At 34.2% G+C, this 72,089-nt stretch overlaps 1 protein-coding gene across 1 annotated transcript; it reads right to left on the bottom strand.

Annotated features, from left to right (window-relative positions):
* Positions 1 to 37,997: 37,997 nt before the first annotated feature.
* Positions 37,998 to 65,207, bottom strand: LOC140444344 (juvenile hormone epoxide hydrolase 1-like). The gene is made up of 5 exons (XM_072536095.1): positions 64,951 to 65,207; positions 46,821 to 47,196; positions 44,225 to 44,599; positions 42,505 to 42,739; positions 37,998 to 38,267 (listed from the first exon to the last, which is right to left on the bottom strand). The coding sequence occupies exons 1-5, from the start codon at positions 65,125 to 65,127 to the stop codon at positions 38,066 to 38,068; spliced, it is 1,365 nt and encodes a 454-aa protein (XP_072392196.1). The 5' UTR covers positions 65,128 to 65,207; the 3' UTR covers positions 37,998 to 38,065.
* Positions 65,208 to 72,089: the final 6,882 nt, after the last annotated feature.

The following is a 72,089-nucleotide window of genomic DNA, read 5'->3' as shown; positions in this document are numbered from 1 at the left end:
TTATCTTCGAAATTTTTACCTTCGTTTTTTATCTATGTGGTGAGAAGAGTCTTATTACCTTATTTCAACTTTCTGCTTTATGTCTCAATATTCGAGAGTTATCGACCGTGAACGTAGCAGGGGAGGTTAGAAAGGGATATTTTTTTTCCAATTTTGTTATACTGTGTTATTTTGGACTTTTTTATTTTGTATGCTTAAATAGTAAGTATGCTCATAATTGTCTTCGACACAGATTATCTACAAATCGAACATTATTCTCGTCAGCCGAATCTTCATCAGTCAAAACATTTGGATCAGGTGATCATAATTAATTGGATCTCTTTGGTTGCCTGTAATATTTTTTATGTTATAACCTACTTCCTTAACTATATCAATAATTATTTAAATTGCCGGAAAGTCTTAATAGTAAACTAATAAAACTGCTTACCCAAATCTCGGTTCCATAATTTGCACATTCGTTAATACACATAAATTCACAAGCTAGACTATTCTTTCCTTCCAAACTGTTGAATGTAATACAGTATGAAATTAAATACACTGACATCTAGTGGTAAGATTTCTAGCGGTAAGTTGAGCTACAATCAACATTAATTGATGGCGTTTTTGCGTAACCAAGTGGTCACATAAGGCGTTGATGGATTAATATCCCTGTAGACTTTTAAAACGTGATGATGATGATGATGATAGTGTGTTTGGCATGGATACTAGTCCTTTTGCCACAGATTTTTAAATGATTTATGTTATGTTTACCAATTAAAAACTTGATTGTACTAAATTTATATTATATATCCGGATGCATATAAGTGATTACATATGAGTTCGTATATGGATTTCTGATTCAATGACAGTAGGTGGGTTATGTTTACTGGAAGTTGCACATTACTTTTAACTAGGTTTTCACAAAACGTAGATGAGAGTGTTTTATTTTTAATACATCCAAACAGGATGTGATTAACATCACACTGGGAAATATTATCGCATAAACACTTTCCTGATTCTATAATGTTTAATCTAGCCAGGTGAACAGGAACAGCACCGTGACTAGTTATTAATCTTGTAATAGTTGCTGCTGATCGTTTAGATATATTATAATGGAATATGTGTGGTAATTCTGTTAGGGATGGTAACGTAGGATGGATCTTGTAATAATGATTATTTGAAGTATTCGCCAATATTTTCCATCTGTCTTGCCAGTTAAAATTTATTTTTTTATTATAAAAATTGATTAGGTCTGATACTGTGTAAATATGTTCTTGTATACCTGAATGAGTAGAATCCTTAGCGAGCTCGTCTACTATTTCATTACCTTTTATCCCGGAGTGACTTTTTGCCCAAATAAATGTTATATCTTTGTTTCTCATATTTTGTTTAATGTCACATATCAGCTCACATGTTTTATGGTTTAACTCAGTATTATTAAGTCCACTAAGAATTGACTTAGAGTCTGAGATGATCACAGCATCTTGCAAATTTGCGTGCTCTAGCCAATCCAGAGCTTTCCTAATAGCTACCGCTTCTGCAGTGTAAATAGAGCAATGTGGAGGAAGCTTTATTTTAAGTGATTTGTTTTTGGAAGGAATGTACACTGCAGACCCTACTTTCCCATCGTTCAGTTTAGAGCCATCTGTGTAAATTATAGTTTTATTAGTATATTCACTCAATATGGAGTTCAACAGCTTGTTATTTATTTGATGTGAATCTGAATATTTCAGAAATATAATATTTAATTTTTTGAAGATTGTATTAAATTCTAATTTATAAGATGGTTTAATATAATTTGTTGAAAGTGTAACCGGTAAATCATTAGTTTCCAGAAAGGCATCTGCTAATGGTGGTGAATTTCTTATTCTCCAATAATTGTTTACTAGATTTTGTATGGATAATTCATACAGCATACTTAGTAGGCCACTTGTTCTAGCCCTTAATTTTAATACATATTTTGTTGCTAATAAATTTCTACGATTTTCTAATGGCATTTCATTACTTTCAGCAAGTAACAGGGGGCATGGTGTTGATTTCATAGCACCCAAAGTTAATCTCAAACTTTTAAACTGAATACGATCTATTTTTAGTAAATGTGTTTTGCTTGCTGATCCGTATAACACACATCCGTAATCCAAAATTGATCGCACGTAGGTCCTGTAAAACATCAATGCAACTTTGGGATCAGCACCCCATTTCCTGCAAGTGACACATTTAAGGAGATTAATGCCTTTCTCACATCTTTTTTTTACATATTGGACATGTTTAGACCATAGTAATTTGGGGTCTAGGATTATACCAAGATATTTATACTCAGTGACAACGGGTATATCATATCCTGACAGGTGTAGACTATCAGGCGTACGTAACCTATGTCTTGTAAATATCATAATGGCAGATTTTTCTGGGGATATAGTAAGTTCGTGGTCTTTAGTCCAATTGTCTACTAGTTTCATGATGTGTTCCAGGACCTCCACACAATCGTCATATGAATCACGGACGGAGTAAATACATATATCATCGGCGTACTGTATACATTTTATGGAATCAACAAAAATGTCATGTATACTTGCCGAAAATATGTTAAAGAGAATTGGGCTTAATACAGACCCCTGTGGTAATCCTGTATGAGTTATTCGTGGACCATATAACTGATTACTATGGTCTCTGATATATAAAGTTCGGTTGCTAAAAAGATTAACTATATTAGCGGATAAATTTGTGGACAACCCCAGTTTGCATAACTTTGAATGCATTACTGTTAAATTAACACAGCCGTAAGCGCCTTTAAGGTCTAGAAAGAAACATGCTAAATATTTATTTTTTGAAAAATTTAGTTGGATATCTGTTGTTAAGTGACTTATTGCATCTAGTGTTCCCAGACCAGATCGAAATCCATATTGAGTGCTTGGCAAAAGATTATAGTGTTCGATTGTCCAGTTAAGACGATTTTTGATAATTCTTTCGAAAGTTTTTGTTATACAAGACAATAGAGAAATGGGTCGATAAGACGATGAGAGAGTTTTGTCTTTGTTTGGTTTGATAAAAAGACATATAATTGTTTCTTTCATTTTGTCAATGTAATTTCCTTTCAAAAGCCAATCATTAAATATTTTTAATAAATGATTTTTTGCCTTATCGGGAAGGTGGTTAATTATGGAATAAGTGATATAATCTTTCCCGGGCGCAGTAGATTTTGATATTTTAATAGCTGCATCCAGTTCTTGGATGTTTATTGGATTTTCTAGTAATTTGAATTTACTGGAATTGCATATTGATACGTGTTTTAATTGGTCTTGAACGTATGGTGGAGCGAACTTGTCAAGTAACTCTTCTATTAGCTCTGTTGAAATTGGTTGTGTCTTTGAATGATAATTTTTGTTAGCCATTTTATTAACAAATTTCCATATTTTGTTGAGCGGTGTATTTTTATTGATAGTATTTACAAAGTTGATCCAAGATGTTTTTTGTTTTTTCATAAAAGCAACTTTGCATCTGGCTTGGACTTTTAAAACGTGGCTGTCACAAACAAATAAGGTTTAGAACAAAAGTGGGACATATACACATGCACCACTTGTACAGAAAACTATTACCAGAAATTGGTGAGAGCTTTTATTTCTCACAGACAGATATCCATACCGGATTGTGTTTTGTTGTTTTGTACTTGCACCATTTTTATATTAATAAATCCATCCACCAATAAATCATCTTGTAGCCACCTCTCGCACATATCTGACTTTTCTACAAAATGCCACTTGTATCACTTTTTCTCTTAACACCTGTATTTTATGTGTCAGAAGATCAAAAAGCCTTCGCAATGAAATGAAGGACGCCAAATTAAATTTTACTTACTTACTTACTTTATTTTTAGTCATAAAAATTAATTTTCCTTCATAAGGTAAAACTTACAAAACATTTCTTAATTTTACTGACTTTCTGTATGCCAACAGATAGCTCATTCTGAGCTTTACTTTTGTCTGTTTAATATTGCCGTGAAGTAGTAAGTCTTGTTAAATATCCAACGTTTTATAATAATAACTTTTTATACAGTTTCCATTCCATAATAGTCGTTTAGTGTTCAGTCTTAAAACAGCCGGAAAGTTCCAATGCAAACAACGACTTCAAGTTTCTACTTCGCGTTACGTTCTCCAGGAAAAATGCGATAATTTCTTTCGTGGACTACTTCTAAATTACTACAATAACTATAAAGGATAAAATCAGGAATGCCACCGTACGGGTAGGTCGGTAGTGGAGCTTTAGCTTTCCAGGCATTTCAACAATTTTATCTCATTGTTTTAAACGGGCCGGACTTAACGAATCATTTTCATTGTCTGCGTTGCTATGTTGCAATTATGACATTTTCAGTTCGTATGGATTTTAGTTAAAACAAGATTATTATATATCCGCATATGCATTATACAACATACTTTTTTGTAAATAAAGATGTTTCTCGATATTAGACTAAGGATAAATTCATGGAAATTCATGGGAAATTCATGGGAATTCCAAAATTCACAAACTCGATATTCCTCTATGTCCCATTGTCAGTGCATACAACTGCCCTACACAACCATTGGCCAAGAACTTGGCCAAAACTCTACAACCTTTCGCCAAAAATGCTTCATCCTTCGTCAACAATCTTACCGTCAGCCATTCTAGTACGTTTCGAGATCGTTTCACCCTTTACAAACATTTCTATAGACGAAACTATAAACATTTTAAAAACTAAATACAGTATCCAGCAAGACCAGTTATCTCTTAATAAACATTGTATGTCAAACACTTATTTCCTTTTTTCAAAATCAATTTTACAGACAAATAAATGGTGCACCAACGGGCTCCCCACTATCTCTAGTAATTAGTAATTGCCAATAACTTTATGGAACACTTCGAGATCCGAGTACTTTCCACATCAATGCTCAAACCTACATGTTGGCTACAATATGTTCACGATACATTCGTCATTTGGCCCCATGACAGGGATGCTTTGGTGTCTTTTCAAACCCGTGTGAAAGGTATACCTCCTAGTTTCCAGTTCACGATGGAGGTAGAAACTGATTTATTTCTACCGTTTCTTGATGTTATCATAAAGAAAAACTAATCCTAAGACTTTTATCACTCTATGTATCGAAAACTCACCCATACCAATTGCAACTTGCATATTAACTCTCATTATCTCCCTTTACAAATTAATTCAGCCATTAATACGCTTGTCTCCAGATCAATACGCATTTGCGACATTACAAGCAGACCCTCTGAGCTCTCTTATTTAAAACAAGCCTTCATTTAAAATGTTAACCGCGAAAATAACATCAATAGGAGCACCCATAGACATCAATCTCCCAGTCAATCTCAACCAAGAGACACAGACCCTCATCATACGAAAGATTTTCTTGCTTATATCAAAGGTGTCACTGACAAAATTGACAAAATTCGAAAATCAAAAGAAATAAAGACAATATTTACCCTTTATAAAATTCCTTGTTCAGACTGCCCCCGATCCTATATAGGCCAAACAAATCGTAGAATCCAAAATAGGATTTATTAAAATTCCATTTTTGTTTACATTAACGACTTAATTTCAGCTCTAGGTCTACACCATCTTCATTCAAGTCACAAAATTGATTTTAAAAACTCCAGAAGCAAACCTCTTATTCGCTTGTATAAAGCAAGAATTATCTGAGAAGCCATAGAAATTGAAAAAGGGCCAAATTGTCTCAATAAAAGAGATGACGCCATACGATTGCATTTGACTTGGAGACCTCTCATAAAGAAAATACCGTCCACTCCACACGTCAATCAAAATCCTACTGTCAGAAATGTTCGCGCTAACCCCCGCGCCAATCTCCGTGCCAATCCTCCGCTGGCCACCATGCCAACCTCCAACCAAGCCACTTCATCATCGACGGTATAAATGACTTATCCTCTATTCCCAGCACTAATGCATTGATTAGTGTTCAGTATGGTAGTGCCTGGGACTATGAAGACTGAGACCTCGGAAGCCCTGAAGAACGAAGAAGAACTATAATCTATAGCTAACACCAATACCATTACATAAATTAATATCAAACTCAACAGTTTTCCGGGTTAAACCGCGTTGGTTTTCATTGCGCCGAGCTTTCCACATACTTTTCGATGTTTTCTTGAGGACTTCCCGAACCCCCTGACACTGTTATAAAGATCACGAATCAATGCGTTACTCAGTAACGCATTGAATCATCTGAAAAGATGCCTAAGCCAGTTTCCCTCTTTTGTGGATTTCTGGGAGTACTGAGCCAGCTTTATGTATTAATTGTCCCAGGCTTATATACTTGTCTACGGCTTCAGGTGCAGTTTTGTTTATTATTAGATCTTGGACATCCACTAGCTCGATGGTTTTTGTTTTTGTTCATTTTGTGTCAAGTTCATTTTTAGGACAACTTTCTTGCTAGCTTCATTTAAGTCGCTTATAAGTTCTTGTAGTGCGGCAGGATTATTAGCAATTAGAACAATGTCGTCTGAAAATCTTAGATGGCTGAGGTTTATCCATCAATGGATAGGACTGTGTTTTTCATGAGGTATTCATTTTGTTGAATATATTTTCTGGAGTTGAAGTAAAGAGCTTTGGTGATATTGCGTCTTCTTGTCGAACGCCTCTGGTTGCGGGAAATGCTGGAGTGTTTTCATAAATTTTTGCCTTAGCTTTTGCTTGACTGTATAAATTTGCTAAAGTTCTCTATGTACGGTTTGTCAATGCCTTAGTTGGTCCAAGCTTCTATTACTGCCTTGGGATAGATAGATAGATAGATAGATAGAACGTTTATTGACCACTTTACATAAAGTTTGAAGTCCGTATAAAAAATACAATAAAAGATATAATAATGTAAACTTAAAATTAACTTAACCATATTGGCTAAAGTAATATACATATGTAAGTATTACCAGAAGAATTAAAATTAAAAATTTAAGATAAAAAAAAATCTCTAACCAAAAAAAAAACAAACCTAAACTGTCACATAAAAAATCTTTGAAATATGGAAGTAACAAAAATGTGCAAATAATTAAGAATATTCCCGAATCGATGACTAAATAAACTAATACATAAAAGTTAGTACATTTTAATAGCAATAATACAATGTGATATGTAGATAGTAAATCGACAGTATTCTGACCAAACTGGGTACACGTTATAAAGGTGTATTGAGGTATTCTGTCTTTGAGTAAAAACAATATGTTAAAAAATGCTTTCTGATCCTATTTTTAAACAGTGGTGGAGACAGAATTTTTATTTCGTTAGGCAGATAGTTATACAAGTGAATATCAATTGAATTCTTTGTGCTCTTTGATAGTCTGAATCGTTGTGACCTAATTAAATCCCTCGATCTTGTTAGATGATCATGTAATTGGGAGTTTATAGTAAACTTATTTTTATTATCGTGAATTTCCAACAGTGTTGCATACATATAAAGCGAAGGTAGAGGCATAATACCCATGTTCAAAAATAATGGTTTACAATGATCCCTTAAATCCGCTCCAGCAAGTATCCTCACCACCTTCTTTTGTAATTTAAATATTCTGTCGGCATGACCAGAGTTGCCCCAAACAGCTATTCCATATTGTATATGACTATGAAACAATGAAAAGTAACACATTTTAAGGGTACTTTTAGGTACCAAATAAACCAGGTTACGCATTACAAATATTGTACTGGCGAGTTTAGAACTTAAGTTGTCTATATGGATGCCCCAATCTAAGTTGTCATCCATAAAAATCCCTAACAATTTTATGCTATATCCAAAAATGTGTCTTCGATCTGAACTAAAAACTATATTTTGATTTTTATCCTCGTTTAGTTTTAGTTTATTATGTGTAAACCAGTTTTTAATTTTAAGCACATCGTTTCCTATTTTGTTATTTAAATTATATTGATTCTGGTCGGTACTAATAACGGTTGTATCATCTGCAAAACATATACACCTTAAGGGGTGGGTATAATGAAATATATCGTTGAGATATAGAAGAAAAAATGTAGGTCCTAATATAGACCCTTGGGGAACTCCATGTTCAACATTGTGAAAATTGGAGTAGTTATTATTTAAAAAAACGGCCTGTTTTCTGTTTATTAAATACGATCGAAATAAATTAAGAGCATTTCCCCTTATGCCATATTTGTGCATTTTGTCTAAAAGTAAAGTGTGTGAGACACAATCAAAAGCCTTAGATAAGTCACACAATGTTAAAGACACGAAGTGACCTCTCTCTAGGCCATCAACTACTTCCCTTACAATTTCCTGAATTGCTTGAGTAGTGCTGCATTTTTTTCTGAAACCATATTGATTACAATGAAGTATTTTGTACTTTTCTATGTACTCTATTAAGCGGTTATTTAAAATACTTTCAAAAATTTTACCAAGAATGGGAATAATAGAAATAGGGCGATAATTTTCAATTTCTTCTGGAGATCCTTTTTTGAGTAGCGGTAACACTTTTGTTACTTTTAATACATCGGGAAAGATTCCTTCGATAAGGCAAAGATTATAAAGTATGACCAGTTTATCAATAATAATATCCAGAGTTTCTATCACTAATTGTTTGTTTAAGAAGTAAAAATCAGTGCATTTTGAGTTTTTCAAGCTGTATAATGTATTCCTAACTTCAGTATCACTAACAGGTGTTAAAAACAACGAGTGGCAAGGGGAGTATATTCCCTCCAAAAAATTCATGGCATCATTTTCATCTGTCTCATCTAACGAGTTCAATATATTTCCCGCTACCGAAGTAAAGTAATTATTAAACTCGTTTGATGAAATATTACATGAAGTTACTTTTTTATTTTGAGTTTTATTCCTATGATAATTGATGACTTTCCAAGAATCTCGAGATATATTATCAGATTTTAAGAAAAACTGCTCATATGCCAGTTTTTTCTTTATTGATATTGTTAATTGATAGTGTTTTTTGAATTGATTATACAGAGTGTAATCACTAGTAAGGTTAGCAGTAATTTTTATCTTCGAAAGGTTTACTCGCATTTTCCTTAGTTCATCGTCAAACCAAGAAACAGGTGCCTCAAAATGAATTCTTGACTTTTTTACTGGAAAGCAAACTTCAGTTAATTTTACATATGTGTCAATTATGAACTCAGCTAATTCCGTTGCTGTTATTGAATTGTTTATTAACGACCAATCCACAGATTTTAGTGATTGTTTTAACATTTGGGTGCCTTTACATGTTATGTGTCTTCTGAATATCCTATCATTGTCAATTTGATCAGATTTTATTTTTAAATTCAGGAATTGAGCCCAATGATCAGCAAGGCATGGGTCTACAACACCACACCCAACTATTTCATTATCTATATTTGTTAAAATATTATCTAAACAACTTGCTGATGTAGCAGTGATTCTTGTAAATTCATCAATCCTCATAGTTAAACCAAAAGAAGAAATTAGATCGGAAAAATATTTTAATTCATTTGAAGTGCCTTTGAAATCAATATTGAAATCCCCAATTATAATTGTTTGAACATAATTATTAGAACAGAATATTAATAATTTTTCAAATAGGCCTAAGAAAATTTGGAAATCTGCGTTACCTGTTCTATACACTGATACTAGAATAGTTTTTATATCTATAATTTCCAAAGCACAAAATTCACCTTCATATTCACAAGATATATCATTTAAAGAAACTGGACGTGTAGATATTGTGCCATCGCAGAAAATAGCAACACCCCCATGTTCTCTACTTTTTCTACAGTAACAAGTTGATAAAAAGTATCTGTCAATTATCACTGTTGTTAATTCAGATTCTCTAAGCCAATGTTCAGAAAAGCACAAAATATTGTAAGTTTTATCTTTTAAAAAAATGTTAAGTTGATCAATTTTATTTAATAAACTTTGTGTATTTATATGAAAAATGCTTACCAAACTGGTTTGGTCAGGATTTACTACCAACTTTTGTTTATCAGAACTTATCATATCACTTTCACAAAAACAGGTGTTTCCTATATTCTTTTGCACTACCGCTGATTCTATTCGTGCACTTTTATCTACATCTCTTGCGGCTTTCTGGGTGTTACGTGAAAAAAACGTTGTACGTGAGCTCCACATGGCCATATTTTGGGAGACATAGCTTCTTTAAAATTGTTATTAAAAATTGTAACTTTAAATGAACTGTAAATATCAGGATGCTTTGATTTTAGGGATTCTACCTCTACTTCGGGAAATCTAGTCTTCATAAGTTCCCTCATATTTTCCGCAGTCATATCAGGATCGACCCTGTATACATGTAGGTCTATCAACTTATGTACTCCCTTGATTTCTTTTCCATTTAATATCATTTCAGTGTTTTTTCCCACAACTAAATGCTTTCTTTTTTTCCTTCTATCTACTTCTGTCCATTCAGATTTTTCCTGGTTACTTTCACCTACGTATATGTACTCATTTAACTTTTGTTCTGTAGTTACTTGTAATATCGCTTCTGAAACATCTTTCTTTGTAACTTCACATTTCTGGGAAGAACTGGCAACAGTGCGATCTTTGTTCGCGTTGATGGGTTGACGAACTGATTTTGTTTCGACTGAATCCATAAGTGTGTCTTTGTTTATTACCTTATTTTGATGTATAAGTTGTTCTTGATTTTCGACAACATTTTTTTGCGAATTTAATTGTTTTAGTAAATCAATATGTTGATTCATAAGGTCAATTTTTCCGTATAGCTCTTTAATTAGGGTATCTTTTTGTCTAATTATATATTTGAATATGTTAATATCAATTACCTTATCATCTGTTATTAAGTTATCCATTGCTTCCAAAAATATTTGATCTTCAGGTTTCACTGGTAAACAACATTCAATCAACTCGTCATTTATAAACTTAACATTGTTACTCTTTCGAGCACAACTCACATGGATGCTAGCGTCACAATTTATGCACTTTACTCCATTTACTACAGTTTTTTTGCACTTTTTACAATATTTATTTTGGAGAGACATTTCACACGTCTTTACACCTGCTTGCCGTGTTGCCGATTTTGATATATAGAATCGGAAGCCTTAGCTCGACTTATTAGTTCTCCAAGCGTATGGATATGATCGAGGGTACTGAATCCACTTTTGAAGTCAGGTTGCTCTTTTCGCTTTGCAGCATCTAATGCATTTGTTAATCTTTTGTTGATGATCTTTGTGAATATCTTGTATATGATTGGTAGTCGACTTAGAGGACTGTAGTTTTTTATATCCTCTTTGCTACCTTTCCTATAAATGAGAATTATGTTTGCCGTATTCCAGTGGTCTGGTATGCATCTTGATCTTAGGCAGTTCGTAAATATTCCTTTTAAGATTTTTTAGGTTTTTTCGCCAGCATATTTAAGCAGACCACTGTTATGCTGTCTATTTTAGCTGCTTTACATCTTTTCGTTTTTGTACTACTACTCTACGTCTTTCAGAAGGACTTCTGGTGCATTTCCTTGTATAGTGATTACTTCTTTTAGTGTTTCAGGGGTTTTGTATAGTTCGCTGTATACACGAGTGAAAGTGCTGAATTTAGTCACGAGTTGCAGTATTTCATTTCTCTTTGTAATTCTGGTGTTTTCGTTTGTTAGAAGAACGATTTGCTTCTTCCGAATGATTAATGTTTTTCTTGTTTTCTTATAGTTTTCCATTGAATTTTCTACCCGTCTTTAATTGTATTTCCTTAGATCTTCCTTAATATTGTTCCTTAGTGTCTTATACAGTTCTATGATTTCGGTTTTATCAGACAGTTTACTATGTTTATTTTGTTGTTGAGGTCCTCCGATTTCTTTGGAACTATCAAGGATGATTTCCATTAATTGAAAGCTGTAGATTTCGTCACGTAATCTTTCATCATTTGTCCTTTGGTAGTGATATGAGTTTTCTTTTATATCGTTAATATTTTTTCTGGTTACTGTTGTTTTTGTGATTAATTTTAACGTCCATTTGTACAGAAATTACTTCACAATGAAGTAGTTAGTAAAACCTAAGGGCATTGTGAGTATAAAACTGGAAAATTAACGCAAATTTTAAGAAAACAGAAGCTGATTATGAAATAGATCAAGAGCCACAAGGGTCATCAAACTATAGATAATGATAATATATTTGGGTTTCTTTAACTATTTGTTAAAGTAAATTATATTTTTGATACAATAATTATTTTATTTTTGTTACAGGTACGTAGTAATAACAATACGTGTTACAATGGGAAAACTACTCTTCATATTGGTAAGTGTTTTATTGCTTTTTTGTAACGTTTAAAAATGACTTTTAATTCCACAATAACTAATTGTATAAAGTAATGGGAACGAATAGATTACTAAAAGGATTTTTTTTCTTTATTAATTACTTTTACACTATTGAAAGAAAAGTTAGACAAATATACCGAAATACAACTCGGGATAATAATATTTTCTACAACAGATTTACTGAATACAGTAGGGGAGAGTGTTGTACCTCGGACCGCGTTGTACCTCGGGTCAGTTGACTTTCTTTCTTACCCACTGCAGATTTCTCTTCGATTTGGTTGAATTAGTGGTTTAATAATATCAGCGGTAGATGTCATCTTAATACACTTATCAAAAAATTGCAGCGTGGTGACTTGCAGAGCGTTTTGTGTTTTGTTTGATCGTAAGTAAGTTATTTACCTATTTGTTATCTGTTAAAATTTGCTTCAAATGTAAATATATATATTTTATTATTATCTGTAATGGACAATATATATTTACGCTTGATAATCATGAATGTATTTTTTGTCTAAACGCATAACCTAATATTAGAAAACAAAAAACAGCTGAAATTGTTACGTTGTGTACCTTGGGTCACCGGTAGGTCGTGTACCTTGGACCGGACCAAGGTACAATCTTATTGCGAATTAACATTATTTTGACTTTTATTTAAATTAATTGGTGTGTCTGTTACCAAAAAAACCTTTTATTATTGTTTCAGATAGTCATTTTAAAATGCCGAGAAGTAAAGTGGGTATCAAAAGACCACATTTAAATGAACAGGATTTAACTGCAGCCGCAAATAAATGCATAAGTGGTGAATTATCAATTAGGGAAGCAGCAAAGTGCTATAACATATCAAAAACCACGCTGATCAGGCACGTAAAATCCTTCAGGCAGTCGGGGGCTTCAGAATTTTCTTATGTTGCTGCCAATAATGTAAAACAAGTTTTTAATAAAGAAGAGGAAGCTGAGTTAAAAATATATCTTCTCACTGCTGCACGCCTCCACTATGGTTTGACGAAAATGGAAGTTCGTACTTTAGCATACCAGTATGCAACTGCAAATAACAAGTCTTATCCGCCTTCTTGGGACCAAAAAAAGATAGCTGGCAAGGAATGGCTGAGGCAGTTTCTTAGAAGAACCTACAAGTTTGGCCAGATCAACATCCTTCAATAAAACAAATATATCTTCCTTTTTTAAGAACTACAAAGAAGCTTTGTCTCGTGGAGATTTTTCCCCAGAAAAAATTTGGAATTGTGACGAGACAGGGTTAACGACTGTCCATGTACCACCAAAAATTGTAGGACCTAAGGGAATAAAACAATTAGGTCAAATGACAAGTGGAGAGCGAGGTCAAAATGTATCCTTGATAGCCTCAATAAATGCAATCGGAAATCATATTCCGCCAATGATGATATTTCCGAGGGTTAATTTTAAGCCTCACATGCTAAAAGGTTGTCCAGTTGGAACTATAGGAGGTGCAAATTCGTCCGGCTGGTCAAACGAAATATTGTTTTTGGAATACCTACAACACTTTAAAAATCATGTGAAACCAACAGTTGAAAATCCAGTTATATTACTTTTGGATAATCACGATAGCCACGTGAATGTAAGTGTCATTAATTTCTGTAAGAAGAATGGAATTCTACCGATAACGTTTCATACGTTAACAGCAGTAAGATAGTAGCAACAGAGATGGAATGCCTGCGAAGATGCTGCAGAGTAACAAGAATGGATAGGAGAAGTAATGACGAAATAAAGCAAAGAACATCAATAGAAACAGACATACTAACATATATAGAACAAAAAAGACTAAAGTGGTATGGACATGTAAGAAGAACTAGCGACAGCAGATGGATAAAGAGAATAACCGAATGGAGCCCCATAGGAAGAAGGAAAAGAGGACGACCCCGAAAATCCTGGAGGAACGAAGTAGACGACGCCATGAATAAGAGAGGACTAAACGATGGAGAATGGAACAACAGAGAGAGATGGAAACGGTTGAGCGAGGGAAGGCAGTGAATACTGTAGAATCCCTAAATATATATATATACGTTTCATCCCCACACCAGCTACAAAATGCAACCGCTCGATCGAACAGTTTTTGGACCGATGAAAACTTACTATAATACCGCCTGTAGTGAGTGAATGATTATGCACCCTGGACAACCTATTACGATTTACGATATAGCCGAACTTGCAGGTAAGGCATTTCCAAAAGCATTTACTACATCTAATATCCAGAAGGGATTTGAGGTGAGCGGTCTCTATCCCGTCAATGAAAACATTTTTGAAGATAATGAGTTTCTGTCTTCGTATGTAACTGATCGTCCTTTAAACCAGCTTACTGACAGTCGCGAGCAAGTCAATGTTGAACAGGACGGGGAAAAAACTAAAACTACAGTTAATGAAATGGAAGTCTCTACTCCTTCTACCTCAAATATTCGTCAAGCAGGAACTTCAGGAAGTTCTATTACACCTGAAATGTTGCGACCCTATCCAAAGGCACCTGTTCGCAAAAAGAAGTTAGGAAGAGCAAGAGGAAAGTCACGAATACTTACCGATACTCCAGAGAAAGATGAAATAGCTACGCTTAAAAAGGGAAAGACGGTATCATTTGAGAAAGTACAGGCAGTTACAAAGCAAATAGCGACAGAAGATATACAAAATGTGCCAAAGAGAGCTGCTAAGTATGATAGTGAATCAGGTTCAAGTGATGGAGGTACATTTGAGGACTTGGTAACTAGAGAAGAAAAATTATTAAATGACCAAAAAATATATGACTTATCTGAAAATAACGAGATTAAAAAAGGAGACTTTGTTTTAGTGAAAGTGGCAGGGAAGAAATCTTTTGTTTATTATGTTGCCGAGATACTGAACAGTGGAATTAATAATGAACTTAGATATTTACGTAGAATTCTAGATTCCAATAAGTTTATAAACGACTCAACCGAGACTTATGATTTTTTACGCAATGATATTGTACGTAAACTTCCACAACCGCACAAAATAAGCGGAACTGCACGTCACGATGCGCACCTGAAATTTAATGTTAAATTTAGCGGATATAATGTCAAATAAGTTTTTATTTACTAAATTAATCATTAGTTAATCATAATGTTCTGATTATTTTGAGATATTCAATAAAACATTTCAAGATTTGTTCTATTTTTTTTTTATAACTGACCCAAGGTACAATATAATGCTGGTCCAAGGTACAATATATGCTGGTCCAAGGTACATTACCAGTTTGTACCTTGGGTCAACATGCAAGGGCCTGCTAAAATATATTTTTTAACTAACTACTAAGCTGTGTCAATGTGTCAATAAAAAGAAAGCATGTAGCCAAATAGACAAAGTAACTAATACATTGGATAAACTTTGCAAATATATAATTTTAGGATTTAAAAAAAAATAAAAACTAAAAATTGACCCAAGGTACAACACTCTCCCCTAAACATTGAGATGAATAATATTTTTTTCTGGCCAACATAATATTATTTATCTACTTATTTTACGTTCTTGGTGAACGGGAACATCGTGCAATGCGCGTGTCTAGTTCGTTTCTTCGTGGACAGAATCACCAAAAAAATAACATACGCAGTTACATCTATCCAGTGGATTAAAAGAAAATCTGAGGAAGAGGAATTTAAAAAAGAGTGCTACAAAAAAGGAGGACAGAAAAAGATAACGTTTGGATTTTAAATTTTCAAAAAGTTTAAAAATATAAAAACTATCAAGAAAAAAAAACAAAAGTAAAAAAACAAAGAAAAATATGAACCGAGAAATAAAAGATGATAATAAGGCTCAAAGAAACATTTTGAACAAACTTACTGAGGAACCTATCTTACAAGAGCAAGATTATTTTAATACATGTGAAGACAATTCTTGATAAATTTTTTTCAGAGATATCATCTTCCTCGTCTTTTCAAGATAACGAAAAATGTGCTTTGAAAAATATTGCAATAGAGAAGGCAAAAAAGAGTTTATTTACCCATAAACTCATGGAAACCTGCAACAATAATTCGTAATTTAAAAATTCTAAGCTGACTGAGGAACTTTGCTTCTCGTGTATTTATCATTTTAAAGAGCAAAATCTTGGAATTAACTGTAACTTTTACCGAAGGGCATACCACCTTTCTTGCATAAATAGACTTAATATGCATAAATTAAATTCACAAATATTTAGCTGCAATCCATGTCTAAAAAACAAACATAAAATTGATACGTATGTATCATTTTTTAGTTTTATAACAAAATTTGCTTGAATTGGGAATTATTTTGATTTTGTGTACCATTTTTTACTGAGAATAAATACTACATATTTTAATTAGTACCTAAGTCTGTTGAATTTTTGATTATCTTTTTCGGCCAATAACTGATTGATTGGTGGCTGGCTAATCATTAAAAGTTTCATAATCCGTCCTGGCCAATAACTGACAAATTAGTGGTTAATCACTGGAAGAGACATGCCAATAACTAATTCTTGACAGACAGGTAATATAAAAGATTTTTTCTTTAAACGTCAAATAATGATGACATTACTTATCTAACTTGATCCTGTCAAAGTTTGATGTCTCCGCCGGCAGCAGTTTTTTTCCCATTTCTTTACGGCGGAGGGAAAAATGTTGTCATGACAACAATATGAAACATGTCACAAAGCAATAATACAAATGTCATTAACAACAATTAAACATCATTTTTATTTATAGTAATATTAGTCACATTAAGTTATATTAAGTACAATTAGTTAATGAGGCATTTTCAAAATTGAAACCGTGCAAAAATGTTCCCGACTCTTGATACGCATTGGTAATTGTTGATGATACTGATGGTCGAGAACAACTTTCAGCAATCATTCCCGATGTTGGCGAATCATGAGGGTTTAAAATTTTTTAAGCATTATCGTTCTTATCGGACTTGGAGGGCCCCAAACGTGCTACTGCATCATTAGCTGCGAACTCAATTTCGTTTAGGTTTTCTATTTTCGCACTAAATTTGCGCTTGCGGTTGCAACAACAATAAGCTGTCTTTAACCTTTGTGTCTATACCCAGGTACCTGGGTATCCTTGGTAATTGTTTTATCTGAATCATTGACGATAGTATAAATATTTTTATTGAGCTTCTAGTTATTCCTAAAATTATTTAGAACGAAGAGATTTATAATAAAATCCAAAGAAAAAAATGCATATAATATATTAAAATTACCTGTTAAAGTTTTTACACCATTACGTCCACACCCGTGGCACCCGGGTAACACTAATGTTTAGTAAATTATGAAGCTCTGTCTAGTTTTTTTTTTATAATAAAAGTGATATGGAAACTTAAATAAAAGTTACATTTTAAACACATTGTCCACACTTACTTATATTTACTGAGTGTTCGTTACATACTGTAGTGGACGATTACAAACATTACATGATTTTCGTGTCTTTCTTAGCCGCTTTTTCGCTAAAGACATACAAATGTAGCAGTTTCCAACAACTTTGAGGCGTCCAGTGGAATCTCGAAGTGGTAATGACTTTGCAGTATTACTTGAATCTGTAGGTAGAGGTTTTCCTAACATACACTCAATTCCTGACCTTGATGAAAAATTTCGGTATACATTTGGTACTTTAGATCTAGCAGAAATTGCAGGCATCACTAGTTGTTTCCCTAAGTCTTGTAGAAAAATTCTACGCTTACTGGTTTCAGTAGAACTCTGTGGATTAATCTCTGTATAAATTATATAGGTTGCTAGGCAAGCTACGTCTAGGATATATATCTGGCCAACGCAAAGTTCTGCGTTTAGTGGAATAATGAGAAACCATTTTGTCCATGTTGTCTACGCCTCCTTTAGTTGTATTATAGAACTGAATTATTTCAGGTTTATTTTTTGGGCCACTTACATTATCGTTGTCATGCATTGTTGACAGCAAGATAACGCTTTTTTCTTTTTTGGTACATATGAACAAATAGTAACACGATCTGCACTGAATTTGTGTAATGACGATTCAGGCTCACGCTCTGGCGAAGGCAGCATTTCTTGTGGAATATATGGTTTGTTTCTTTTTAAAGTACCAACTAAAGATAAATTCCAAGACAACAGGAGACGGGCTAGTGGAAGAGTTGTGAAAAAATTATTATCATTTTATCATTGAGAAGATGGAATATCTCTGTAATAGCTGCAGCTTTATCATTTTGCAAACGTTCTGCACGTGTTTTGTCATTGTCAAACCGTAAGAATCTGCTGATGCTCCAAAAGCGATTTATGCCCATACTTGCTCGGTACAAAGGATGAGAGTCTGTTTTCCATAAATCTTTCGAGTGCTCTGAATTTGAATGCCGTACTCCTGCTGTAATAAGAATACCTAAGTATGCATCAAATTCTTTTGTTGTGAGTGACTTCCAAACATTTCGAGGTTTGTCGGGGTTTTCAACATTATACTTTTCACAAACGCTATTAGCTTTTCGATTGGTTTCGCGTATAATTATGTCACACATTACGTCACTGAAAACACATTTGAATGTATCTCTAATCGAAAGAGTTTAAGTAGAACGTACTGGGCCCGTTTTTTCACGCAAATGTTACGTTTCAGTGTTCGACTTGCAGTAAACGGTTTTCGTTGCCAAATCGTTTTATCTTTTGCAACCAGAACATCACTTTGGGAAGAACTTTCTTGAAAATCGTCAAAATCTTCATCACTACTATCGTCGTCGTCGGTATCGATTTCAATCTTATTATTGATATCAGTAAAAACGTCCTCTACGTCAGAAGCTTCATCTCCATCCGGTTTGCTTTGCGAAACATCGTCCTCATCTGATTCCTGGTTTTCGATATTTTTGTCTACTTCCTCATCTATATCGTCTATAAATTGTTGCAAGTACTTCTGTTGCTTTTCATACGTCATTCTAAAATTGAATGGTTATGTATAAAACATTGTAAAAATAAACAGTAATAACTTACCTTCTAAATTCGCTAGCACTCACTTTTCTTCTTGCCATTATTACAAGTAATTACAACATAAAACACGCATATTGTTACAAAAATATTAACAACTTGTAAGCACAGTTAAATAAACACTGATAGCAAACAAAGAAAAATCCCAATTGTCTGTTATTTTCGGAATGTACAAGCGAAGTTTACCGAAACAATGCCGGGTACCTGGGTAGCACGGGTATAGACTCCCGTATCATGTACTTGGGTATTGACATAACGGTTAATAATTGCAAACAACTGTCAAACAACTGTAACCAGGGAGACGCAAATCCCACCGACGACTTAATTATTTTAATTTCTAACATCTAGACGACTTTGATAGTTTTCACAGTTTTTTTCGAGTAAAAATAGCGTATGAATTGTACTATTTATGGTTGAAAATTGCTACGTTTGAAGAAAAAATAGTATACTTTATTCGGCAAAGAAGCGACTTTTCTTGACTTGCCCTCTATTACGCGGCTCACTTCGTTCGGCGCGTAATATCGGACGCGTCAAGAAAAGTCATGCTTCTCCGCCTCATAAAGTAATATACTATTTTAGAACTTAAATTTGATTCTAGACTAGAAATGTTTAGTTTTGTATAAACTACAACTGCTTTTTTTATAGAAAGGAACTTGATATTCCTACATATTTCTATGATTAAATACCTTAATAGAAATGTAACCGGCATATCACTGGGTAGTCTAACCTGAGTTTCAATGAACAGATGAATAAATATTTATACCGATTTCAAATATATGTTTTTTGTGTTTGATTGCTATAATTTTGACAATATTTTCAAATAAAATTAGTATTTTTCAGGAATTTTATAATTTGTTCTAAACCGAAACTTTTGGTTTCTGGTTTTGATAATTTTTTGTTAATTCCAAAACAATATAAAAAAATAACTTTAATTTTCAATATCCCGAAAAAATTCTGATTTATGCGTCACAGACACTAAATCTTTGAACAAATAAGTGAATATCATTCATCGTCTCTAGTCCCATCCTGGGCATTGTCTGTTATAAATTGGCTCCGTCTGCACCGCTGAGCTGACCACGTCCATAAACTAGCAACCACCGGCCACACAGCCACATAGCCACACGGACATTGTTGCTCCATTTTAACTATTGTTTGAACTTGAACATATTAAACACTTACTCATTTAAGCTTACCTAAAACGGTTATAGTGCCCTCGAGGAAGCTGATATTAATAGTATATTGCTAACGGGGGCCAGAATTCGAGAGAGACGCTCCATCGTAGCCATACTGTGTTTAAAGAGAAATATTAAAATGGGTTTAATGGAAATTATCAAGTAAAAGTTTTACATTACTGTGTATATTAACTACGACAAATCTTACTGTTTTTAATACAATCGTACAATCGGTTCATAGTTTATCAGTAAAACCAAGTTACACTGGTTAAATAGAGTTAATATGAGTTTTAGATAATATCTTGTAGATAGGATAATTTTTTTGGCTTCACAGAACTTTTCATATTACGATCTAATGATAATTTTTTTGTGTATAATATAAAGGAAGTTTGTGGCTTCAAATTAAGTTTTAGAGCTTATTGTCGAGTCTCTGTTGCATCCAGAGCTTGTTTTATTTTCTTAAACCGACAACTGAAAACATTTTGGTACTTGCCCAAGTTTTGCTAAGCAAAACCGTGAACAAGTTGAGCGGAAATTTTTAATAATTTCTTTTCGTCTTTGGAAGTATAAACTATAACAGGATTTAGTTACATATCTTCCAGATGACCAAGACTGCTCTGTTAATTAATTTGCATGTCCTGTATTCCGTGAATTTGACAATGTATGAATGAAACCTTTCATAGATTTTAAGAAGGCCTTCGATAAAGTCAGACACCAAAAGCTGTATGAAATCCTAAGAAGCAAAAACATTGACAGTCGCGACATTAACATCATATCCAGGTTATACTGGGGACAAACACCAAAAATCAAAGTTGATAATGAGTTAACCGAAGAAATTGAGATTCGTTGAGGTCTGCGTCAGGGTTGTGTGCTTTCTCCACTATTATTCAATATATATAGCGAAACAATATGCCAGGAAGCGCTCCTAGAGCAAAACATCGGTATGAACATTAACGGAGAGTTATTATTAAATTTACAGTTTTGTGATGGAAAACATAAACACCCACACCAATAAGTATGGTCTAAAACTGAACATCAAAAAGACTAAATTCATGATTGTTACAAAGAAGCTATACACCAATGTGAATTTAACCATAAATAATCAGCCAGTTGAAAGAGTTACGTTCTACAAATACTTAGGGGTTTGCTTCACTGATACTAATAACCAAACAAAAGAAATCAAAAAGCAAATAAAAATAACGAAAGAATCGTTTGTCAAAATAAAAAAGTTCCTATGCAGCCGGGACATAAATATAAACTTAAGAACGAGAATGTTAAGGTGCTATGTTTTCTCCGTTCTGTTGTACAGCATGGAAGCCTGGGCACTGAAAAAGATAAACATCAAAAACATTGAGGCATTCGAGATGTGGTGTTACAGGAGAATGTGGAAAATACCATGGACAGAAAGAGTAACAAATCAAGATGTTCTGCTGAAGATGGGGAAGAAATGCAAAGTCATAAAAACCATACAAACAAAAAAACTGGAATATCTGGGCCACATAATGAGAGGAGAAATGTACTCTCTGCTTAGACTCATAATCCAAGGAAAAATCTCGGGAAAGAGAAATGTGGGACGTAGGAGGATTTCCTGGTTGCGAAATTTAAGGGAGTGGTATGCAGTGGTGCAGTGCAATACAGTTGTTCAGAGCTGCAGCCAACAAAGTAAAGCTTGCTGTGATGGTAGCCGACCTCCGATAGGAGACGGTATTGCAAGAAGAAGAATGAAACCTAAAAGTTGTCTTATACTCGGAGTATAGCCATCCCTTTATCTTCTACTCGTTCATGCACATCACGAAACTACAACGGAACATAGACCACTACAACAAAGCCTTGGAGGTTGCGTAGATATTAGACCATGGCACATTCTATCGACTTCCCATAATGACTAAGGTTAGATAGCGCGTGATATTTCCATTACTAGATATTGTCTTTACAACTGGTAGTCCGAATCCATAAATTGTTAAAGAATTTTCAGATTTTTTATAACCCATTATGAATCTAGTGATAACATTCATTCATCCATTATGACACAACCTCTCAGCTACCCATTCAATTCGACATAAGCGAAATCTTTGGCGAAGATATAAACTTACTGGTGTCCTTGATGATTTTCTCGCACACCGTAATTTTTCGAACCGAGTCAAACAATCTTAGCTAAAGTTAAGAACAGAATTTGAAGAATCTATCATTGCAAGTGGTAATAGTAAAAACATTATCGGTACATTCGCACATCTTTATCTTCTAAAGTCCCCATATCATTACTTCAATAAGCTGATGGGTATTTATGTTCTTCGAATAACGAATCTTCGGAACGTTCATCGTTATTCTTTTCTCAGGTTTTGTCTATTTGTATTGTTCTTTGTGAGGGAAAATGTATTATTAAAACGTATCTCGTTCATGCTGCTGAGGTCCGTTAGAAGAAAAGTAAAATATATTCTGACTTAAAATAACCATATTTTTTACTCCTAACAAAATTAATGACATCCATACATCCATTTGCCCAACCTATTTACCCCAGAATTTAACTTCCTTGGCCGATCATTAATTACATTAATAACCCCATTAACATTTTTCTCTTTAACAACCACCGTAACACATTATGTCATTCAGAAATCACAATTTTAATATTTTCCCGAGATTAATCTTCAAAAGGCTTAAAAATTACTTGTCCATATGTTAGCCGTGTCGGTAGTTTATTATAGGCCACACGCAAGGTTCACATTTCAGCTCTCGTCATCATTGGAATATTACATTCGCGGGAGCTGTTTATTGTTTTAGAGCACGGTAAAAACTGGTGGACGCTAATAAAACCTGTCGCTTAATTAGTTCATGTTTTGAATTGTCATTTTTTGTCGGCAAGAATTCTTTGAGGTTATCTTAAAAGATCAGTATAAACTTGACAGGTAAGCATAAAAAACGGGTTAGTAGGATGATAAAAACGATAAATAGTTCATATCTTGCCAGTGCGATAAGTAAAAGTATTTTTTTATTACCATTGTATATTATAATATACTTTTTTATATCCTGTAATATATAAAATCTTACCATATCGATAAAAAGAATCGATAAATATTTTCACAAAACATTTTACCTATGTCAAAAATCATAGATAGATCTTTCTTTCTTGATATTTTTATCCAGCCATATTCTTTTCATTTTTGTACACATACCTTTCTTTTATTATCTATAGTTTATCCATTGTGTTGTCAAGATCTATCTTATCCATCTTCTTGACTGGCATTACAACTTGGGGTGAGTCTTCGCCGTATCTACTATAGCCCTCCATCTTCTACGATCTTGCGTTTCCATTTCCCATTATTGTACATCAATCCTTGATTCTCTTCTTAGGGTGCCTGTCTGTCCCAAACGTCGGCGATCATCTTGGCTATGATGGCTATACGGATTAGCTGTGTTGAGGTCTTTCTATACCATGCTCTCAGGTTCTTTTTCGTCCTGGGGCCCTTTTTCCTTTAATTTTACCATAATACCTGCATTGGAGTAGCTCATATTTGCCTTGATTTCTCATTTAATGTCCCAAGTACTGCAGCTTACAGCCCTTTGCGGATTTAATCGGCTGTGATACTGCGAACGCTCACCAACCCGTCTGGCAGAAGTGGTGTTTCAATGTCAATATAGCCCTTAAAACCGCGATGTCAGATTTTTAAAACAAATACTATGACTCCAAAACAATATCTGCACGCTAAATAAAGCTTCCCTTGTACCAATGGCATTCACAAATCCAAACTGATTGGGCGCAATTTGTTCCTCGCATTTCCTATAAATTCTTTTGTGGATGACTTTTAAAAACAGTTTCAGCAGATGGTTCATTAGGCTTATGGTCTATAGTCTTCACTTGGTTTTTTATGCAATGGTAAGAACTCCGATTTGAGTCACTCTGCTGGTATTTTTACTGCCTTGTATATTTCAGTTATTATTTTTATTTGTTCTTCATCTAATAGCTTCAGCAGTTCTGCAGGAATCGCATCAAGTCCCGGTCCCTTTCCATCCTTCATTTATCTGACGGCTGCCGTTATTTCTTCTGGTAGGATTTCGGGATCTAAATTTTTTTCAATAGTGGATTCTTGTGTTATTCTAAGGTCGTCGAGAAGTTTCTCTTCATCCCTCATCATCTGTTATTTTTGCACTGTTGCGTTTTTGGAACTTTCAAGCTATTTCCTTCACCTTTCGATGGACATTGTTATCATATCGATTCTGATGCTCCTCTATTTCTTGACATTGTTTTGTTTTTTGTTTCTCTTTGGCTTCTCTTATCTTTATTCTGACGATGTTATGTATTCTCTTATATTCTTGGAGATTTTCTTTGTTTTTTTTTCTTTGTGTTCATCGGTCATCCAAGATTTTCGTTTCCCTATATCTTCCTTCAGATTGTGTTTTTTTAAATCTCTGACTGTTTCTTGTATGATGGTTAGACTTTTATCTATATTTTCTGCATTTCTGCATTTTAGCATCTTTGTATTGAAGTTTTCACTCACCTTCAGTCAAAAATTGGGATCTTTCAGTTTTCTAACATCATACTTTTCCATCGACTTGCTTCTAATTTTCTTCATTCTGACTAAAAAATTACCTACAACTGGTACATGATCAGAATGTATGTCTACCCCCGAGTATGTTTGGAGATATGTACAGCTCTTCCTATACTTCTTATTTACTAGCATGTAATCAATCTGATTTCTTACAATCCTTCCCACAGTCCAGAGTATTTGACTTTTTGGGTACATGCGATGTCACCATCATATGTGCTCCAGAACCAAAAACAAGGAAACCTACAGAGCGGTCTTTCACATTGGGCATAATTGGGGCAATCACTTTCTTTGGGACTAAATCGTACCCACAACGCTTAGGCTGTGTTCTCTTTTTAGTTGGATAACTTAAAGGTTGCAAGTAACAAACCAGCGATCCATCGTAATATTTCTTTCTGTTCCATAAAGAGGTTCACACATCCTTGTAGTAACTGCTGCACATAAATTATCTACTTAATATAGTCCAGCATGTTGTTGAACAGCATATATTTCCATATTATTAGTGTAAAATGTTTTTGCGTCGAAAGTGGTAAATACTTTGATACCATATTTTTGAGGTTTGCTTGGAATGTAATCCTTCCTACGAAAAGCAAAAAACATCTCATCGAGAGATACATACTCAGCAACGGCATAACAACATTGACTCTTTTTTACAAATGTGTAACAAATCTCTCTTATCGGAGCTAGTTTATCGTTTTTAAGTCTTTAGTCTCTGGTTTGTTTATTATCAAAACGTAATACTTTTAACAAAAATTTAAATCTTCTTTGTGCCATGGCCGCTACAAATATTTCTGCTCTCATGCCATCGTTTGCCCAAAATTATTTTACATACATTTTTTCAAGAGCCGTGAACCAAACCTGCTTAGTATGACAAACAAATAAAAGCTCTCATTTCCGGAACAGATGTAAGTTTGACGTCGTTTTGATTTTTGTATCTTCCAGATCTCTCTCTATTATAAATATTAATGTATTCCACTACAAGTTCAATAATATTTTGCATTAGAGATGTTACGATTCAATGGGACTCAATTCGTTTTTTGCTTCTCGGAATGTTCCTGGTAAGTGAGAAACTATATTCTCCTGCCGTTTGCGAATATTTGTAGGTGGTGTAAATTTTTTCCATTTAGTGCCATCCTTCGCATAATAATATAATCTTCTGTCAGATTGTTCTTTATTAATTGTTTGTTGTTTTATCGTTGGTGTTGCTTCTGGGATATCCTCTTGCTCATGTTATGATCGCTAAACTCTTCTCTACCATCGTCGGCAGTAGAACTATCGGAATTATTTTCTATATTCGAAATTACTCCTTGATATAGAGTAGTTAGATGTCGAATTTCTCTTTTATAAGGATCCATCACTGAAATAATTGTCCTAAGTTTCAATGTCAAAAATTAATAAAAGACCTACTAACCTTAAAAACAGGATGCGCAAATTTATGAATAAAACAATTAACTGCTAGGTATAGTTCTCGCAAAATCACTTTATTATCAGGCGTATTTCACATGAAACCAAAATAACAACTAAGAGAGGCATATCTAAGAATTACACTGCATATTCTTGATCGGAGAGCCCCCAGCCCAGTGAATACCAATATTTACATAATTTTCATCATTATCAATTTAGATACCCGAAACTAGAGGGGAAATAAAATAAATAAAACCTGTATATGAAAAAACCTACATAAACAAATTCCGGTGGTCTATCAGGACAAAGTAATTTTGTTGAAACAAAAATCGATTTTTTTTTGTAAAATATAATGAAAAATGAAGGTGTTTATTTTTATTAAAGGTACTGAAAATCTTGAGATTGTAGATCATTATTTTTTTTGGGAATAACCCGCATCAACCATAGGTTATTAGCGGTGGGCAATATAGACTATAATATATTATAATGATTAATATAAAATATAAACTATAAAGTTTTTACAAAGTTATAAATTTAGTTTACAAATTATAATTTAGACTTTTTCTTGAATTATCTTGAAGTATCTTGATCTGGGTTTGCTTGATGTAATTTATTATTTGGTATTTGGCCATCTTCGTAACCATAGGTTTTTGTGTACTCATTGATGCATTTTTTCATATGAGTGAGGAATTTGGTTAGATCTATCATCGGATCTCTCCATTTTACAAGCTTCGTTGGCCATTTGGTCAGCTATCTCATTTCCTAGTATCCCCACATGACATGGTATTCACACAATATGCAGTTGTTTATGATTATTTTGTAGTCACAAGGTCTTTTTTAATCTGTTCTAAAATCGGATGATTCGGATATACATATTTTCTGAAATCCCTGGATGACAGTTAAGGAATCTGTGAATATTACTGTCATGTATTTAGATCGATTAAGAGTTCGTTGTACTGCCTTGGATATCACAAAAAGTTTAGCAGAATATATTGAGTACTCCTTAGGTAGTGAAAACTTGAGCACAGAATCCTCTGTGACAATGGCGGATCCTACTGTTTCCAATTCGGGTGTTTTTAATGCATCGGCATAAACTAGTTGACAGGATGAATATTTATTTTAAATATTGTAGAAGTATTGGAGAAAAAGAGATGAAGGGGTATTGTCCTTAGTATAAGTTGACAGATCTGTGTTACAATATGGAATTTGTATAGTCCAAGGGGGAGCATAATCAATATTGGTATGCATAATACCTGGAAATGTGAAGTTGCTAATTCTTTTGCTAAATGATGGTCGAAGATTAGGATTTTAATTGTAATTAGAATGGTATTGTGTGTAGAAAGCATAGGGGTAGGCCAGGTTGTTTGGATTAGTTAATAGCTTGCTTGCGTATTGTAAACTGAGACGTAATCTTCTAGTAGAAAGTGTAAATTCATTTGCTTCGACATTTAACTGGACTGGTTCTGTAGGCTCCTAGAGCTAGTCTTAGTGCGGTATTTTGTACAATATCTAATTTTTTTAATGTTGATTCCTTAGCTGAATTATATACAATTGATCCATAATCTAATTTACTGCGGATTAAGGATTTGTAAATATTTAGTAGTTGTGTTGTTGTAGATAATTTATTTTTAAGAAAATAACGTTTTACGTCGTGGGCTTGGCCTAACAGACCACCGTCGTCGAACGGAGTGTTAAAAGGTTCAGACAGTTTCTCCTGAATTCGTACTCTACATTCAACTTTTTCAAGAGTTAGTTTTGTTACGTTTGTATTTTGAGAACGATTTCCGAAGTGGAAATTAAAATGTCAATAAACTTATTTTAAACTTCAATTGTGGCTTATTCCCATTATAATAGTAATTACTTTATTCACACTAATTAATTACAAGAAACACGTTTTTAAAACAATTTTTTTGATTATTAGAGTTGCCAGTTATATATGGGTTACTTAAAGAATACAAAAAGCTATGTACAGATGACAAAGAAGATATTGTACAAAGCTATAAGCCGGAGGATCCAACTTAGACAACTTCGATGGTTAAGCGATATAATGAGAACGAATGAAAAGCGATAGCTAAGGGTAGATTCCGACAGACGCATTAGGTTATAATAAATTTTTTATATTTTATAACATAAATATGATAAACTTTTGTAAAATGTATTGAACTTACTTTACACTGAACTATACATTAAAACAAAAATAATTTGGTGTATAAAAAATAAGCAAAATACTATTATATACAACTTGATCAAAGGAAATTTTCTTTTATATCATTACGCTCGAAAATATTTGAGACTAAAACATACTGCTTGATATGCAGTACAGATTTACTTATATATATGCAGATGCCGTAGTTAAAATTTCACCCAGACATCAAAAGAAAATTTTCTTTCCATTTTAATAAAAATCGAAGGAAAGTCGTTTTCTTATCCGAAGAAATCTACAAACCCAATTTCCGAGTAGCCAATCTCTTCGTGGAATCAGTGCTACGACGATCCCCTATCCACTTCTATTATCTTTGTCTCCGCATTCCATCTTCTATATAATTTATAGATTCGACGTATTTTCTCCTGTTTAGTTAAACGTTTTTTCGTTAAGGTGGCTCTAAATTTTACTGCAGGCATTTTCGGGGAGTTGAGGAGTTTTTAGTTAGAGGTATGGATAAGAGTTGTGGCCGTTCGCGGGGTTGGAATATGTTTTTAATGAAGTTTATGGGTCGTGTAATTTGTGTTAAAATCTACATCAAACACGAGTAGCATAATGTTTTATATTCGTTAAAAAACTTAATACATCAAAACATGCATAGGAAAAGTCTGGGTATATTTTTAAAAATGGATTGATTTTTTCCATAATTTATTTTTTTTTATTTAATAAAACTCAAACAGGAATCTTATGATTATTGCTATCTGATCATTCCCTCTGAGCAATAAGCAAGTTAGTTCTATATACAAATATTACGAAAAACTTATCTAAAGTTACATTCAGCAATATTCCTTAGGCTCTAATACATTATAGTACTACTAGCTAACGTGTACATTTTAGCCGTACTTTGCTCTGCTCTTTCACTTTCACTCACTTATAGCACTAACTCAAACGGTTTCGTTCTCTTAAGTCTTCTTATATGGTTGGCGTTGTCTAGGAGTTTGATGGCCTCGACATTCACGTGGTTGGAGAGCCTTTGTTCATGCTCTCAGCAAACTTACTTATTGTCTGGATAACCGTATCCATCTGTAGGACTCGATGAAGATCACAGTTTTTGAAGTACCATGGAGCGTTAACGACGTTCCTTAATAATTTATTCTGATATCGTTGTATAATTTTAATGTTACTTTCTTTTGTACAGCCCCATAGCTGTATCCTATATGTCCATATCGGTTTAAGGACTTGCTTATACAATAATAATTTGTTATAAGTAGACAGAGTGGATTTTTTTCCCATCAACCAGAACATCTTTCTGAACTTAATTTCTTATTCCTCTTTTTTTCTTAATATGTTCTTTCCAACGTAGCTTGGAATCTAATGTCATACCCAAATATTTTGCAGTATTTGCTTAAGGTATTTGGTGTCTATTAATACTAACTGGGATATTTTGTTCTCTGTTGTTAGTAAAATTGACATGAACAGATTTTGTTTCATTCAGTTTAATACGCCATCGCCTGGTCCAGATGTTAATTTGTTCAACAGAGTTCTGTAGCATGGTTGCTGTATCCTCGTGGTTTTGTCCGACTGCCAAAATGCATGTGTCGTCTGCAAATATCGCAATTGTGTTGGATTCTAATGATGAAATATCACGGGTATAGAGCAGGTACAGCACTGGCCCCAGGACACTTCCTTGTGGAACTCCAGCTTTAACTTCTTTTAATTCTGAGTATGCTTCCTCATATTTAACTTGAAAATATCTGTCAAATATATATGATTCTAGTAGTTCAGAATATTGCTTGGTAGGTAGCATCTCATTTTATGATATAATCCGCCATGCCACACTTTATCAAAAGCCTGCGCTACATCGAGGAAAATTGCGGAACAGACTTTTCCATCTTCTAGAGCTTTTTCTACTATATCTGTTATTCCATAATTTATTTAAACAAATAATAATACGTTTTAGAATTAAAAGATATTAAAGCGTTAGTATTTTCTTCGCCTTTATACTTATGTGGGATCAACTGCCCTAATTGCATTTTTCTATAAGTTTTTGTATTCCCTTATACCGACTTGTCTGCACAAGGGTCTCCCTTCAAACCTTCTTGGTTTTTCTCTTATATATGAGTGATAAACAAAAAGAAAATAAAAATAATCTAAAAACAGGACACTGGTCTTGGAATATCCAATCGAAAAAAAACTATTAAATAAAAACCCATTATCAGAAGCAACGAATCGTCTGCTGTAAACATCATTCCTAGATAAGGTCACGTACATGTGTCCTGCATAGGTATTGATATATTTTTTAATGGCATAGACATTAGTCATTTAGTCAGCTGCAATAGATTCTCCAATCAGACAAATGCACAACCCTATCTCTAATAGAAAACTAACTTGCTTCTCGTCTAGGGGCCCATCAAGCCATTCTTAGTAGACAAACAAAACTGGACCACGGATAAGGTGTTATAACATTTCGGGTAAACAAAGGATACAAATCTAAACTTCCACACGATCATGAAAAATTCCATGCTCGCGTACAAATTATGTAGATCCGTGCATGTGTCTGACAAGAAATCTATGATGATATTATATATTTGTTGTGAGCCTGTAGCCAGTAGCGACTGAATATTGAATGGTGCACACATATTAAATTCGATTAATTTTTTGTAGAGAGAGTTTGAATGCTGTTGAAACTTCAAAGGACATTCAAAAAAGATGTGATCAAGATCACCCAGTTTTCCGCAATGTTTGCAGTTATTATCTTCAATCATATTTATTTTATATAAATTACTTAGATAACATGCATGTCCAAATCGTAGTCTATTTATGGTGGTTATATATTTACGTGGAGATTTAAAATTCTTAAACCAAGTAGTTTGTGGAATAACTGGTTGTAAAGTGGTGTATCTTGTTTGGTTTGTAAAGCAGTAAAGATTCCATTGATCTTTCCATATCGATAGCTGGTTTTTTTTATAATCGTAATGGTATCTGATACACATAAAGAATATGACAATAAAGTGCCTGATATTACACTGGTTTTAGCTAAGTAATCTACATATTCATTATCTTTGAGTCCAATATGTGCAGAGTCTGCTAAGTGCTTTAATTGATCCTTTATTAAAAAAATATAAGGATTACTAAATGTTTTGGGCAAAAAAGTGTTTTTTATGTTCTGTAAAACTGAAAGACAGTCTGAAAGAATTAAAGAGTTTTTAACATACTTCAAATCTTCGAGTATGGCCAATGATTCCACCGAGAAAATTGAAAACTCATTGGAAAGTTTGTACTTAAATTCAGAACCTCCTGAGAGTAGAAAATTGGCACAGCCAGTCCCTTCTATTGATTTAGATGCGTCCGTGTTCACAACAGATCTCAGAATATTGTTGCTCAATTTGTTGTTGTAACTGTATAGGTATTGATATGAAAGCTGATGATGATCTTCTAAAATTCTTGGACGAGACGGTACCTAATATTACTTTTAACTACATGGAATGGCATCTATCTATCTATCTATACAGCCCTTGCTGTCCAATTTTGGACATAGGCCTCCTCTTCCTTCTTCCACGTCTCTCTATTGTAGGCAGTTTGTATCCAGGAATGGCATAGAACTGACAAATACTCCAAATATAATGTATCTTTCCTTTCGATAAAATTTACGAAGCCTACACACCTAATATTTGGCCCAAAGAAGCTGCCGTTAGGAGAGTTAACTTCAAACGAAATTTTCAGCATAAATACAAGACAGAGAAAGAAAACTAAAAGCTTTTATAAACATTTATCAAAACAAACTAATTCGACAAGGTACGGTAAGCATGTTTCATGTTAATTTGCAGTGTATTTCAAATAAAGTCGATATGATCAATGCTTTTCTTGCGGATCAGAATTTATATGAAGTCATATTATTTTCCAAGCACTGGCAAAGTGAAGAAAATTTAAAAGTCACCACCAGAAGTTGATCAAAAATCTCAGAACAACAAATGAAGCTAGACCTTCCAGTTCCCAAATGCTACAGGTCAATAATACACAAACTCATGCATGGTAGAAAAGAATGGATAAATTACTATAGCTTATAATATTTGTACATTTAGTATTGTTGACAAATAAATAAAGATTCTGTATTGTTGATATAGTGCATTAATTGTCTCCTGAAATAGTCTTGTCGAGTATTTCATGACTGACTCATGATTTAACTGTCAAAATTTAATTCGCGAAAATTGCTAGGCAACAAATTGTCATACCAATCGAAATTATTGCCGGCAAAATTTTCTCTGTTATGATATTGTCTACGAAAAAACGTTTGAAACATAAAATAAAATAAAATTAGCGTAAGTAGTAATTGAAAAATGTCAGGAAAGTATCACGTGTTAAGAAAAGTTTCCTTATTATTATATATGTCATAATACAGATGCTGCATAGTGTTTCTAATTACCCATATTTTAAAACAGTAAACGCTTTAGACTTTCGAATCGAAACTTTGTAGTCTAAAGCCTGTACCGCAGTGAAAAACTCGTCTACTTAATCTTAAAATTATTAATTAAGTAGTAAACGAAAATTTTGAGCCTGCAGGATTTACCTAAAGGGGTTCGCGAGGGTGCGGGGGCGTCGAGAAGAGATTTAACAAGGTAGTAATTAATTTCACCGCATGGGGATGCTGAAATATTTTCTTGTACGTAATAGCCGCCCCCTTTCGCCGACGGTGCCCTTATTATACGCGTCAGTAAGTCAATTTTAATACGCCGCTGGCTGTCGTCTGTCAAACAGACTTTGAGGATGTGCAGATGCGGACTTAAGTCAACTAATGGAAGAAGATTAACGTCATTAAATTGTTTAAAAACCAGCCAGTCCAACATAAACCGTATATATTAACAGTAACAATTCAGAGAGAATAAATAGAAGATTGGACGAAGACATAAATGATTCCGATTTGCGTTTAAAAAATGGTCTGGAAAAGAGTGGAGAACTGTTCTTCTTCTTCTTTCGTTTTATGGCCTCCACCTCTTAGGTACGTGGCTAGCTCATGTATATATTTTCATTTCAATTATAGAAGGGAATTCTCCTCACAGAGATTCTGGAAATAACAATATTCCCTTCAACTATTTTGGACAATATATATTGGATATTCTAAAATAATTCTTTATGTCATTAATCATATAGATTTTTCTTTTGTTCCATCTATTAAGCTATGAATGTAAGGTATATCTGGAATTTGGCATCTTGGACAGGATATTAGTGGTTAAAGGATAGATTAGGTTGGGTATTTATTTATATTTTACTTACATTTTAATTTGGAAAATATAGATAATTTTACCAATCGTTTTCAAGGTTTTAGCATTGATATTGTGGAAAATATTTTGTACTGAAATGGGTATTGGGCATCCATCTGGGGCAAGTTTTTGATATAAATCAAATTGTGGTGTCTTATTGAGAGGATACTCTAGCAAGATGTGTATTATTTTGTCATAAGAACATGAATCTACCTAGGCCAAATCCTGAGACTTTACAAAGAGAACCAAAGTGCGGAAATTACTAGGAGAGCAAGACTAGCATGGGCAGGATTTGGAAAACTTACTTGGATACTTAAGAACCGCAAAATACCCCAATACTTGAGGAGAAAAGTGTTTAAAGAATACATCCTTTCTATCATCACATATGGATGTCAAACCTGGACCCTAACCAAGGCAAACATGAATAAACTAGCCATAACAGTAAGATCAATGGAAAGAGCAATGTTAGGTATACGACTGTTAGATAAAAAGAGGAACGACTGGATAAGATCCAAAACAAAGTCGAGGACATAGCAACAAAAATTGTCAAACTTAAATGGAGCTTCGCGGGCCACACTGCTAGACAAAAAGACCAACGTTGGAATACTACAATACAACATTGGAGACCTTACGAAAGTAAACGACCAAGAGGAAGACCACAGATGAGATGGGTTGGTGATATTAAGCGAATGGCCGGAACAAATTGGAAATATGTTGCTCAGGATAGAGACCGATGGAAGGAGTTGGGAGAGGCCTATGTCTAAACATGGACGACAGAAGGCTAAGAAAAAGAAGAAGAAGAACATGGATATAAATTACAATATACATATATCTTCTTCGTTTTCTTTTTATGTAGACATGAATCTATCTGTTTTTGAATGTTCCTCCAGTAAGTTGTTGTTCCATCGTTTTCGTGGTGTTCCTACTGATAGTCTTTCTATTGGGGAACCGTCTCTTGCTGTCTGTACTACTCTATTTATTATCATTCGGCTAATATGATCGTTCCATTCTTCTCTTCTATTCCTTACTATTTATATCCTATCTTATTTCCTATCTCCCCAATTCAAAAAAGGTCTCGAACTTATTCTTTATAAGACCAGTTGATAAATCTGAACTGATCCAAACAATCAGTAGTATCAAAAGCAAATCTTCCTGTAGTACCGATGGACTATCAATAACAATTTTCTTAAATCTCCCAAAAAATGTGTTGAAAGTCCTGGTCTCACTAATCTATGATTTCTATGAAAAAGGTATATTTCCAGAGTGCCTAAAGACAGCCAATATTATTCCTCTTCATATATATTTAGGGATTCTACAGTATCCACTGCCTTCCCTCGCTCAACCGTTTCCATCTCTTTCTGTTGTTCCATTCTCCATCGTTTAGTCCTCTCTTACTCATGTCGTCGTCTACTTCGTTCCTCCAGGATTTTCGGGGTCGTCCTCTTTTCCTCCTTCCTATGGGGCTCCATTCGGTTATTCTCTTTATCCATCTGCTGTCGCTAGTTCTTCTTACATGTCCATACCACTTTAGTCTTTTTTGTTCTATATATGTTAGTATGTCTGTTTCTATTGATGTTCTTTGCTTTATTTCGTCATTACTTCTCCTATCCATTCTTGTTACTCTGCAGCATCTTCGCAGGCATTCCATCTCTGTTGCTACTATCTTACTGCTCACCATACTGAGTTAAGTTGTCGGATTGCTGTTCTTGTTTGTCCTAATCTTTGTGTAATTTCTTCCTCTGTTGTTGCCTTTTTCGTGATTATAAACCCCAGGTATTTGAATGTATCCTTTCCTTTGATTGTTACGTTGTCATCAATCTGTAGATCTTCCATGTCTTCTTCACTTGTAGATAGGTACTCTGTTTTCGCGAGGTTAATATCTAGGTCATCCTTGGTATATTCTTCTTGTAGTTTCTTCATCATGTAGCTGAGGTCGTCTTGGTCTTGGGCAATCACTACTTGATCGTCTGCAAAACTTAACGTATATATGTATTCGTTCCGTACCGGTACTCCCATGCCTTTTTCTTTTCCATGTAGCCAAGGCTTTCTTTAAGTATATTTTGAATAGGGTTGGAGATGTGGAACAACCCTGCAGGAGCCGTTTTGTTGTGGTGAAGTCTCCTATGATTCTTGTTCCCATTTTAATGGACACTTTATTTTCTTTATACAGAGCTTTTGTAGCTTCTATAAGTTCCGTCTGTATTTCTAATTTGTACATTGCCTCCCATAGTTCTAACCTTGGTACAGAGTCATACGCCTTTCTCAGGTCCACAAATGCCAAGTGTATATCTCTATTGTTTGCTTTTTTCTTTTCCAACAGTTGTTCTAGTGTGTATATGTGGTATATACATGATCTCCTGCCGTGAAGCCTGCCTGATCCCGATTTTGCCTTTTATCGCTTGCTCTATCTTTTCTCGCAGTATCTTCCCATCTAATCTTTCTATTGATGATATTACGCTTATTCTGTTCTCCATTTATGGCTTTCTGAAATATCCATTGTATCATCCGGTGTAATTTTTTTGATCCGTATTTTATAAGCTCAGGTGAGATGCTTCCAGGTCCCGGTGCTTTCTTATTTTTGATTGCTTTTATGGCCGTTCTCATTTCCCTATCTGTTATTTCTATTTCTTGTTGTGGGAATCTGCTTCGTCTTCGCCTGTTTTCTTTTCCAATGAATTGTGGTCTTTGTTCTGTTAATAGTTCCTCTTTATAAGGGAGGTAAAATATCTAATGTCTGCAGCTATAGATCTATTGCCTTACTACCGGTCCTATCCAAATTAATGAGAGACTTATAAAAGAACGACTTATGCTCTTTCTCCTTGAAAACAACATTTTATCACAAAATCAATTCGGCTTTTTATCTAATAAATGTACCAGCGATGCTATATTTTTTGTACTATATGAGGACTAAAAAGCACTAAACAACAATATTTAGACTGTCACTGTTTTTTGTGACTATGCCAAAGATTTGATTGTGTAAATCATGACATTTTAATAAAAAAACTAAATTTCTACGGATTTCGACGTATTTTTTTGAATTGGTTTCAATCATACTTGAAGAATAGAAAACAGTTAGAGTAAATGATACTGACTCTAGTCACAAAAACATTTTATGTGGAGTACCATAACCATCACTAACTTAAAAATCAATGAAAAACTTTCTTTTACCATCTTTCTTTACAACTTAAATATACAACTTCTTTCCTTAAGTTTCGTAAATTGACCAAAGCCTATCTATGTGAAAGACCAATTACTCAGTGAAAGAGTTTTTTAGCGAATAACTAAGAAATTACAGTACGCTTAGATACAAGCAACTAAAGTATTTTTTATATACATATTTGGGTATCCCATGTAGCAACTTAAATTTATTCGTAAACTAGTTCGTAAGGTTTTATTATGCAATTTGCAATTTAGTTAAATTTTGCAACGGATTGTATATTTTATTATCTTTTATTTTGTGATACTGACGATTTACGTAATTTTAATAAATTTTAATTGTTATTGTCATTTTTTTGACTTTTTGTAAGCTTTGTCCATAAAATTGTACAATTTTGAGTGACTATAAAGCATATTTCTAACTAATAAAAAAATTACATTGAACATTCTAAGTAAAACTGCTTTATAGTAAGTATTCAGTAAAAATTCAAATTAATGAAATGATAGGTACTCTAAAGAAGCTGACATGAGTCCGTTTCTGTTCTTAAAAGGCATAAGTAAAGGTATGTCTTGTAGGCAGTTTAAGTTTAATCACAGTTTAAGGAAATGTTCCCGAGAGCGACGTTTTCCATTTCGTCAAATCACCTCGTGACGTTTATCGACAGAACTTGGTTTGGAGCTGAGAGTATAAATATTTGGATTTCCCAAATTTTGTCAAGTATTCCCAGTTTGAAATTTCCTTAATCCGCTTGAAAGGAATATAATTTTTGGTTTAAAAATATCAATTTCATAGGAAGTAAAATAACTTCTAGCGGTAAAAAAACTAACACTACGGAAACGCGTAAAAAGTTTTATTTCTGTATATTTAAAGGTACAGCTAATTCCTAAAAAAACTGATATAGTCGGTTCGCTATTCCCAGTCCGAACTGTCTAGTAAATTTAGTAATTATTTTTTGGAGAAGTTAGTTACTTTTTGACAGACTAGTAGCTGGAAATTACTACACAACCAAACACAGGTACTCATAGCCAATATTAATAGTAAACAAACTAAATAGTAAATAAAATAGAACTTAGATTTCAGTCTCCTTAGATACGTCTAAGGAGAAAAAAATATTCTAATATATTTGATGCAAATTGGCTATACTATTATTATATAATATTTCTTAATTATACTAGAAATAAAACTAAAATGTGACACAATATATTTTATACAAAAAAAAAACAAAACAAAATACGTATTTGCAAAACTAGTTCTTTAATCTTTCGATTTTTTCAATGCCATCATAGAGGTCATTGGCGAATACTTCAGGTTTTTCGAAAGCAGAAAAATGTCCTCCGTCTATATCAGTAAAGTGAACACAATTTACAAAAATATCTTCGATAGCACCATCTGGTGAGTAGAAGTCGTACTTGTATCTCGCAACTGCTGTGGGTATTTCAATTGGGTGCCTAAAAACAAGTTTCATCATTACTAGTAAAACAACTATACTTAATTAAATATAAAAAATTACTATACTTAAAAGTTAATAAAAAGTTCTGAGTACAATAAACAAATCATCAATTTCAAAATAAATAACTCATCAGAAGTTGCGGATATCGTTAGAAAAGGAGAAAAAGGACCACTTTAGTAAATGTCAAAAAATGAACACCTGACTCATTTTAAAAATAAAACAATTTCTCAATAGGTAATTTATCATTTACAAGCTTTAATATTTGTATTGGTATGTTGTTCATTAAATTGTTAAGCAAATCTTGTTCCACTTGCATCCAATAGGACTATTGAGACTGTAGCTATTGAGCATCCTATTGAAACTGTAGCTGATTAAGAGATTCAGGGTTTGGTTCGTGTATTTCTAATTCTCTTTGTACCTAAATCCAGGCATGTTTATCTAAACTATAACTAACATCTAGATCTATCTATCTATCCAAAGCACTATTTATATCCAAGTTTCGATATAGGCATCTCTCTGACTTCCTCATTTTTTTTTCTGTCCATAAACATGTTCATCCATCTAAGACCAGCATGTCTCTTCAAATCATCTGTTTAACTCACCTGTGGTTTCCTTTGGGTCGTTTGCGAGACAAGTGGTGCACCTTCACAGTTGTCAAATAATTCAGTATATCTCTACTCTATCCTACTGTCAAAAGCTTTCTCAAAGTCTACAAAATCTGCATATATCAAGATACTATATTCACTTGCTTTTCCAATTATGATTTTTACAGTTAATACGTGGTCACTGATGCTAAATCCCTTTCTGAATCCTGTTTGTTCTCGTATTTAATATCTGTTGTCAACCTGTTAGTAATAATTTTTGTTTCAGACTTTAAAACTTAAAAAAAAGTAAAACTACAAAAAAATTTAAGTCAATTTTTAAAAAGCTTTCCCTTTCGATGCCTAAAATACTGGTATATTAAGCCAGAATGCTTCGCAGAATGAATTTTCAGCTGAATTCTTAATTTGGTCAGACAATCTAGTTGATGATCGTCCTCTTGATCTTCTCCCCGGAACTTTTCCAGAAAGAAAATAATCTCTACAAACTATCGTCACCTCCGCGAACCACGTGACCGAAAAATTGCAGAATACGTTGCAAAAATATTGTGGACAGCTGCCCCGTATAGAAATATTGAGAATACAAGGGCATTTACTAGTCTCATCTTGATATTTTAAGAAATAGATCTGTCTTTCCAAACTTTAGTTAGGCGACTCATCGCATTCTTTGCCATACCAATACGTCTCCGAACTTCTGCTTCACCGTTACCATCGTTAGTTATACTAGATTCATTATAGACAAAACTGTCCACTATCTGATATTCCTGTAACATGTTAGTCAGTTGAATAGTGGGGCATCTGTCGACCACCATTATTTTTGTCTTTATTGATTTTCAGACCAACTTTTTTGCTTTCGTACTCAACTCTTTGCAGGAGATTAAACATTTTTTGCTCGTTTGCTGCTATAAGTGTAGTGTCATCAGCAAATCTTGAACTGGAAATTTTCCTACCAGCCACTGTTACTCCATTGAACCATTCATATAAAGCCATCCTCATGACATGTCTACCACAAATGTTGAATAAGTCAGGTGAGAACACGCATCCTTGTCTAACACATCTCTCGGTCTTGAATTGGTTTGAGAACTTCTGATCTGGTCTTATTGTTGCTACATTGGACTCGTACAGATTTTTAAAAAGTGTCACCAGCTGCACTGGTGTGTCCATTTCTATTAAAATGGACCACAGATTTATCCAGCTTACACAATCAAATGCCTTTTGGTAGTCAACGAAGCATATAGTCATAGGTACTTAAAATGCTCTAGACTTTTCAATGAGTTGTCTCAGGTTCAGGATTTGTTCTTGTATACCTTTACCCTTTACCCTAGATAATTGAAAAGAATGTTGCTCGTGGCCAAGAAGTCCATCTGACGTTCGTAGACCTTAGGAAAGCATATGATAGTATCCCGCTTGATAAATTATGGGAGGCACTGGGGAAAACAAATATAAATATAGAATTGATTGAAGCAGTAAAAACGTTGTACTACCAACAAACAACAAGAATTAAAACAGGAAATCTGATAACACCGGGATTCAAAGTGACTAAAGGACTAAGACAAGGATGCTGTATATCCCCAACATTATTCAAAATATACCTCGAAGAAGCACTCAATAAATGGAAGAAAAAATGTACGAATATGGGCATACCACTAATAGACTTAACTTTGTACACTCTGTGCTTTGCGGATGACCAGGTCATCATCGCACAGGACTCTGAAGACCTTAGTTACATGATGCGAAAACTATTAGAAGAGTTTACAGAGTGGGGTTTGAAAGTGAATATGGAAGAAACTGAGTACATGAGTTTTGGAGGAGATCAACATAACCTTCTCGTAGAGGAAAATCAAGAGATCAAACTATGTGATAACGACAAATACCTAGGAGTAAAGATCACTTAAGACGGAAAATTAGATGCAGCCATTAAGGAACGAAATACACAGGGAAGGAAAGGCATAGCCTTACTAAACAGCGTACTGTGGGATAAAAACATCTCTAAAGACAATAAAAGAAGAATATACAACACCATAATAAAAAGTATCACAACATATGGATGCGAAGTGTGGCCCCTAAAAGACAGATCAGAGAAAATGCTTAGAGCAACAGAAATGGACTTCTGGCGCCGCTTGGCGGGAATCTCCAGACGCGACAGAATAACAAACGAGAGAGTCCGAGAAATCATGGGGGTTACACATAATATTGTTGATGACATCAAAACGACACAACTCAGATGGTACGGACACGTAAGGAGAATGCCGGAGAATAGAATACCAAGACAAATTCTTGAATGGCAATCAAGAGGTAGGCGAAGACCAGGAAGGCCTAGAAGAAGTTGGAGAGAAGGAGTTGATAAAGAAATCAGAGAAAGAGAACTGGAGGACGATCTATGGAACGATAGAATGAGATGGAGATTGGAAATGGGAAGACGTCGAAGAACGTTGTAAACCGAAATTATATATATACCTTTACCCTTTACAAACCCCGCTTGTTCCCGAGTTATTTGGTAATGTAGATAGAATTTTAATCTCTTTTTTATGATATGCAACAAGATTTTACTAGCATGTGTTGTTAGTTACAGTATAGTTGTCACATCTGGAAGTAGTTCGTTTTTGTGTAGCCGGATATACATTGATCTACACCAATCAGATGGCCATTTTCCTAAATTTCAAACAGCGACACAGATAGAATGAATGATATATAATCCATAATTACCTTGTAACTGTAGTATCTCACCTGGTATTGAATCAATGCCTGGGGGTTTATTTCTCTTTAGCGATTTAATTGCATCTTTGACTTCAGCGAGTAAGACAGTAGGTTCTCTATGGTAGTCAGAGGGCCACTAATTTTCTGCTGATACCTCGTTATTTTTATATAGCTCGCCACAGTAGTTTCGCCATGTTTTCAATATTTCGTCAGTATCGGTCTTTAGATTATCTTCCTTATCTATTACAGACCACGTTTGAGATTTAAATTCTCTGGTAAGGAGTTTGATCTTCTAAAATAAATCCCTTGGTTCATTTCGACAGCCATGTTCCTCTATCTCTCTGCGTATTTGAGAGATGTTAACAGCTTTGTCTTTGCGGCAGTCTGCGGGTCTCTGTATTCATCTTTGTTCCGTATCTAGTTTTACGTCCTTTTCTGCGTTGAATCACAGTCCAGGTATTATCGGATATTCACGGCTTATGGCACATGAAAACCGCTGCCTCACAATCTTTTGCAGCCTGCCGTGTCAGATGTGCTTGCGCAACTGAAAATCTTAACACCCGACCTTAGCCAGAAAATCACACTAACTTTGTTTAAAGCTTTTGTTAAAACATGACCCAATGTATTGTCAAACTATATATGCACTGTTCAAAAGGCAGAGCAGGGACAAGAATAAATGATGACACCTATGAAAAACCTATGTTCATAATATAGATTATATACTAAAAATTTCAAAAGTTTCAGTTTTAAATGAAGTAGCGTGATGTTTACTTTCCTGTTGAAGTTATGACTATCGAGTAAAGGGAATCATGCCAGTTTTAAAAATCATAGTGTTCTATATTTATTTTAAAAATCGGCCTGTCCGAGTAATTTGCTTGGTTAAATTTAAAATAAATTAAAAGTATGTATAAAAAATAATCAATAAATAGTAATACTTACTGGAGGATACCTTTAGCATTATTGGCTTTATTAAAAGTTTCTGAGTATAATCTAAAAGAAGTAGTAGCAGCACTATTAAGCCAATAGAACATGATGTTGTCCAATAAAGAGTCGTAGGTGTAACTGTCCGAAAGGCCACCTTCTACTAGTAAGGCTGTTTGATGGTTTGTAGCAGTCACAAATTTTTCTAAAATATATGCCGCCAAACCAATCGGAGACTCATTCATAGCAACACCTAAAAATAAAAATAATATAACTATTAATAGAACAATAAAGACAATATTTCTCCCCAACAAAAACTTTCATCTCTTGTCCGATCAATCAAAAACAACATTCTAAATGAGCGACATGGAGTTTATGAAATTCCCTGTGCAGATTGCTCCCGACCTTATATAGGCCAAACAAATCGTAGAATCCAAAATAGGATTTCTGAACATTCCATTTCTATTCGCAATTCCGATGTAATTTCAGCTCTAGATCAACAGCATCTTTATACAGGTCACAAAATTGATTAAAAAAAGTTCATAACCATAGCCCCCATCTGCTTCTATAAACCAAGAAATATCCGAGAAGCTATAAAAATTGAAAAAAGGTAGTTAAAGTTTCAGGAGGATGACCTGGAGCGTTGTCGATAATTTTAAATGGAATTTGATTAGATTAACTTTTAACTTCAGGTATGAAATAATGACCAAATCAATCCTCAAAAAGGGAAGTTGTCACCCAAACTTTACGATTGGACGTTCAAATTACAGGCAAGCCAGATTTAGATTTATTTTTTACTGCTCTTGGTTTTCTGAGCGATAAACTCAAAAGTGGTTTTAATTTGCAATCACCAGCTGCACTTGACCCCACCACTACTGTCAATCCATCTTTGGCAGCCTTAAAACCTGGAAAGGTTTTTTCTACACGTGCGTTGAAAGTTCTCTTAGGCATCTTCTTGGCCAAAACATGCCAGTCTCATCTACATTAAATATTGTTTGTTTGGTGTAACTACAGCGACTTTTTAATCGGCTAAACCAACCATTACTAGCTTTAAACTGTTCATCCTTAGCGATTTCTCCAGTATCCTCTTTCAATCTCTCAAAAATTAGCTCAGCTTGGAAGCACACTGTATTCGTATTCTGATCAATAGGATAATTTTTCACATTTACCTCATTACCACACTATAATTTTAACATTGTTTCCATTTCGGCGATAAAACCATGACGTTTACGTGCGATGGTGCAATTTAAAGATTGTACACTTTTCACAGCTTCGAGAATTTTTTCCTTACCCTTTATAATTATTCTAACCGTTAATTCCGATAAATCAAACTTCTTTAATAGTTCAGAGAATTTCATTTTTGATTTAAAATATGTAATGACGTTAAGTTTACATTCCAAAGATAACGTTTTTATTTTCTTATTTGCTACAAAAGTATCAGTTTTACTTCGTTTGGGTGACATCATTGCTCTTTCAAGTCTTCAGTAGATAGAGAATAAAAATCGCGCTACAAAAGTAACAAACACTCACTTCGCAGATAAAATTGTAGATAAGAAATAGCTAATATAAAATAAATGTGCTGATTTCATGCGAAAAGTCAAAACATATACTTTGGATAAGCAATAATGTGTGGGCGGTAATTCTATCTAATCGAGATAACCAAACGATGAATATTCGATGAATAAGCGTAAGTCTAAGTATTACTGTATATATTGTTAAAGTATTGAACCTTACTTACCTAATGTATCAGGCTTAGTAGCCTGTTCATGAAGATATCCAGTTTCCCTTAATGTTCGTTCGAAGCCCTGCTTGATCGGAAACACTTTTTCCCTGTGTTCTGGACGAACGTACCAGCTGGAAAGAGATGGGAAGAGACCGGCAAAGAATAGTTTTATATAATGCCGAGCACTTGTAACCACCGGGAAATTGCAGTGGAAACCTTCGATTACTTCTGGGTAGAGTACTACCATGTTGCGAAGAATGATGGATCCAAAATCACCGCCTTGTGCGTAAAATTTTTTGAACCCTAAGTGATGCATCATGTTTTTAAAGACCAATGCAATATTGTCTGGACTAAGGCCTGGCCTCACTGCTGGTTTGGAAAAACCAAAACCTTATAACATAAAAAAATAAAGAAATTAGTTTATAATACAATTTTTTTTTAATGCAGACGATATCAAGAATATTATATTAAGTTCTTTTGCTGTGCCATTGAGAAACGCGAGGCAACTTTATGACAAATTAGAAGTTTTTATAAAAAATATCCTACAGATAGCTTGGGAAAATACTTAACTACAGTAACATCTAGAACAAAAGGAAACAACTATTCAAAAGAAATTATAGAACTTATAGTAGAAAAAAAGAAGGTTAAGAAAAAAATGGCAGCAATATAGAGCTTAATAAGACAAAACTAGTCTAAATATTGCTGCACAAAAACTAAAAACACAATATAAAAAATTCAACAATTGGTTCCTTTTTAAGTATTTTAATGCCTGACCAGAACACAGAGTATTTGTTATGAAAGGCAACAAAAAGAATAAAGAGACCAATTATTTATTCTCCTTCTATCAAGTTGGAAAATGGCAATTGGGCTAGAAGTGACGAATAGAAAACAGAACGATTTGTAGATCATTTAGAAAGCACGTTCAAATCCAACGACAATGATAATGAAGAACTAAGATGGGAAGAGCCATTCCAAAGCAAAGAAAGAATAACGTTGACATCCTAAGAAAGCTCCGAGATAATACGATCTCATAACAGGAGAACTATTAAAAAATCTACCAAGAAAAGCCATAGTTAAGCTGACACACTTAATAAATGCTGCTTTTAGATTGAGATATGTTTCCAGACTCTGGAAAGTAGCCGAAGTCATTATAATCGCCAAACCAGGTTACCCTTTCAATGAAATAACATCCTATCGACCAATATCACTCCTTCCGGTGATGTGAAAACTATTTGAAAAACTTCTATTGAAATGATTAAAACCAATAATAGAAAGAAAAAAACTTTTACCAAATCATCAACTTGGTTTCAAAAATAAACATTCCACTATAGAATAACGAATATAATAGGAAAAACATAAGAAGAAAAGAAAATCTGCTCTACGATCTTCTTGGACGTAGCACAGGCGTTTGATAAAGTCTAGGATGAGGGTTTAAACTATAGACTAAGAACGTTCATGCCTAAATAGTATTCATAAATCTTAGAATTATACATTGCGGATAGATATTTCAGAGTAAAACAAGAAGTGTACACCGATTTCAGGGAGATCAAAGCTAGCGTGCCATAATGGAGTGTATTAGGTTCGGTCCTGTTTCTATTGTATACGTGTAACATTTCAGAGCTAGAAAAAAACACTATTGACACCTTCGCGGATGATACAGCCATACTAGCGATAGGAGAAACTAGTGAAGAAGCGGCAGATAAGTTGCAATTATCAGTAAATACAATACATACCTGGATCAGAAAATGGAGAATAAAATTAAATGAGACTAAATCTGTACACATATCACAAATAAAAAAATATCAAATGCAACATTGGCAAAATACTTGGGCATCACCCTAGAGGCGTGGCTGCGCTGAAAATTCCATGTCAAAAACAAAAGAGGTGAGCTTGATATTAGATATAAGAAATTGTATTGACAATATTACCATTGACCATACCATACCAATATTGACCATATTATCCAGATATTTCAAAACAAAGTACTGAGGAATATTGTTGACGCTCCTTGGTATATTCGTAACAGCAACCAAGAAGAGAACCTGGGTATGGAAACTGTTACCGAAATAATCAAGAGAACAGCAGCAAGTCACGAGCTGAGGCTGTATAGTCATGTGAATGTCGAGGCAATCCAGCTTCTTGATAACACTGAACTAAAGAGAAGACTTACAAGGACAAAACTATTTGAGTTAGTGTAAATGTGTAACAGTTTCTTGCAAAAAGCAGAGTATAGTGCTATGATCCGACTTATAGAAGTATTCAAAAACAAGAATCTGGATGTGAGGGATATAACATTGATATCAAATTTATACTACAGCCAACGATCAAATGTGAAAATTAAAAGAGAAGTGTCAGAAGAAGCGGAGATAAGCAGAGGGGTCAGGCAAGGTTGCATACTGTCGCCGTTATTGTTTAATGCTTATTCTAAAGCAATCATACAAGAACCTTTCAAACAGTTCTAAGGCAAGATTAAGAAAAATTCTTTAAAGAAGCAGTATCTTTGAGATTTATTGAAACCTTCTTTATAAGATTATCCTTTTGAATTTGTTTAAGCAAAGTGTAGATCCACAGTTTTCAATACTTTAAATCTCTCTTTTCACATCAAACTTACCTGGAATATGTGGAGCGATAACTTCAAACACAAAGTTTCTTCCCTTTTGCGGTGTTGTTAACAATGGAAACAATTCATAAAACTCCCTTACGGATCCCGGCCACCCATGTAAAATTAAAAGAGGCAGCACTTTAATGTCAGACGAAACTTTTGGTTTAATGTGAACGTAGTGTAAGTCTAATCCCTGGATATTGAGGGTGAACTGTGGATATTGGTTCAAGTACTTCTCCCGTTCTCTCCAGTTGTATTTCGTCCTCCAATAGTCGGTTACCGTCTTGACTAGGTTGGTGTTGATACCGTATTCGTGTACGATTCCTTCGAGAGGGGGAGTGAATGGTCGGTGGTGGTCAAGGCGATATTGAAGATCTTTGAGTACCTATAACGGTAAAAAGATAAAATTAATACTAATATCCATGTCATCATTTTTGGGTGATTTGATATTGAGAAACAATCACTGAAGTAAGATAAAACTGTCAATCGAATTACCAATAGCGGAGAGACATACATGTATCTACTTTCTAACTTAAAATAAATAGATCGCAATTGAATTATATGTACGTTATATCTTGACAATACCAATGACAGAAATTCCATGATCATATAAATTTGCTTGTACTATAATTGTTGATACAGACACCCACTTCTTATCAAAAAAAAATTGTAAAACTGATAGCAATACGTGTTTTAGAAGGTTTTTTTAGAAGTGACAAAAAAATCGACATTTTTATGTTTTGTTTATTTTTAATTTTAGTCACTTTATACCATTCTTGCTTGATAGGTGAGTTAAAGATATTGTCTGTTTACCATGCAACGACAACATTTAACGTTGGATGAGGTGACAAACTCAAGTTGCTGACCAGCTGAGTGTCTCCCAAAGCGTCGTAAGTCGTTTGTGGCGTCGGTTTAGAGACTCAGGGAGTCCAGCCGAGCGGCATCCAGGACGTGGTCGCTCTACAACCGTCGCTCAAGACAAATATTTAAATTTAAATGCCAGAAGGCAGCCAACAATCACAGCACCCGAGCTGATTAATGAATTACAGCTTGCACATAATGTAACAATTAGCAGCAATACTATGAGGAATCGTCTCCATGAAACCAATCATCGTAGTTGGCGATTACTGAGATGTCCACCTTTATCTAGAGGCAATCGCGCTTCAAGATTAACCTGGTGTCAAGAGTTTCAGAATTGGACTGACAATGACAAGGCCACAGTTTTGTTTAGTGACGAGTCTAGATATGGATTTCATCCAGATTCTCCTTTGGACAAGAGTTTGGAGACTACCCAGAAATGGAGAACGATTGCGACATCTTCAAGAAGTGTATGCATGCAGAGGTGGTCATCAATGGTATGGGGCGGAATCATGATTGACGGAAGAACTGACCTCATTTTCCCACGTGTCTTTCTTACAAGTCAGCAATATTTAAACACTATTCTTGAACCTGTTGTGCGCCCGTTTACTTTCGCTGTTGGAGAAAATTTTTACTTTATGCATGATAACACTTGACCACATGTTGCACATATTGTAACAAACTGGCTGGATAAGGAGGGTATTGATGTATTGCCGTGGCCAGCCCAATCACCGGACTTGAATCCCATTGAGCATGTATGGGACATGCTCCAACAAAGAATTACTCCACATATAAGCAATATCTACAATGAGTTTCAATTAAAAGAGCTTCTGAGATAACAATGGACACAACTTCCTCAAGCAGACATTAACAATGTGATTCGGAGCATAAACAGTAGATGTAGAGCTGTATTATGCTTATATTTCGTATTTTTGACATTTTATGGTGGTATGTGAAACATGGGTGATTTGCAATATATTTTTTTTTGCTCCAATTTTTTGTTTTCTTTGCAATTTATGGTTTTTGACATATTAAACAACAATTTAAACTACAAATTTTGTATTACTTTTTTTAAGTTGATTATTGATTATAGATAAAAAAAACGTCTATTTATAAACATATCTCTAGAACTTTTGCGTTGTGTGTAATAGACAGTTGTCCTGATTGACTAGTTGACAAAAATCGTAGTAATTTTGGGTCAAAATTGTAAAAGGTCTTGGTAAATAAAACACACTCTTTTTTGTTTGTGAAGCTTGTCCTTTTCATTGGACCAGGCTTCATTGAATAGTTTGATCTTCGTCGTATTTGATAATATTAAGTAACGATGTTATTTTTTGTAAAAATATAAAAATTCTTTCTTTATTGTTACAGAACCGTTTCTGCATTTTAAATAAAAAATATGATGGCCGCAATGAATATAAAAATTTTCACGATTAATTCCTTCCCCGTACAAAACAAAACAACTCGAGTTAACTCAACATCATGTATATTATTTAAAAGTTTAAAGAAGATGGTCCTGAAGGGAGTTGGCGAGGGCGAGGGGAGAAAATGGAAAATGTTATTCTGACGCTTTCCCGAACGTTTCCCCTGACAGTGTCTGCATGATGATTTTCTCAGCTAATTAGTTTACAAGTTTGTGAATACGCATACTTGTAGAATAAATTCCGTCAAGGATGAGTAAAATCTGGAAGTTATTGTGTTAGTGTGAGTAGCAAACGCGAGGAGTTGACGCAGGAGTCTAAACAGGCCCTCTTTTAATTTTCCTGGAGAAAATTAAGAGAGTACTTGACAAATGCAACGTTCTGTTATTTTTTAAACACGCTATGTACAGACAGGTTAATTTTGCGATGTCAAATATACAATAAAACATTTTTTCTAGTAATAATACACTTGCAGACAAAAATTTACTATGTACTGCGAGTTTGGATAGTTTAGTTTGTATTTATCATATGGCACTTCACACGTTTACATTTAAATTTATATATATTTTGTATAAAACATAATACATATATGTTTACAAACGTACATCTAACTTATTTATATAGTCTATCGACTCTGGAGTCGCCATTAGGAAATCCTCTGACCTGTCATGATAGGCTCATGTTCCGTGATGTGACAGATCGTTTGTAATTGTCCGCAATCACAGCGTGGAGATGGTCATTTTGTGCATCATATAACTGCATATGTCGTGTTGGGTTCTGATCCGGTTCAGCATAGTCCATGTGTTGCGTGGTAAGTCCAAACCTGGTGGTTTTTGTGTGATGCAGGCTAAGCTGCTATTTTATTGTTCCATCCATTTTCGAATCCAAGTGGTCGCTAAGTTAAACTTATTTTCCACAGCAGTCTCTATTGTTTTTATTGACGGTCGTCTGGAGCGTAGACGGTTACCGTTGGCAGCATCTACATCTTGATGAATTTGCAGGATCTCGTTACTAAGTATCTTTCTGTACTCACTAGTGAGGAAGTGTATGCGCCGTAGTTTGGGTGGTAAAATGTGGCTCAGTACTGGGAGCCATTGCGTAGGGGCGGATTTTATAACGCCAGCAATCGTTCTCATTGTATTGTTCAATTAGGTATGTACTTTGTGTATATGTGGGCTGTTAAGCCAGGCTGAAGAGCAGTATTTCGCAGTTGAGAAGAAAAGGCCCAGGGTAGATGATCGCAAGGTGGAAGCCGATGCTCCTCATGTTGTGCCGCATAGCTTCTGGATGACGTTATTTCTGGATTTAAGTTTTTCCGCTGTTTTTGGCAGATGTTTCTTGAAAGATAGAGTTCTGTCAAGAGTCACCCCAAGGTACTTTGGTGTTTTATTGTAGGCGAGTGTGGTGTTTTCGATTTGGATGTTGAGTGTTCTTCCTGCAAGCTTGTTATTTAGATCTTCTTCTTCTGGTTCCTATCCGTTTCGGATGTTGGAAATCATATTGGCAATCATGACCTTGCTCGCTGCGGCTCGAAACAGCTCCGTTGAGGTTTTCTTAAACCATGTTCTTAAATTCCGCAGCCATGATATTCTCCTTCTACCGGGTCCTCGCTTACCTTTGACTTTACCTTGCAATATAGACTGCAGCAGGGAGTAACGGTGCTGATTTCTCATAACGTGTCCCAGATATTGCAATTTTATGCGTTTGATCGTAAACACAATCTCTGGTTCCTTCTTCATTTTTTCTAGAACTTCGTTGTTCGTGATCCTTGATGTCCATGATATTTTCAGCATTCTTCTATAAAGCCACATCTCAAATGCTTCAAGTTATTTAGATGGAAACTGGAAACCTCTGTTTTGGTATCGTTTGGTTGGAGCTTCCATTTACGGAAATACTTTTCCACTGTCTGTTAGTCTGCCGTGAGGATTTCTTCTGTTTCTTCAAATAACTTACACATTGTTGCAAGGATCCAGTCACCGACGTAACCAAACTTCCTTGATCTGGTTTCTAGTATATCAGCAATGTACAGGCTAAAGAAAAATGTAGCTAGGACAGATCCTAGGACATGAGGAGTTTGTATATCATGCCTTCTCTCCAGACTATATCGTAGGCTGCTGTTAGGTCTATGAATGCGGCTGCAGTTTTAAGTTTTGTCTGGAACCCTGCCTCAATAAATGTGGTCAGTGAAAAAACCTGATTTGCACAGCTTCTTTTCGGTCGGAAACCTGCCTGGTCAACCGATATTGATTCAAGTAGTTTTAGACTAAGTCTGTTGTAGATAAGTCGTTCTAATAGCTTAAACGTCGCTAATATAGGGCTATTGGTCTGTAGTTCTTAGGATTGTTATCATTTGGTTTTAATTAAGAATTCAGGATGAATATAGTCAAAACCTGGGGATTTACCTGGCTTTACATCCCTGAGAGCTATAGTGACTTCTTTACAAGTGAAAGGGCGGGAGTATTCCATTTCAGTGGATTGGAGTTTTAAAGTTTTCAGCTCTCGCTTTAGCTCAATTGTGTGTGGCTTGTCTTTCGGGGCCCTAGATGTCGATACCAGATGTGAGGCAATAGTGTTTGGGTTAATTATTATTTTGTTCCTTGTTATGGGAGTTCCGCTTTCTAATTTTCTTAGTAGTGTCTATGATTGCCTACTTGATGTTTGAAAATTAAGACTTTCTACAGTTTCCATCCATTTTGTTGTCTTGCTGCATCTAGGCTTTGGAGCAGTTCGTGTGTGACACACAGGATCATGTATTGTCATAAAATTAAACTAAATAGAAAGAAAAAAGTGTGCTAACTTTTAACCTTTTAATGACGAATAACTGGAAGAACTGCTTCTCAGCGAATAAATTGATAAATTACGGACACCGTTTTACTTCCACTTTTATAAGCAGGCATCTGGAGAAGTTTCATCTCTGATGATCAAGAGATAAATCTGCACAAAAAATAAAACAACTTCTAGCGGGAGAACGAAGATCAAAATTTTTACTTAACTATCAGATGGGCTAAACGGAAATTTATAGTACTTCTCAGTAATCAAAGCATTACTTAACTGACGAAATGCCAGACCAAGTCCTCGACTTCACTCCGTGATGGTGTAAATGGAACTAAAATGAAAAGTTCCGTCGCTGCTTTTCCACCGGCGATACTAATTCTCCTAACCCAGAATCTTGAGTTGCGTCGACTACCTTAGTGGCTTTTGTCAATATAAATAAGCAATTGGATTTTGTTTATTTTACTCGAACATACACTAAAGTGATTCTCTTCGAGAGTTTTTGAGACGCAATTCCTAAATGTTTTTCTTTCGAATATTGGTATTTATGGTCATTATTTCGATTGACCGCTGTCTATCTTTGTAACTTCTTCTTCTTCTGCTTTATTCCATGGTTTAGCATGTACTGTTTCTTTCTTTCGTATTCACTTAGTTACATATTTAGTATTTCTTCTGCAATCAGTTATTTTTTATTTATTCCGTTCATACATTGTTTTCATTTTTCTCCTATTCGTTTATTTTCTTATAGATCTAGTAGATATTTAGTTCTTGTATTACCTACTAATTTCTCCATTTATGTCTTCTAATGTCTTTCAACTGTTCCGAGAAACTCAATTTCGCTAGTTTGGATTTAACATTCTTATAATAGTTATATCGTATAGTACTAGAATAGTTGTATCGTGTATGGCCTTGTTCTTGAAACTTTTGTAACGCTAAGGTAATTAAAATGACTTACTTCAAGTTCAAGTGGATTATCGCTAATTATTATTTGTGTTATTATAAGGTATTTACCTTTAAGCGTCATAAAATTCGTCCTTTTTATCGATGAAATATTTTTACATAACCACTTTCGTGAGACACTTCAGAATAAGGTTCAAAAAGTAATTTTAATTTATGTAAACATTTTTATTAACGAACTCTAAAAATAAAATTTTTCGGCTAGAAAAGAAATATGTGGCTTTATAAGAGGTTAAAGAGTGGAGATAAAGGAATTAATAGATCCAAAATACATCGAAAATGATACATGGATTGACTATCTAAAGAAGTTATATAGAGAATAACAACAAATGAGGTTGTAACCACAAACACTAGAAATTTACATAAGCAAGCACGAAGCACAAAAAACATTTAAAAAATCTGAAGAATAGAAAAGCTACAATAAAGATGGAATACCAAATTAACCCAATACCAAGTTTTTGCTTAGAGTTTAGTCCCGCGGTCTACGATCGTAGACCAAGAGTTTTTTATTGTATAATACCGAATTTTAACAAATTTACCAAATAATGGTTAAAACCATGTTCATTTATGTCTGTACTTTTATATTAGATATGTTTTATTCCTTAGATTTGGTAATTTTGGACAGTGGTAAAATTAAAAATTAGTCTTATACTCTTACTCTCAAAGTAATTTTTGTTTGAGAGTAATAACTAACGGGTTAACGTCGAAGCTCGATAGCTATCAACCGGTAGAGCAGGCAGGATTCCAAAAGGGTAACAGTACAGCGGATCATCTTCTTACAGTCAGAACGCTAATAGAGAAAGCTAATGAAAACCACTTGAACTTATACATTGGTTTCATTGATTATGAAAAGGCATTCGACTCCATAAAGCTTTGGGCAATAGAGAGAGCTATGAACAACTGCAAGATAGACTTCCGATACAGAATACTCATAGATAATATATACAAGAAAGCTACAATGAAAATACAAATAGATGCGAAAACCAAAGCTATACCAATTAACAAAAGAGTTCGCCAGGGAGATGTTATCTCACCAAAGCTATTTACAATTGGACTGGAAGACGTGTTCAAAGACATTAACTGGGCTGATAAAGGAATAAATGTTAATGGAAGAAAACTAAGTCATTGAGATACGCTGATGACATTGTAATATTCGCTACAAGTTTCGAAGAACTACAGACCATGATGACGCAACTATTTCAAGCTTCGGAAACAGTAGGTCTTAAGATGAACTTAAGATAAATGTTGAACGACATAAATTTAGAAACAGTAAGCGAATACATCCACCTGGGACAAATAATGAAAGTTAACAAAGAAAATCAAACTGCCGAAATTACCAGAAGAATAAGGTTAGCATGAGCAGGATTTGGAAAACTGAGTTGGGTCTTAAAAACTACTAAAATATAACAATATTTGAAAACCAGAATTTATGATCAGTGTATCTTCCCTATACTCACGTATGTTTCACAGACGTGGACACTGACCAACTCTAATATGGATAATATTAGGCACAAAGAGTAATGTAAAGATCAATGCTCGGGGTGCGACTTATAGACAAAAAAAAATTAATTAGAAGCAAAACCAAAGTAAAAGACTCAGGAGAATATGCTGCCAAATTTAAGTGGAGCCTCGCACGACACAATGCCCGACTGAAGGATAAAAGGTGGAACCACGAAATACAACAGTGGAGCCCATGGTTAGGAAAGAGAAGCAGAGGAAGACCACAAATGAGATGGGCTGATGACATTAAGAAGACTGGAAGAAAGTGGCGCAAAATAGAAAATACTAAATTGATTTGGGGAATGCCTATGTCCAAAGTTGGATTACTTTAGGCTGAAGAAAGAAAAGGAAGAAAGAATAATTAAAAATAAGTGCGTGCTTTTTTGTGCCTTAATTGGCAAGTAAATGAAAGTGGTCACAAAAATAAACATCATCATCATCATATAACGGGGGTCCTACGGCGATTGCCGCTTCCCGCATTTCAGCCTCCATCTTTTCCTATCTCTCCAATCTCCCTCTTCTAAGCCTCTAGATTGCATTGTTTTTGTAATTTCTCTTCTCCAGGAATTTGGTGGTCTTTCCCTTTTCCTTCTTTCTGGCGGAACATACATTAAGGCTTTCTTTGGCCACCGCTCCTCCTTCATTCTCATCACGTGACCATACCATTGTAATTGCCTTCCTTGTATTCTATCTGAAAGAGTATCTCTAATTCCTGTACGGTTTCGTATTTCCTCATTCCTGATTCTTTCCATTCTCGATACTCGACATGACCTTCTAAGATAATCCATTTCCACAACGTCTACTTTATCTCGTTCATTCTTTGTCATCGTCCAACATTCAGCACCATATGTGGTAATTGGTTCTACAATTGCTCTGTATACGCGAAATTTGGTATGCATCTTTATTTTATTAGACCACAGTAATGAATTCAGTATTCGGATGCATTTTTTCCCTTGGGTTATTCGGTTTTGTACATCTATCTTAACTCTGCCATCTGCTGATATGATGCTTCCTAGATATTTATACTGGTTGCAGCCTTTTATAACTGCGTTTTCAAGCCTCAGATCTGTGATATTTCCTCCAATTTTTAAATATTCTGTTTTGCTTATGTTTACAGTAAGCCCCCATTTGGCATATTCCTCAAATAATTTTTGATTCATATAATTTATATCTTCCTCATCGGTTGCAACCACCACCTGATCATCTGCAAATAACAATGTATACAGAGTTTCTTGTCCTACTTCGATGCCCATAAATCTACATTTATTTCTCCAATTCCTCAATGCTTCTTGGACGTATATTTTAAAGAGTGTCGGTGACAAACAGCATCCTTGCTTTAGGCCTTTAGTGACTTTAAATTCATTTGAGGTTCTGGTTCCAATTTTTAAACAACTAACTGCATTTTCGTACAATTTATATATCGCTCCGATATACGTCGAATCCAATCCGGACCTTTCGAGGACCTCAAACATTTTCTTTAACGAGACACTATCATATGCTTTCTCAAGGTCTATAAATACCAAATGGGTCTCTCTACTTCTTTCGACACGTTTTTCAATTATTTGTCGTAGGATAAATATATTATCAAGGCAGGATCTCCCGGTACGAAAGCCGCTTTGTTCTTCAATATCTTGTATCTGTCTTTCAACCCTCTTCTTTAATATTCTGCCGTACAACCGGCCCACAGAGCTCGTCACACTAATACCTCTATAATTGGAACAGTCTCTTTTATTCCCTCTCTTATATATGGAGCTTATATATGATTTATTCCAATTTTTAGGAATTTCCTGGTCTCCACACATACATTTATTGAAAAGGTCTACTATTAATTCTAAAAGTGCAGTTGGCCCACATTTAACCAGCTCTATGGGAATGTCTCCAGGCCCTGCGGCTTTTCCGTTTTTAACCTCTTTTAAGGTTTCCGTCAATTCAGATAATGTTATTATAGGGATTTCCTGTCTTTCGTCTCTGTTGTCTATTAATTCCCTTATCTTTTCCCATCTGTACTCTACTCTATCCTCTTTAAGCAGTTTCGTATAATATTCTTCCCATTCATTTAACTTTATGAGAGAAATGTTGTCTTCACTTTTCTTATTTTTCCTAAACTGCTTTAATGTTTTCCAAGCTTGTGCCACTTTTGTTCCACCCATAAATCTGTCCAGTTCATCACACTTAGCCTCCCAGTTTATATTTTTCGCCTTATCCACGTCCTTTTTAACTTCTCTATTCCATTTAGCGTATATTTCTCTGTCTTGAGAGTCTTTGGATTGAAGCCATGTGTGATATGCTTGTTTTTCCTTGAGAACTTTTTCTTCTAGTTCCGTTGACAACCATTCAGGTTTACCTTTTTTCCGATTTTCAACTTTTCCCAGTGCTTCATTTGCCGCTTCATGAATATATTTTTTAATCACCTCATACAGACTTTCAGGGTCTAAGTCCTTTGTTTCTATATTTTTTATTTTCTGAGCTATTCTTATTTTATATAAGAACTTTCGAATCTTGTTTAAAGCTTTCCAGGTTATATTTTATGTTTTCTATGGTTGTTCCTATGTCTGTTACTTCATCATTTTTGTGACTTGATTGTTCTCTCTTAAATGTCACCATTACTTTTGCAATAATCATATGGTGGTCAAAATTTAGTAATAAACACAAATAAAATACTAGAAGAATGGAAGACAGGGGAGCAAATCTTTTTATTCAAAAAAGGTGATATGAACAACCAGAAAATTAACAGAAGTATCAATTTGCTAAATTCTACCCTGAAACTTAAACTAAATATCTGCAAGAACGAATAAATCAGCTCAAGCAGTTGAGCAACAAGATAGCTTTAACAGAATAACTCAAAGATTTCATACAGGAGAAAACGAATTTAACATGGCGATTTCAACTCAGAAAACTAAAACAATAGTAGTCAGTAAAGAACCAAGGAAATAAAGTACCTATGAATTACACTGTCCAACGATGGAGACGTTGAAAAAGAAGTGAGAGATCAAGAACAATGTAAATATTGTATTTATGTCAATAATGCTTAGTGATAGTTAATGGATACTGTAGAAAACTTGTCTAACTTATCTGACATAAGAGAACAAAAGAATTCAAATTATATATCAACCTTCTAGAAATAAATAAATTGCCAGGTCTTAAATTTAAATCTAGACTCTGCCCCAGAAGTTCGTCCAGTATTTTATTTATTTACAGTTTAATTAAGCGGGATTAACGACTTAACAGGGACACCGAAAGGGCCCGAATTCTAATTACGATTAGGCTCACGCAAAATGAGATTTTAGTGATATCTACTTCAAAATCGCATATGTCGCAACACTCTTAGGGTAGTGATAAACCCTCTATGACCTGGCAACGGGGATGACTCATTTGGATACTGTATCTCTGCGATAGCTTGAAAATAATCTGATATAAGTGGGAAACACCTGCGACGCCGTTAGATACTGGAATAGATACTTGAAACTATCTTAAAATTTTCGGTTTACAATGTTAAAACTAAGATTTCTTAGTTACAAATTTCTTATACATAGAATGAAGGATTATAGCATACGTTCAATTCCTAACCGATCAAAACAATTTGTTAAAAAAAAATTTAAATTGACGAAAGCAAGACCTGAAGTTATAACTATTTATTTATTTATTTTCAACGGGTTGCTGCCCAATAAGATTAACAATGTTTACAACGTATACAATACAGTGTGGCGCACCGAAAACGAAACAGAGGCATTTACTGGCAGATGATCGGACCCGTCGATTTTGTTTTCGAGGGGGACACAAAATTGGCATAAAATCACTTTAACATTTGCAGCCCCTTAAGCGGGGGTGGCATCATCCCTAAAATCTTAAATGAAAAGGGGGGTCGAATGATCCATTATTTGAACGGTCTTTCAACTACCTTTATAATGATGTAAAATTCATGTATTCAATTCAGTAGTTTTGGAGATTTATTGATTTAAAGTTTAAAGTAGACTTTAATAGGTACATCAAATTAGTTTGTACTTCTTTCAGAAGAAATTTGAGTAAAAGCATTTTCTTGATAAGTAAATGCTTTTATTTACTACGCCCATGGTTTATTAATAATAAAAATAGCAATTGAAGTGTCCTTTGTGACAAAAAAAGTTGTTTCTTGAAGAAAGATAAGTAGAGAATGCCACGTACTTATTTTAAATAGGAAATAGTACATTAGTTTGCGATTGATTTGACCAATCTTTGTTGTTAAAATATCATTTATTGCTTTATACATAAATTAACCATGGTATATTCCACGGCAGAAAGGGTTGAAATTATTGAAATATTTTTCGGAAATAATCAGTGCGCTAATAAAACAGCACAAATTTTTAATGAGCGACATGAGAACAATAATGTGCACCGAAAATATGTTCTAGAACTTGTAGCTAAATTTCGGGAAACTGGATCAGTCGCCAATAAAAAACGTAATATTGAAAATCCTATAAGGAACGAAGCAACAGAAGTGGGGGTTTTAGGGCAAGTTATTGTAGATCCTACATTAAGTACCCGCAAATTGCAAACTTCGTGTGGTGTTATTCGACGTACTATCCAACGGATTCTAAAGGCCCATAATTTTCATCCGTATAAAATTCACCTTGTACAAGAACTTAATGAAGACGATTTTGATAAGCGATTAGAATTTTGTGAAGTTATGAGTGAACGAATTACAAACGATGAACAATTTTTATTTAACATTTGCTTTTCCGACGAATGTTCCTTTTTTTTAAATGGCGAAGTAAATCGTCATAATTGTCTGGCATTTTTGGCGATCATTTGGTTGGTCCTTTTTTCTTACCTGGAAATTTGACTGGTGAAATGTATTTGGAATTACTGCAAAATGCCATAGATCCTGCGCTAACAGATATAATTGAAAATCAGAATGATGGTCGATACGTTGAGAATATGTTGATGTTTCAACAGGATGGTGCCCCACCACATTACGCATTAAGAGTTCGGCATTATTTAGATCAGACCTTTCCAGGTCAATGGATTGGTAGAAGAGGTGCCGTTGAATGGCCCCCAAGATCGCCAGATTTATCACCTTTGGATTTCTTTTTGTGGGGTTACTTAAAAAGCAAAATCTATGCTACTCAGCCAACATCCTTAGAAGATTTACGACAAAGAATTGTGAATGAGTGCCATCAAATTACTCCTCAAATATTGCAAAATGTCCGGCAACGTTTTCAGCAAAATCTTTATTATTGCATGGAAAGTAATGGTGGTCATTTTCAACATTTACTCGGCTGACAGGTCAGTTCATTCTTTATTTTTTAACAACTTTGCTGCTATGTATTTAAATTTTAAATCAATAAATCTCCAAAACTACTGAATTGAAGTACATAAATTTTACATCATTGTAAAGGGAGTTGAAAGACCTTTTAAATGATGGATCATTCGACCCCCCTTTCCATTTAAGATTTTAGGGATGGTGCCACCCCCGCTTAGGGGGCTGCAAATGTTAATGTGATTTTATGCCAATTTTGTTTCCCCCTCGATAACAAAATCGACAGGTCCAAGCGTTTTTTTTTTAAAAGGAATCATCTGCCAGTAAATGCATCTGTTTCGTTTTCGGTGCGCCACCCTGTATATCAAAATAAAGTATAAATATTACAAACTTCATTAAAATTATGCTTAACTATTCACAGCCACTCAAATAAACATATGCCTGAGATCAGAAATGAATTCGGCCTTCGGTTCAAGAAAATCTAGATCTGGGTGAATATTTGCCCATCTAAGTGTACCAGATAAAACATAACAAAGGATGTTACAAAGGAAAGAGGAACATAAAAAAGTTCCAGGACCAGGAACTTATTCACATCCAATTCTGATAGTTGTAAATAAATATCATATACAGTGACGAGTGCCTTAAGAACCGGCAAAGTAACGCAAAAGATAGAAAACATAACACGTTGTGAAATAAAAAGAGATGAAAGTAGTAGAGGTGGGAAATTATCGATAGAAACCTCTAATTTACATTAAATTACATTAGGACTATCGATAGTTTCCCACCTTTAGACGTTAGCTTGGTTGTTCACCGAAATTTTTTTTATGATGTTACCTCCGTTTTGAGTCCTTAAAATGTGCGAGTAACAGTGTCGGAATAGGGTCCTGGTTTAACCCCAAACCCCCCTGTGTGCGCCACTGGATGATGCACAAACATAGGTACATCGTTTTATTTTTATTAAAATAAGTTTTAAACTTTAAAATGTTTATTTAAAATAAATTTCAATATACAAATACATTTTGTATAACATTTTGTTAAAATAACTTTATATAAAAAAACAAAAGCTGATATAACCGTATAAAAACAACATGTATTAACGGCATAAACTTTTTTGATTTCGTTTTTAATTATGAACTTGTTTTATGTTTCATTAGTTTTCCCACTTTTAATTAAATTGATCAGTTAAAATTCTGTGATGCGCAATTTTATAGTCCCGTTCTGTATTTCTATTTTTAACACTGAACGTAAAAATAACCTTCAAACTGAGATGAATTGCTCGTCACAAGGTTGTGAATTTTTTTAAATAACTGATTTCTTGTACCATTTTTCGGAGAGTCATCTAATGTGTGGTCATAGTTCAATGTTATAAGTTATAATAAATACCTGTTTTACTTTTGTTTATATATTACGTTTACGGATATAGTAATAGCTCTTTAACAATGATGGAACAAAATAGCAAATCACTATTAAATAATAGTCATGATGAGATTGAATTGTTTAAGTCTTAATGTTCTACTGATAAAAATCCAGACATCTTTATATGCGTGATTTTTTACTTTTTGTTTGTAAAAGTAGTATTTTTTTTTAAAAACCTTTACAAATACCAATAACGTATTTAGAGTGAATAACCATTTAATAGCAAGATTTGGGAAATCATGAATTAGTAACTGTATTAAATCCAAAAAAATATATAATTTACTTGTTAATCTAAAGAGGAAATAAATGACTTGTATTATATCAGAAGAATAAACGCCAAACTATGTAATAAATCTTCTGTATAATAGAAAAGTTCCCTTAAATATCATAAAAAACTATTGAAAACATCTACCAAAACAACAAAATGAGACAACTTACAGAATCTATAGACATAGGCAGCGGAATAAGACATCTAATGCTCTTTAATTCATTAATTAGGAATAAATCATAAAAAAAAACAAGTTATGTCAAATATTCCATAGCGCTAACATTCCCCAAAAATACATCACACTAGTACAACCACCAATTGACTCTGAGAACTTTTTAAAAGTCAAAGGATTCAAGCAAGGAGACCGGCTTGGACTGACACTATTTAACCTAACTATTGAATATGTGACGAGACAGCTCAATATAGGTAGAGATAATAAATAAATCAATACAGACTGCCGCCGATGCCGATGACATCAGAATTAGGTCTCGCAGAATAGAAAAGGCGGCAGAAATATATTCACAATTAAAAACAAAGGCAAAAGAGACCGGACTAAAAATAAATATTCAAAAGACAACAAAGAAAAGCTAACACAGGTAAGAGCCACGGGAAACAGAAGCACAGTTGAATTAAAGAACATATTGAAAACTGTAGAAACTGTCACACATTTGGTAATTGCAATAAACACGAAGGGAACTATGAATTCAAAAAAGAAAAGAAGTGAAGCAAAGCTTATTTTTCACTCGCCCATGTATTCCGCATTAAAAATACATACTGGAGATCAAAAATGTTTAATTAAATATTCATCTCCATCTTCATAGCTGGTTACTGCTTCAACTTGTAAGTACAATAAATTTTGGAGACGGCTATCGCTGTATTCCCGTTCTCCTCCGCCAATCCTCCCGGTCCAAGGCATGCTCCTCCTCCAAACCTCTCGATTCCATCGCTCTTCTAATTCCTTCATTCCATGAGCGTCGAGGTCTATTTCTTTTTCTTCTTCCATCTGTGAAGTTTTTGGGGCCAACGTTCGTCAGGCATTTTCAATAGGTGTAAAAACTATTTTAAACCTCTTCTTTCTATTCTGTCAATGACCGTTTCTGTAGTAATCATGTTATGTCTTATAGATTCTTTGGTCTTTCTTTCCAGCCTTGATGTTCTAGCACTTCTTCTCAGATAATCCATTTCAACTGCCAACAATCTTCTCTTCAGGTCTACATTAATTGTCCATACTTTAGAGCCATAACAAAGAACTGATTCAGCCATGGTTTGCCCTATTCTTTTTTTGTTCCTTTTGGAAATGTTGCGATCTCACATAAGAAGTTCAGACATCCTACAATTTTACGTCCCTGATTAATTCAGTGTTTAATTTCGGTTTCTCCCAAGCCGTTCTTAATAATGAGTGCACCTATATATTTAAATTTTTCCACTTGTTTGATTTCCATGTCCTCGTCTATCAACACTTCAAATCTTGAATCTAAATTGGTAACTACATATTCTGTTTTCTTCATGCTGACCATTTTACATATTCTCTGTATATACGCTTTATCATAAATTTTAGATCATAAGAATCTTGAGCTAGGACGACTTGGTCATCCGCAAAGTTCAGGGAGAACAGTACATCTTTTCCTATGGGGATTCCCATTCCCTGGCAGTGGTTTTTCCAATTTTGGAGGACTGCCTCAATATATAAATTAAACAGTAAGGGTGACATACTGCATCCTTGTCTTAGTCCTTTAGTTACTTTTATTGGCTCTGATAGTCTATTTCCGATTTTTAGGTAAGTAGTGTTATCCCTGTATACTTCTGTGGTTATTCTGTGAAAATTATTCTTATAAAGAAAACACAAAAGATAAGAGTAACGTTCTTTCTCTTCCTTTCTATATCTTTCTCTCGCTCTCTTGTAGATTCACAACCTCTGGTGGGTCTTTGCTGCCTTTATGATTTGTTTTCATCTACTGCTACACCTCATATATATCTTCTCTCCAATCTTGTAAGCATTTAAATTTTTTCAAATTGCTTTCTCTATGTAGGATAGTTTAAGGATCTCTTACCGACTGCCCACCTAAACCTAAAGGGTTTCATTTAATTGATTACGCTTGATTGTTTGTGGATGCTTTCCAATTCAATATTCTGCAATTTATTCTGACAATTGTCCATATATTTTTGTCAGAAAGTGGCACTTAGATCATAGAATTATTTTAAACATTCAAAATTTTATATGCCTATATTTATATTTTGCCCTATTTTGTCGGAACTTGCTCTAACTTGATGTGCATATATTTTATTTTTGTATTCATTGATCTTCTTTCTATTCTCACATATAAGACAACTTTGTGTTTATGGTACCACTTCCTAAAGTGGCTACGTCACGGGTTGTTTCTACTCTAAAATCATTTTCGTGCTCACCGATCCAAAAACACCTCCAGCTGTATGTTGGCAATAGCTATTCGCCTGGTTTTAAACCACTCTTAATTCATAATTTACCTAGAGATATTTTTCTTTAATCTGATCTTAGCCAGATACCAAATGAATTGTTAAAATATGGTGGAACTGCTCAGACACAGAGGGGCCAACATCGATTCAGACCATAGGCTAGTGATTATAAATTGTATAATAAAAATAACGAGTATGAAAGGGGAAAAGCACAGAGAAAATGGAACGTAGTTAAATTGGAAAAGAAATAAGTAGGAAGAAGATTTGCACAAGAAGTAGATACAGATATGCAGTTCAAAGAACAACTCTTATTGGCCTAATTCAACAAAGAAAGAAGTAGGAAGAAGATTTGCACAAGAAGTAAATACAGATATGCAGTTCAAAGAACAACTCTTATTGGCCTAATTCAACAAAGAAAGAAGTAGGAAGAAGACTTGCACAAGAAGTAAATACAGATATGCAGTTCAAAGAACAACTCTTATTGGCCTAATTCAACAAAGAACGAAGTATGAAGAAGATTTGCACAAGAAGTAAATACAGATATGCAGTTCAAAGAACAAGTCTTATTGGCCTAATTCCACAAAGAAAAGATGTCCTTAGTGAAGCAAGGATATAGCAAAAAATGATGTCTATGAATAAATAAAAAAATAATTAAAGAATTAAAAAAAGAAGAAACAGGTTAAATAAAAAAAAGAGTGACAAGAGTGCAAAACAAAAGTTAGAAAACAATAACAAAATTATTTTAATAACTTTGCGGTACTTTTGCTTCATAATTTTTACTTTTAAATAAAAATAGTCACTTGGGTATTATGTAACGTTAAGGTGGGGGAGGGGGTACCGAAAAACGTTAGTATGCGTTACATAAGAAGAGAAAGGGTTAGAAATCTTCAAAAACTGAGTCTTAGTACCTGAACGCTCCGTTAAACTTTCTTGAAAACGATTTCCGAAGTGAAAATCGAAAACTCAAATCACAACTAAAATGTATATGTATACCTAATTTTCATTACAGTGAATTGTGGCTTAATCTCGTATAAACATAATATTTATCTCACTAGAAACAGTTGCATTACGTTGTTTATTTATTATACCTAACTGTTGTTTTTATTTAGTTCGTTATCGACGCGCTCTATTAATCTAGTAATCTAGTCTCACTTTTTTCGCTACAAATTTGTTTTCAATTTTAAAGTAATTAACAGTTAAACGGAACAAATAATTAAAAAAGCGGGTGTTTGTAAACTATTTTTATAGTAGATAAGATTTAGTAAATATGTCACTTACCTCATCGGATACATTGATAGTGAAGGGTTTAACTTCCGGTTTGATAGATCCAGGAGCGCCGGGACCCCACCATTTCTCTTCTAGTTTTTGCGGTAGCGGCGGAGGTTCCATGAGTTTTTTGAACTTCTTGTATGCGATATACGCAATCACAGAGAATAACGTTAATATGAGCAACATGATTGAACAGTGAAATAATACTGGCGGCACTCTAAATATTGCGGTTATGATCGACCGGTATTCATATTCTTAATGACGGGTTAAATAATATTCAAGGATATAAATAATTGGTAGATAATAAAAGACAGGTTTGGACTAAGAGCAGTTTCAACTGCTACCAGTTGATAGGCATTATTTCTATTATATTCGATAATTTAAAACCTTGATAATAAAAAAACCTTAACAAATAATTTATTTTTTATTTTAAATAATAAGACTACACCTAATCCACAAGATTAATCAGTATTTTTTCTTTAACCTAATTTTCCTAAGATTGTTTATAAACTAGATGTCACCTGGTCTATCTTTTTTTTTATATGAAATGCCCATTTCTTTGTTGTGATTACACAGCACAGCACTGACTCTGCTTTTCACTAACTGCTCACGTCCTTGTTGTGGCTACAATGCACAACACCAACTAAACCTTGCACAACTCCACATCATTACACAAACTCGAACGGTTTACTCCTCTTGAACCTTCGCGTTTGAGGTTGGTTCACGAGAAGCTGAAGTACTTTTTGGTTGGGATGCTTATGGAGCCTCCCTTCATGTCTCCTGGCGACTTTTTTAATTTTATTTGGAATCGATTCGACTTAAAGGTCTCTACGAAAATCGTCATTCCGAATATAGCAAGGAGCACCTACAATATTCCTTAGTAATAGGTTCTCGAGTATTTCTAAATTTATTATTGATTTTTTTTATACAGTCCCATAATTATTATAGACCATTGGACCACACTGGTTTCAATATCTGTTTGTAAATCAGTACTTTGTTCTGGATGGAAAGTTGAGAGTACCTACCTATCAGTCAATACATATTTTTTGTACTTTATCTTCAACTGTTCAGTTTTCTTTTTAACATGTTCCTTTCATTTAAGTTTGATGTCCAGATTTAAACCTACGTATTTTGCTGTTTTCTTATTAGGAACAATGCTGGTGTTTAAGGTAATTGGAAGATAATTGATTTTCTGGTTAGTAAAGTTAATATGAACTGTTTTCTGTTCATTAAACTTTATACGCCATTTTTAAACCAGAATTCTATGCCATTAATTGTATTTTGTAGATTAACCGTAGATTTTTCTATAGTTGCTGCTATTGTCAGGACTGCTGTATTGTTAGCAAATATGACTAGTTGAATGTTTTCTCTCTCCGGAATGTCATATGTATACAAAAGGTATAGTACTAGTCCAAGAACGCTACCTTGTGAAATCTCTACATTTATTGGCTATAACTCGTTTTCCATTTTAACTCTAAATGTTGGCTGGTGTAGGTGTGACTGCAATATTTCAACGAGTTGCACAGGAAATATTTTCTTTAGCTTCATTAACAGGCCTTCGTGCCATACTTAGTCAAATGCTTCCTCTATTTCTGTTATTATTTAATGGACCTGGTTAATTTTGGAGTTTTTATAACGAAATTCAAATTGGTGTGTCGGAATAATAGTTTTTGTCCAATTATATGGTTCATTCTTCCTAGTAGCAATTTTTCAAACATCTTTGAAATTACGGATAGTAAGGAGATTGGCCTTTATGATCTTAATTTATGTTTATCTTGTCCTACTTTGGGTATCATTATGACGTCTGCAGTTTTCCAAAGGATGGGAACATATTTAAATCTAAAAGATGCATTTATTAGAGTAGTGATCGTTATTATGGCTTTTCTAGGCCATTTTTTTAGTATCTCACCATTAATTAAGTCAAAACCAGGCGCTTTTTTGTATTGATGTTCTTGATTAATTTTTAAACTTCTTTTGTAGTAATCAATTGTATGTTAATAGAATCAGTACCTACTCGTTCATCGTTTACATGAGTTTCCCCAGGGTTTGGATAAAATATATTTACTAAATAATCGGCGAACACATCCACTTTCTCTTTGGGATTTCTTGCTTATGTTCTGTTTTATTTTCGTCAAGGATGTATATGTTGAACTAGCTTATTTATCTTTCTGGTCGCTTCCTGGTCGAGTCCTCTGCCATACCTTTCGAGCCTTTCTTTTATCATGAATCAACTCTCTAATTTCTTTTGGGGTAATTGTTTCCTACTGTTTTTCTTTGGAATATGAGTGTTTTCTTCCATGTAGCCTGTTGAATTTTTATCATAAATAGCTCAGATTTATATTCCAATTGTTCTATCGTTTGCATAAATCCACTGAACTCAATTTTCTCATTTATTCTGATTGGAAGTTTACCCAGTTTCTAAACTTATTGGTCAACGCGGGTTTCACTTCATTGGTAACAATTTGCTCAATAATGGTTAGTAGAATTGAAGAGTGGTCAGAGATTACCTCCTCTACATCCTCTTCTCTTCTTCCTATGCCGTCCCCATTAACGGAGGTTGGCGACCACATTTTTAAAAGCTTCTCTGTCTTTTGCAACGTGGAATAATTCGTCTACAGTCATGTTTGTCCAGTCCCGAATATTTCGCAGCCATGACTTCCTCTTTCTACCTATTCCCTTTTTGCCATCGACTCCACCCTGCATGATGACCTGCAGAAGACTATATTTATTATTTCTCAGTATGTGTCCAAGGTATGCAGTCTTGCGTACTTTTATCGTTCTCAACATTTTTTTGTCCCGACCCATCCTTCTCAGCACTTCCTCATTGGTGACCCTGGCAGTCCATGGAATTCTCAACAGTCTCCGGTATATCCAAAGTTCAAAGGCTTCAATCTTCTTAACTATTTGCGCATTTAGTGTCCATGTTTCTACCCCGTACAATAGTTGCGACAAGACGTAACATTCGACAAATCTCAGTCTTAGCGCAGTATTCAGATTTTTGTCACAGAACAATTGCTTGAATTTTAAGAACGCTGCTCTAGCCATTTCTATTCGTACCCGGATCTCTTGGTCTGGATCTAATTCTGTGTTTATGTAAGCTCCCAGATATTTATATTTTGTCACTCTCTCTATTTGCTGTCCACCAAAAGTTAGTTGTTCATTATTTATTGGACTCCTTGATACTATCATAAATTTGGTCTTATCTGTGTTGATGTCAAGTCCCATTTGAATGCATTCACTATTTATTGCATCTAGTAAAGTTTGTAGTTCTTCTATACTCTCAGCCATAATTACCTTGTCATCTGCAAATCTCATGGTGTTTATGATTTCTCCACCAATTCTTATTCCCTCTTTTCTTTCCCATAAGGCTTTTCTGAATATGACCTGTGAGTACACGTTGAAAAGCGTCGGAGACAAGACGCATCCTTGCCTAACCCCTCTCGCAATCGGTATATTATTTGTTTCTATATCGTTCACCTTTACTACTGCTTTCTGGTTCCAGTATATAGCCTTAATAAACATCCTCTATTTTTATAAAAATTTTTGCTACACCTCTGGATATGAAAAAATCTAGGAGTTACGGGATTCTGTTTGCACCACTTGGCCAGTAAGTGGGTTTGCCAGTACAGTGCCATCTACATTTGTGTTCAGTCACAACATTCTGCAATTCTTTACCTTTAGGTGTTGAGAGCCTAGAGACCCAACAGGTATTTTTTGCAATAAAGTCTGCGCCAACTATGTATTTTTTATCTCAGATTGATAAGAAGTTAACATTGTCTTCTCTTTTTAGATTATGTTTAGAAGAGAAATATGCAGCTGCAATGTTATATGTGTATTTCTTAGTTTTAACACTAATAGAAGCACACTGAATTTCCTCAGGTCTAATTTTTTCACGTTCCCAGTGGAGAATACTATTTTTAACAGCTACGACAGCTCCACCTCTGGCTAAATTTTCTGGATGTATGATATAGTAAAAGATTATTGACGAAAATTATAATTTTAAAATTATGCGTAAAATTTTGTTATTATTCATTAATCAAGTATACGATCGTATCTTTTTCTTAAAGTGTCTATCCGTTCCGGATGTTTGCGATCATCACGGCTATCTTTACTTTATTTATTTCAGTTTTTACATTTATAACAGTTCAGTGATAGTCGTGTTATACCACTTTCGTAAATTTTGAAGTCAGGAAATGCGTCTTCTTCCTGGTCCTCTCTTACCATTTACTTTCCCTTGGAGAATCAGCTGGAGAAGGCCGTAACGTTCTGGATTTCTCATTACATGTCCTAGATATTCCAACTTTTTAGTTTTGACGGTCATGAGAATTTCACATTCTTTCCCCATGCTACGCAGGACTTCCACATTAGTCACTCTGTCAACCCAGGATATACGTAAGATGCGCCTATAACACCACATTTCGAAAGCTTCGAGCCGATTCATAGATGCAACAGTCAGTGTCCATGCTTCCATTCCGTAGAGCAGAACTGTGAATATGTAGCAGTTCAATAGACGGCATTTTGTTTTTAATGATATGTCTCGACTGTTGAAAATGGTTCTCATTCTAACGAATGCTGCTTTTGCTTTTATTATTCGCTGTTTAATTTCTGTTGAGTGATCCCATTGGCTATTTAAATTGGTGCCTAGATATGTATATTGCTCGACTCTTTCGATATTCTGTTGGTTGATTGTAAGTTGAGCGTTTAGTATTGGTTTTTTACTAATTGTCATAAATTTGGTTTTCTTTAATTTAAGAGCTAGTCCGTATCTGTTGCTGACTTCTGTTATGCGATTTGTTAATATTTGTAAGTCATTCAGATTATCGGCTGATTACGATCGTATACCTTAACTATCGCTATATTACGATCGTATACCTTAAAAAATATGGGAAGTGTCTCAAAAAAACAAATAAAAACCAAATATTATTTAAATCTATTCAAAATCTTTATGGCCATTCAGACTATTGCATAAAAATTAAAAACAAAATTCTAATATATCTATTATGATATCTATTTGAATTCAGTATTATCGTTACATATTTACTTAAACCGTCTCTGGAAATATGAATGTCTTGACTGGTATACGTGTGTAAACAGGTACTTATTTTAAAAATGATAAGATATAGATTGTATGTCTAGGTAATATTCTGTAACAAAGTTCAAGCATGATTGTCAAAAAACGAATATTATTTTTTTTAACTGGTAGGTATTTAATATGTAATTATATCGAAAGATTTCTTGGATAAGTAATCCATAAATTATTTTTATCAATTCTTAGGTTAGGTTCAATATAAGTGAGCTTTTCCACCCTTCCACTCGGCCTACGACGTCTATTGTTGCTTATTTCTAGGTTAAAGTTGTACTTTCAGTCCAGCCTTTGTAACAAAGTCTATAAGAGCCTAAACGTGGTCCACCTTCTGGTCTTCAACCTGACAAAATCTTGTTATGGGCCCCTTGACACGACAGTGTCCTATTAGAAGACTTACAATAATTCACAGATCAATCCCATTCAGATCTAATACATCTTTGGATCTCTTTTTCGAAGGTTCATATTTAATTGTCTTCGAATGTTTAAGACCTCTTTGTTCGTACCAATGGGTACGTTTCATCCGTAATATCTAGTACGATAGTATTTTTGTTGTGCTTCTTGCTATGCCAACAAAAGGTTCTGGGTCTATGAGTGTTCGTTTTGCCTCTCCTCTGGCAAGTAGGTCGGATGTTTCATTCCCTTTAATACCAGCATGTCCAGGAACCCAGAAGAAACTTCTGGGAGTTAGATTCTATGAAAATTAACAAATTAAAAAACACAGACATAATTCTGAATGATCAACTTGAGACAAATAGTTCTCCCCTCCTCAACCTATTTCATTAAAGACTATAAAGTGTATACGCATGCCAAAAATAGATCATTTGAGACAGGCACTCTATAAAAATAGCTGTAGTGATGTTTTTATAATAAATTTTGTGGACATTTTTGAAAACAAAGTTATCATTGTTTAATGCTAATTGTAGTTTACCTAATATAGTTATGTCTAATACTTTACATACATTACTGTTTAAAATTTTTCTCGTAAATCTTAAAAAGAAATGAAACTTTAAAAGAATAAAATAATAATAATTTAAAACCATTATTAAAAAAAACTAAAAAAAAATATTAGTTTATTAAAAACCCTTAAAATGAGGTGTGGTAAAGTTTTTGGTGTATTTATTTATTCATAAATGTTAAAAAGAAATAAAGGTTTTAAAATGGATTAAACTGTTAATAATTAACTAGTTAATTAACATTTTTGGCTTTTGACATTTAGTGTACTGTCAGACAGAAATAAATGTATTATAAAAATCAGCAAGAATAAACACAAAACATTTCGTCATCCTGTGACGCATTTCTGCTAGTATCAAATAAGAGTATTAGACCTTTACTTATTTCATTTTCACCCCCTGCGGCATAAATCTACTACCAACCCTCCTTCGGGACAGGATTTAGAGAAAAAATATTAGTGTTCTGCTAATCATAAGTAAACAGATCAATCAACGGAATTCAAAACCCAGTGTGTTGCATGATCAGGGTTAGGGTGATAAGGCCAAGGGTGTAGGTAGCATTAGTTTTATGGGAGAGAACGGAAAAGCCTCAATAGGAAATAATTAATAGGGAGATATCAGAATATATTTTTAAATTTAAAGAAACATTCTAAAACAAGAGAAAATAGAAATACAATAAAATCTATAGTTTTAATATCTTTATACATATATATAAATAAAAATATCGTGTCACGATGTTTGGCCAAGCTAATATTTAAAAACCGCTGAACCGATTGCAATAAAATTTTGTAAAAGTGTATTTGTTGGTCAAACTAACTGCTGGCTTTTTGGTTATAGTGATATAACTTGTGCGATTTGCCACGTCTCATGTATTTTAGATTCCACCTATTTTTTTATAAGAGTTAGCATTCTTATTTGAAGCAAGTGACCTCCAAATTTTCAGGTATACTTTTTATTCTTTAATACAAACAAATGTTTATCGCCGAATAGAAGTTATCTTCCTGTTAGTTTCTTCTTTTGAACATCGCCAGTGTTAAAATATTTAGTAATAAACGATTTGACATGGTGCCTGCCTAGTGTACGGCTACGAAAGCCGTCAATAAACATTTTTT

Source organism: Diabrotica undecimpunctata, chromosome 1 (assembly GCF_040954645.1).
Source record: "Diabrotica undecimpunctata isolate CICGRU chromosome 1, icDiaUnde3, whole genome shotgun sequence".
NCBI lineage: Eukaryota > Metazoa > Arthropoda > Insecta > Coleoptera > Chrysomelidae > Diabrotica > Diabrotica undecimpunctata.
Note: the sequence above shows the minus strand (reverse complement) of the source record. Positions and strands in the feature narration are given on the sequence as shown.

Excerpts from the sequence above, each read along its gene's own strand:
- LOC140444344 (XM_072536095.1), bottom strand. The coding sequence starts at position 65,127 with ATGTTGCTCATATTAACGTTATTCTCTGTGATTGCGTATATCGCATAC. Across the intron at positions 44,600-46,820 it reads TATCGCTCCACATATTCCAG|GTTTTGGTTTTTCCAAACCA; the intron begins GTAAGTTTGATG and ends TTATGTTATAAG. Across the intron at positions 42,740-44,224 it reads TACTAAGCCTGATACATTAG|GTGTTGCTATGAATGAGTCT; the intron begins GTAAGTAAGGTT and ends TTTTATTTTTAG.